This window comes from Apodemus sylvaticus, chromosome 20, assembly GCF_947179515.1.
Source record: "Apodemus sylvaticus chromosome 20, mApoSyl1.1, whole genome shotgun sequence".
Taxonomy (NCBI): domain Eukaryota; kingdom Metazoa; phylum Chordata; class Mammalia; order Rodentia; family Muridae; genus Apodemus; species Apodemus sylvaticus.
The window spans coordinates 8,422,936-8,495,024 of record NC_067491.1 but is presented as its reverse complement, the minus strand read 5'-3'; positions in this window follow the sequence as shown (position 1 = coordinate 8,495,024).

Here is a 72,089-nt window from a genome sequence, read left to right as displayed (position 1 = left end):
GTTATCAGAACTGCAGGTCCAGAAACATACAACCTATGGATGCCTATCAGAGGCCTGCCATACCAGGACTATCGATGTTCACTTCTCCCTCCCAATACCTATTACAACAAGAACATCCAGGGACCAAAATCATCCAGATGACTAAAGACTCCTGAAAGAACACAGCCAACAAGATACAGGACAATATGACACTTTCAATGCACAGCTACTCACTAGAGCAAGCCCTGGGTATACTAACACAACTGAAACCCAAGAAAATGACTTTAACTCCAATCTTAGAAAGATGATAGAGATGTTTAAAGAAAACATGATTAAATCCCTTACAGAAGTACAAGAAAATGCCAACCAAACAGAGTTCTTTAAAGAAGAAACAAAGAAATCTCTTTAAAACATACAGGAAAATACAATTAAATAGATGAATGAAATAAATAAAACTATGGAAGATCTGAAAGTGGAAATAGAAGAATAAAGAAAACACAAACTCAGGAAATTCTGAAGATGGAAAATGTAGGGAAGACATCAGGGACAACAAATGCAAGAATCGTCAAGAAAATACAGGAGATGGAAGAGAATATCGGACATTGAAGATACACTATATAAAATTGATACATCAGTCAAATAAGATGTTAATTCTAAAAGAATTGCTGACACAAACCATCCAGGAAATGTGGAAAATCACGAATAAACCTAACCTAAGAATAATATTAATAGAAGGTTAAGAGTCCCAGCTCCAAGGCTCAGAAAATAGTCTCAACAAAGTCACAAAAAAAAACCTTGCCATCTTAAAAAAGAAATGCCCATAAACATACAAGAAGATCTTAGAACTACAATTAGACTGGATCAGAAAAGAAAATCCTCCCTCCACAAAATAATCAAAATTCAAAGTCTACAGAACAACGAATGAATACTTAAAATGGCAAGAGAAAAAGGCCAGGTAACATACCAAGGCAGATCTATTAGAATTACACCTGAATTCTCAACAGAGACTCTATAAGCAAGATACCTTGCAACCTCAAAAAACCACAGGCGTCATACTAGACTACTATACCCAACAATACTCTCAATTATGATAGATGGAGAAAACTGTATTTCAAGACAAATGCAAATTTAAACAATATCTATCCACAAACCCAACCCTACAGAAAATACTAGAAGGAAAAAAATCCAACCTAAGGTAGATAACTACATCCAAGAATACACAGGAAATTCCTATCAGCAAAACTAGGAAGGTACACACACACACACACACACACACACACCACCACCACCACCACCACCACCGTCACCATCACCACCACCATTACCACCACCACCACCAGCAGTAGCAGCAGCAGCAGCAGCAGGAGAAGAAGAAGAAGAAGAAGAAGAAGAAGAAGAAGAAGAAGAAGAAGAAGAAGAAGAAGAAGAAGAAGAAGAAGAAGAAGAAGAAGAAGAGCATTGATATAACAGGAAATCACAATATTGTTCATTGATAACTTGCTACATAAATGGGACCAATTCCCCAACAAAAAGTCACAGGTTAAATCAATATGAACACAGGACCCATCATTCTGTTGCATAGAAGATATCATCTCAACCACAAAGATAGGCATTACCTCACAATAAAGGACTAGAAAACAGTTTTCTAAGAAAACTGACCCAAGTACCAAGCTAGGGTATCCATTCTAATATCTAGTAAAATAGACTTTCAATGAAAATTAGTCAAAAGAGACAGGGAATAACACTTCATACTCGTCAAAGGAAAAAATACACCAAGAGAACATCTCAATTCTGAACATCTATGCCCCAAACACAAGGGCAACCACATTTGTAAAAGAGACATCGCTAATGCTTAAATCTCATAATCACCCCACACATTAATAGTGGGAGACTTCAACACCCCACTCTCAGCAATTAACAGGTCATTCAGACAGAACTAAATAGAGAAATAACTAACAGTTATTTGTAAATAACTTGAAGCTAACAGACATTACGGGTACTGTAGACATCATCCATCAAGGTAAGTGATAAATGGGCAGAGGAAGAAATTAGAGAAGAAGCACCCTTTACAATAGCCATGAGCAATATAAAATATATTGGTGTAATTCTAACCAAGCAAGGGAAAGATCTGTATCACAAGACCTTCAAGTCCATGAAGAAAGTAATTGAAGAAGATATCAGAAGATGGAAATATCTCCCATGCTTATGAATTGGTAGGATTAACATAGTGAAAATGGCCATCTTACCAAAAGCAATCTGCAAATTCTAATGCAATCTCCATCAAAATTTCAACAAGATTTTTGATAGAACTTGAAAGAACAATTCTCAACTTCATAAGGAAAAATTATAAACCAGGATAGCCAATACAACTCTGAAGTATCAAAAAACTTTGGGAGGATTCATCATCCCAGACCTCAAGTTGTACCACAGAGCGATAGTGATAAAAACTGCATTGTATTGGTCCAGAAACAGACACATTGATCAATAGAATCCAATAGGAGACTCAGGAAGAACTCTACACACCTATGGGCATGTGAGTTTTGATAAAGAACCCAAAACCATTCAATGGAAAAAGAAAGCATCTTGCATAAGCAGTGCTGGTCTTATTTGATGTCTACATGTAGAAGAATGAAAATAAATAAATATTTATCATGCTGCAGAAAACACAAGTCCAAGTAGATGAAGAACCTCCACATAAAACTGGATATACTAAATCTGATAGAAGAGAAAGTGAGAAATACTCTTTAATGCATTGGTATGGGAGACAGTTTCCTGAACAGAACATCAATGGCTCAGGCTCTAAGATCAACAATTGATAGATGGGATCTCATAAAACTGCAAAACAGAGAATTCCCAACAGAGGAATCTTGCATGGCCAAGAAACACTTAAAGAAACGTTCGATATCCTTAGCCATCAGGGAATTAAAAAATCAAAACAACTCTGGATACACCTTTGAGAATGGCTAAGAAGAAAACCTCAAGTGATAGCACATGTTGGCAAAGATGGAGCAAGGGGAACACTTCTTCATTGCTGGCAGGAATTTATATTTATACAACCACTTTGAAAATCAATTTGGAGTGTTCTCAGAAAACTGGGGATATTTCTGCTTCAAGATCTAGCTATACCCTTCCTGGGCAGGTACCCAAAAGATGTTCCAACATCCCACAAAGACACTTGCTCAACTATGTTCATAGCAGCATTAAGAGCCAGAAATTGGAAACAACAAAGATGTCTCTGAAGAATGGATAAAGAAAATGTAGCACATCTACACAATGGAATACTATTTAGCTATTAAAAACTAGGGCATCATGAATTTTGCAGGCACATGGATGGGATTTGAGACTATCATCCTGAGTGAGGTAACCCAGTCCCAAAAGGACATGCATGTTATGTACTCACTTATAAATCACTATTAGCCATAAAATATAGATTCCGTGATGTGCTCCACAGACCCATAGAAGCTAAACAAAAAGGAAGAGCCAAGCAAAAATGCTTGAATCTCCATTAGAAGGGAGAATAACATAGTATTATGACAGATGGATGGAAAGAAATAGGTACAAGAGGGGAGGTACAAGAGGAGGAAATGGGGTTGGGGTTCAAGATCATGTCTTGGGAAGGACAGGAGAGATGGCCAGATGACCATGAAAATGAATGGAAATCTGAAACTGATGAGGGGAGGAGGTGTCGGGCATGTCCATGAAAAGACAAGAGTCCCAGGATAAGAGCAGAGCCCAAGAACCAATGAGGGCAACCTTAGCTGTGGTTTACAACATTGGGTATATGGATACTGAAGAGGCCATCACCCGTAGCCAGGCAGGAACTCCAGTGGAGCAACAGAGACAGCAACCTATTCTCAAAATTTTCAACACCAACTTTATCCTGTCTACAAGAAATGCAGGCACAGGGAAGGGACCAGAGACTGAGGGAATGGCCAACCAATAACTTGCCCAACTTGAGACCCATACCATGGGCAAAGACAGTCTCTGACACTCTGTTATGCTTGCAGATAGGAACATGTTGTCTTCTGAGAGGCTCCATACAGCACCTGACTCAGATGGATACAGACATTGACAGCCAAACAGTGGATGGTGCTTGGGGACTCATGGAAAAATAGGAAGAAGGATTACTGGCCCCAGGGTGATAGGAACTCCATAGGAAGATCAACAGAGTCAACTACCCTGAGACCCTTGGGGCTCTCTGAGTCTGAATCACCAACCAAAGAACATACACAGGCCAGACAGAGGCTCCCCACACATATGTAGCAGATGTGCAGCTAGGTCTTTATATGGGTCCTGAACAACTAGAGTGGGTCTATGTGTAGGATATGTTCTTCTAGCTGAACTGCCTTTTCTGGCTTCAGTGGAAAAGAAAGCATCTAATCTTGTAGACTTGAGGTGCAAAGGTGGGACAATACAGAGGTGGGACACACCAACTCAGAGGAAAAGGGTAAAGGGGAGAGGATTCTGGGAGGGAGTGACCAGAATGGGGGCAGTGAGCAGGATGTACAGTTAATAAGTAATGAATAAAATTAAAATAAATAGACAAATGCTCCAGTCTTGTAGAATGTTAATCAGTTCATGGTGTTATGATTATTATTAGAATTTAGCTGGTACTTCCCTACTCCCAGTTTGATTACAAGCCTTATCTGTCACATTACCTCCAAAGTTTGTAAAACAAAAGGCCAGTCTCCTCAGAAAACACCCCACTATATTTTACCTTCTGAAAATGTAAAAGCTGCCAAGAGTCCCGGAAGTTTATGTCTAGGAGTCTCAATTATCCCTCTTCTAACATTCCTGGATGTGATTATGAAAGGGCTCGGTCTTAAGAAGAGCGTTCATGGAGCAACAACTCACTGGGCGACATTCTCTGCACTGCTTCCAAATGAGGAAACTCGGATTCCAGTTTCCAGGAGCAATCGCAGTTTCAACAGGGGCTGCTTTGCAGAATAAGCATGCACAAAGTGACAAAAGACCTTTACCAAAGAAATGGATAAAAACTGCCCCTCCCCCCTTTACTTCACAATTAAGCTTCATTGTTTCCCAAAATCATAAGTTCCTTACTTGTTATCAAGCCTTCCAAACTAATACGAATACTAAGAGATAAAAATAAAAGAGATAAAAACCAAATGTGAATGAATTGTTTAACTAACAACAACAACAACAAAAATTAATCATTTTATTGAAGTGACTGCGAAGGTTGGTCCCATGTTCTCACTACCACAATAAGAGGTCTTGTCTGTTGCAAGGACTTGAACACACTCCGTGGTCTCTGCAGAGATTGCCAGGGCCCAGCAAGACTGAGCTCCCAATAGAGGTGTTTTTAGCTCCTCCTCCCCAGGGTAATGGAAGCCGAAATTTATCTTCTGTTATCTGACTCCTTCGGTTACAGTTTAATTGGCTCCTCTAACTCATGGAAGTCCTGTCACAAACTCTAGAGGTACAATTCTCTTTTTGACTGTTCTGTAGAATAGTCAGTCTGAAATAAAAACGAAATATTATTTTAGCTAAAAATAGATGAGGAGACTTTTCTGGAAGTACTACTTCATTTCCACCATTTTTCTGACTTTAACAAGATCGTTACCATGGAGATAAAATGAATTAAAATATCTAAAATTCTCAGGCTCATCTGATAAATTCTTCTGCTGATTAAGTGAGTAGTTTGTATTAGCCCAAGATAAAAATTCACAGACCACATGAAGCTCAAGGAAAAGGAAGATCAAAGTGTGCATACTTCGGTTCTTATTAGAAGGGAAACAAAATACCCATATGGAGAGAAAGTGTTGAGCAAAGACTGAAGGAAAGGACATCCAGAGACTGTCCCACCTGGAGATCCATCCAAGGTATGTCACCAAACTCTGACACTATTGCAGATGCTAAGAAAACCTTGCTGACAGGAGCCTGATATAGCTGTCTCCCAAGAGGCCCCGCCCGAGCCTTATGAATACAGAGGCGGATACTCACTGTAAACCATTGGACTGAGCATGGGGTCCCCAATGGAGGAGTTAGAAAGACTGAAGGAGCTGAAGGGGTTTGAAAACCCATAGGAAGAACAATATCAACCAATCAGACTCCCCCACCCCCCACCCCAAGCTCCCAAGGATTAAGCCACCAACCAAGCTCCAGCTGCATATGTAGCAGAGGACAGCCTTGTCAGGCATCAATGGGAGGAGAGGCCCTTGGTCCTATGAAGGTTTGATAGATGCTTCAGTGTAGGGGAATTGAGGGCAGGGAGGGGGGGAGTGGGGAGTGGGGGGAGGAACACCCTCATAGAAGCAGGTGGAAGGGGTGGGATAGGAGGTTTCGGGAGGTGGGGGGGGGACCAGGAAAGGGGATAACATTTGAAATGCAAATAAAGAAAATATCCAATAATTAAAAAGAGTGAATAGTTTGGTATTCGAGTTAGATTTTATTATCCAGATGAGAATTGAATTACTTAGTTCTTCTGAAATTAGTCTTTTAATGATGTTAGGGCTTTAAATTAAAAGTGAGACTTAAACAAGTATATATATATATACACATATATACACAAAATTATGACATGTCGTTACTAATTATTGAAAAGATATTTAACAAATATTAAAGGAATCATCTCTTATTTCAACTTATTGTCTACCAGAAACTTTAATTGTAATATTTCTCTCATTCAATCATCTAGATAAAATGCAATTTATCTCTCACAAATACTTAATAATAACAAAAGATATTGTTTCAATATTTAAAAAATTTGCATAATAGATTTGAGTATTCCTGATAGTTATATTTAGTATTATCACTACTATATCTCACTCTACTTTATTGACCTTTGTTGAATGATAATATATATAAATATATTAGAAAGAAATAGCCCTTGTACTTAGAAGAAAAAAATTATATGTAGTTATCAATGATTTTTTTTTCCTTTTCTAAACCAAGTAACTGCTATTTCATACAGCATATATAGCAGAGGAGTGCCTTGTCAAACATCAAGGAGAGGAGAGGCACTTGGTCCTATGACTTGATGCCCCAGTATAGGGGAACACCAGGACAGGGAATCAGGACTAGGAGAGTAGGCCATCAGGGGTAGGGAGGATGGATTAGGGGGTTTTCAGAGGGGAAATGAGGAAAGGTGATAACATTTGAAATGTAAATAAAGAAAATATATAATAAAAAATGAAAAACAAAATAGTTGTTGATATCTATGTACAACCACATATACACAAATACATCACAGAAGCATTTTAAATAATATTTCATATAGTTTCATAGCATATATTAAATATTTAGCAATAATATATAGCATATTACATGTACATTCATGTATATATATATATATATATTTGTAATATGTAATACTTTCTATAATAATTGTATTATATAGCACATCATATTTATGTATACATGAGTTGTCTTCATTAGGGTTACTTTGTTAGGATGAAACACCATGACCAAAAGCAAGTTGGGAAGGAAAGGTTTTATTTGGCTTGTACTTCTCCATTAGTGCTTATCACTAAAAGAAGTCAGAATGGGCTATTAAGTAGACTGGATCCTGGAGGTAGGAGTTAATGCACAGACCATGAAGGAGCCCTTCTTACTGGTTTATTCCACATTGCTTGCTCAATCCACTTCCTTACTGAAAACAGAACTATATGCCCAGGGCTGACTCCACCCACAATGGGCTGGTCACTTCCACATGAGCCACTAATTTTAAAAAAATGCTAAATAACCTGTCTATATCCCAATCTTTTTGTTTTGTTTTGTTTTTTGTTTTTTTGTTTGTTTTTCGAGACAGGGTTTCTCCGTATAGCCCTGGCTGTCCTGGAACTCACTTTGTAGACCAGGCTGGCCTTGAACTCAGAAATCTGCCTGCCTCTGCCTCCCAAGTGCTGGGATTAAAGGCGTGCGCCATCACCACCCGGCACTATATCCCAATCTTATTCAGGCTCTTTCTCAACTGTGGCTCTCTGGAATGACTCTAGCTTGTGTCACATTGATATAAAACTAGCCAACACAATTGATGCCCTGTCAACTTAAGACACAAATACATCACTATTAAACCACAAACTTTCATTTCTTATTCATCCACAAGTTCTCACATTCATACGAACATCACAATATAAAAAATTTCCAAATTTTAAAAGTCTCACAGTCTTTAAATTTCAAGCTCTTCAAAGTTCAAAGTCTGTTTAAAAAAAATCTGAAGTTTCTTTTAAATTCCAAATTCTTTGTGTCTTTTGCAGAAGTCCAAAATCTCTTTTAAAGTTCAAAGGCTTTCCACTGTGGACTCCTATAAAAATCAAAATTAAGTTAGATATTATATTGCCTCAAGAAGGAAAAACCAGGGCACAGTCGCAATCTGAACAAAGCAAATCCAAACCCCAAGAGTGTAAATAACTCATTTCCAATATCTGGAATTTACTCAAGATCTTCTGTGCTCCTAAAGGGCTGTGGCCTCTTTCTGGTTTTGTTCTCCACAGCAAACACAACTTGTCTTCTAGGTTCCAGGTGATTAATTCCATTCTTTGTACTGTTCTTGGTGGTCAACCATAGTACTGCCATCTCCAAAATGCGGGAGAACCAATCATTCTCCCAGGCTCTCTGCAGTGACTCTAACCTTGTGAGTGCCAAGCCTCAGCTGCTCTCATGATCCCTTAAATCCTCAAAACTAGGACCACCTGGGTGCCTCTTACACTACCAAGTTCTATACCCATCTCAAGGTACAATCTTAGCCATATCAGGAACACAGATTCTGTATGTTGACGCTCAGAAAACGTGTTCCATAGTAGTTCACCTCAATGATATTCTTCACTTTACTGCTAATTTCTCAACTCCATTTAACTATTCCAGCAAAGAAATAGTTCTGGTATCTTGTTAATCACATGTCATTCTTCAGGATGATCTGACCACAGACTCAATTCAAAAAAGCAAATAGCCATGATTATCTTTAAACTTCCCTCTGACACTTCAGAGCCAGACCACTATAGGCAGCAATAACCTCAACATTCTTTTCTTTTTTTAAGATTTATTTACTATTATATGTAAGTATACTGTATCTGTCTTCAGACACACCAGAAGAGGGCATCAGATCTCATTATAGATGGCTGTGAGCCACCATGTGGTTGCTGGGATTTGAACTCATGACCTCTGGAAGAGCAGAAAGTGCTCTTAACCACTGAGCCATCTCTCCAGCCCCCAACCTCAACATCCTTACCTTCCAAGCTCCTACGGAACATTCCTCTGAGCTCTCCCTGCACAAGGCGTTTCTAGTGCAGAATTCCAATGTCCTTTGCAATCCCTCTAACAACACATAGTCAGGTCTCTCCAGTATTACCCCACTTTCTGGTAATACTTTCTGACTCAGTTAGGGTTTCAACTGCTCTGGTGCATCACCATGACCTAAAGTAAGCTGGAGATGAATTTGGTTTTCTATCTTACACTCTTACATCATAGTCTGCTGTTGAAGGCAATTAGAAAAGAAACTCAGTTAGGGCAGGAACCTGGAGGCAGGAGCTGATGCAGAGGCTGTGGAGAAGTGTTGGTTACTGGCTTGTTCTTCATGGCTCACTCAGCCTCCTTTCTTATAGAAACTAAAACTATGTCCAGGGTAACATCATCAAAATATGTTGGGCACTCTCACAGCAATCTTAAGGCAGTTTCTCAACTGAGGCACCAACCTCTCCAACAACTGTACCTTGTGTCATCTTGACATAAAACTGGCCAGCCCAAGAATAAAATGTATATAATATACATATATATACATATAATATGTATACATATATATTCTTTTGCAGATACCACTAGATGTCCATGTAACCATTTTTATTCTTTGATCAGAAATCTTTTTTTTTTTAACAGAAAAGTGCTTAATCTTTGTTGGAGATTGCTCCGGCAATTCTCTAGAAACATCAGTTTATGAAGGTATATTACAAAACTTATAAAACAGAAAATAAAACTAGAAATATATCAGTAAGGATTTCCCAAGGTCAGACAGTTAAGTCAAAAGTAGAGAACAGAGCAGTTCACACTAGTTGATCTCAACCGCATGCACATATTTTTGTTCCTTTTCTTCTCTGTAATGTTGTGTAATGGTTAGAGAGTGGTCAATCTCTACAAGTTTTCTGGACATGTGCAAACTCCCTTCCTCTACATAATCTAAATCTGAACTGTCAAAATAATTCTGATTGGAAGAAATCCCATAGCATCATCCTCCATCTACAAGGGAAAGCATTCTCTGTCTCTCTCTCTCTTTCTGTCTCTCTCTCTGTCTCCATCTCTCTCTGCCTCTCTGTCTCTGTCTGTCTCTGTCTCTGTCTCTCTGTCTCTGTCTCTCTGTCTATCTGTCTCTCTGTCTCTCTGTCTCTCTCTCTTCCCCTGCCTCCTTTCTTCTTCTCCCTCCCCCTGTCTTCTTAGCCATGTCCTTGCTTGCTTTCATTTATCTTCTAACACCGAGTCTCCTCAGGGATCTTAAGCTGTCCCGAAAGTCTCAATATTGACCAGGATGGTTTTGACTTTGAGATTCCCTCAATCGCTGGTTTACAAGGCTGTGTACCACACTTGACTTCTTTCGCTTAACACTTGAAGTATAATGGTATTCGGTCATGTCCTCTTCTCCAAATAAGTGCCCTGCCATCGAAAGTAAATTCTTACATTCAATTAGGGAACCCAAATGGAATTATTCCATTTCCAGTTCCTCAGTGATAACCTGATTCGTCAAGGCAGATACCTAACTATGCTTAGAGTCCACTGGACTTTTACCTTGTATTTCAAAAAATGAGCTGAAGCACAATTCAAGCTGATGTAAAATTAATTCAGTTAGGTAATGCACAGCATGCAAACACAGATGCTAATTCTTGATCATAGCATATTGCTCAGCTGCCAACAGATCTTATTCTCTATTGCATATTTAAAAGTGGGGAAGGCATGTGCATTATATATGTATTCTATGAAAGTACTTCCACAATGGTATGAAACTGAGGAAATAATTGAAAATAAGCCAGCCCAAAAGGCCCTACTGAAACAGAAAGTTATAATACTTACATAATTTGTTTTTATTTTTTTTATTGAATAAAAAGTTCCATGTAATTTTATAATATATCCTGATTATGGTTTCTCTTCTCCCTACTACTCCTAGTTTCTGCCCCCCACCTTCCTATCCAAGTCCAATCCTTTTCTGTCTTTCAATAGAAAACAAACAACCTTCTAAGAAAAAAATATTCTGAAAAACACATTTGAATTGGACAAAAAGAAGGAAAAGAGGCTGAGTAAAACACAGGAATCAGAGACTCACTAAACTTACTCTTGTCCCATAAAACTGCTAACTTGAAGCCATAAAATTAGAGGGGAAACCAGGAAAGGGGATAACATATTAAATGTAAATAAAATAAATATCTAATAAAACAATCCATTCAGAAAATGCTGCTGCAGTCACTTGGATGTGCTTTGCCTGCTGCCTCAGTCTCTGTGAGTTCACGTGAACTTCGATTATGTTGATTTAGACAATCTCAGTTTTTTGGAATTCTCTAGCGCTCTGGCTTTTACATTCTTTCTGCCTCCCCTTTCCAGGGTTCTATGACACCTGGGAGGAGGAATCTGATGGAGGTATCCCATTTAGAGTTGAGCCCAAAGTATCTCACTCTATATATAATGTCTCACTGTCTGTCTCTTGTGTTTGTTTTAATTTGCTGTAGGAGGAAACTTCTCTAATGATGGCTGAGCAAGGCACTGATCTATGAAAATAAGAGAATGTCATTAAGAACATTCTCATTGCTACATTTTTGTTTGTTTGTTTGTTTGTTTGCTTGTTGCTTGTTGAATTTACCGTAAGTCCCTGGGCTTTCTAGACGCAGGTCCTTGGTTACCAAGCAGTGTTTGGTGTGGCTTCCACCTCATGAAGTGGGATTTCGCTCAAATCAGATATGACTCGTAATTCCCACCAGTTTTGTGCCATCATGCACAAGCATGTCTCGAGGACTATACACCATAGTAGGTCAAAGTGTTGACTCCCTGGCTGGTGCTTATGTTTCACATTTGGCATCATGCACAGTATCTTTCTGTAACAAGAAGGTAGAAGCTAGCGATGAAGGCTCTATATAGGTGCTTCCGATATCTCTATGTTCAATGAGTTGTTTAGGTATTGTCTTCAACCATAGGCACTTGATGTCAGTTTGTTGATAGCGACTTATAGTCTTGACAACAGCCTGCCTTGTCTGAGGATTCCTATGGCACTGCTTTGGCTAAGATCACTAAGAGTAACCCAATGTCAACACTGGAATCTTCATTCAGTGACAAAGGATGGCTAGTTGGGGACTCTTTCTCTCCCATTATTTAACACTTTCATTTATATCTCCATTATATATGTATATGTTTTAAAATCATCTACTGTATTAGGCTTCCATAGCCTCTCTCATATAGCCCTGAAGTTTAGTTCTCTCTCATTATTCCCTTTCTCTTCACCATCTTTCCCCCTCCCTCCTTGATCCTCCAATTTCAGCCCTGTTATGCATCCATAGTTTTCTATTCTATTTTTCTTTCCTAATGAGATCTAACTGTACTCCTAGATCCTTACCCTTTGTATATGTTTTGTGTTCTATAGATTGTATCTTCATTATCATTGACCTAAAAGCTAATATCCACATATAAGGAAATACATACCATATTTGTCTTTCTGAATGTGAAATACTTCACATAGGATGATTTTTTTCTAGTTCCTTCTATTTGCCTGAAAATGTCATGACATCTTTTGTTTGTTTGTTTGTTTGTTTGTTGACTTGCTTGTTTTTTTAACAACTGAATAATAATTCCATAAATGTCCCACAGTTTCTTTATCCATTTTTCTGTTAAGGGGCATCTAGGTTGTTTCCAATGTCTGGCTTGTATGAGTAGAACACCAAGGAACATGGCTTGAGCAAGTGTCTCTATAGTAGAATGACGTTTCCTTTGGGCAATCCCCAAGAGCAGCATTCGTGGATCTTGAGGTAGAGAGATTTCAATTTTCCTGTGGATCCACTGGCATGAGCTGTCACTTGTATTGTTGGTCATGGCCATTCTGATGGATACAAGATTCGATTCGATCTCAATTTTGTTTTGAATTACATTTTCTTGATTGCTAAGGGTTTAAATATTTCTTAAAGTGTTAGAGCAGGTATCACATTTGGGGGATCTAAACAAGAAGAATTAGCTCCTGGTTCCTGATTCAGAATGTGTGCTATTTTATCGTGTATTATGCCATCACCGGAATATAGTGCCTATACGGCAATTCATTGCATCATTTATTTTCTCTTCCATGCTAAAATTCTAGTTTGGTCATCCTTGAATACCATTCCAGACAAGTCCTTGTGGCAATTTTCACTATAAGTCTACCATTTTGAGCACTTATTTTAAAATATTTTAATTTTCTCACAGTTATATATTGAATTTTCAAGAAAAATAATCTGCTTATTTTCATCATGAATCTTTCTTTTTTTTTTAACCTTCTTAGGATATTAAACTATTCAACAGATAAGGAAAAGAGCAGCACATATGTAATTGATACTTAATTTCTATATTATTAATGTTTTTACAGAACTAGCCTAATGTTTTAGTGAACCTCAGCCTGTCTTACTCTTCTTGATGTATTTACTCTCTCAGAAACGTATGTATCCACAGTTCTATACACTGCTGCATTTTCCAGAAGTCAGAGGTTGACTATATTAAATTTATGTTCTGGATGAATTCCGAATTTTCACATTCCATTTGGTGCATAATGTTCAATTACTCCATGCAGTATTTATCTTATGGTCAATAGTATGCAAAATATCTATTTCACAGTATAATTTTAGAAGACTTAAGATAAGCTCTATGTTTATACATTCAATATTTACTTCCAATGAAGCAGACAATTGTTCCTCTGAGTTTTGTTTCACCATTGCTCACACGTCAAGTACCTTTTCAAGTAACATAAAGTTTAAAAGATCTGACGTGATCAAAATAATTTAAATATAGGATATATGTGTTCTCCATTTATTTTGTTATAAATAATTTACTTGCATTTAAGAGGGTTTTTCAACAACAAGTTCAGGAGAAAAGGCATGGTTGGAATGATATATATTCTACTGACTGACTGGGAGATGATGGGATGGAACAGTTCAGAGTCTATAGAAGCTTTTAAGATGGAATGAGAATGATTCAAGGTAGCTTAAATATGAATAAACTTGACAAGCTCGACCTTTCGCTAGTCTGCCTTTTGAAGCTAAGAATCAAACACTTTGCAGAGTCACACGCCAATTGACCTTACTAACTACAATGTGATAATGCGGTGCTTTATTTGAAAAGCTGAGAGGAAGCAGGTGGATATGTTTACCTTTTGAACAGAATATGAAAAATGTGCCCTTGAACCCTTTCTGCCCGTAAAGTAAAACACCACTTCGTTATCTCATTATGCTTCCAAATGACTTGACATTTAACAGCCTAAATGCAATCATCACTAAATATTAAGCATCCATCAAAGAAAATTTAGATAAATATTTGTATTTCATACTTTAAGGAGAAATATTAATAGTCATTCCAGGTAATAAGAACTCTGGGTGGATGGAGTGCTGAGAAAGCAATGATTGCGTTACTATCTAAAGTCCTTTCCACTGCCTGATTTAAAAGCAAAAAAATTTAGAATTTTCCCCCAATGGAACTCTGTGTCTAATTCTTTGTTATTATACCTCATGCATGCCCCAGGAAGAATTTGAACATAGATGATAGAATTATTGTGTAATTCAAATTTTCTTTTAAAATACCATTGAGTTTTTTGTTTCATAGTATACTGAGTAATTTGTATTTCACAGCACGCTGGAACTCAGGTAAGGTCTTAGCTAAGGCATGAATAACCACAATGAAACTGCCTTTCCTAGGAGGTCAGTTATCTCACTTCTTCTGTACAAATAGGAATGACTTTTGGTGGCTATATGGGTGGTATCTACTGCCATTGTCTCCACTAACTTAGGTGTTTCTTGAAGGTATTTTTTTACTATGAACATTTAAAATCAGTATCCTGTGAATAAAAACTATTGTTCACATTTTTCTTTTATTTGAGCGATCATAAAATGGTTACACAATTCCTCCCTTCCCTTCCTTTTTTCACTTCAAACTGTTCTGTCTAGTTCTCCTCATTACAAAGTTTCTGTAAAGCAAAGGACACCATCAAAAGAACAAATCGGCAACCAACAAATTGGGAAAAGATCTTCACCAACCCTACATCAGATTGAGGGCTAATATCCAATATATACAAAGAACTCAAGAAGTTAGACCCCAGAAAACCAAATAACCCTATTAAAAATGGGGTACAGAGTTAAACAAAGAATTCTCACCTGAAGAACTTCGGATGGCAGAGAAGCATCTTAAAAAATGCTCAACTTCACTAGTCATCAGGGAAATGCAAATCAAAACAACCCTGAGATTTCACCTTATACCAGTCAGAATGGCTAAGATTAAAAACTCAGGAGACAGCAGGTGTTGGCAAGGATGTAGAGAAAAAGGAACACTCCTCCACTGCTGGTGGGGTTGCAAATTGGTACAACCCCTCTGGAAATCAGACATGCCTCAGAAAACTGGGCATGTCACTTCTGAAAGATCCTGCTATACCACTCCTGGGCATATACCCAGAGGATTCCCTAGCATGTAATAAGGATATATGCTCTACTATGTTCATAGCAGCCCTATTTGTAATAGCCAGAAGCTGGAAAGAACACAGGTATCCATCAAAGTGTTAATAACCTCTTTATTCATTAATTGCTGTTGAATGCACACACATTTGTTCTTAGGCACATAGATAAGTGTAGTCCTCACCCCTCTTCAAGGAAACTTCTCATTTGTCTTCACATTTCTGAGAGTTTCTGGCAATCCGTAGAAATGGCTCAATAGTAATGTCTGAGATTTCCAGTGAAGAGGTTTTGGCTCAACACTGTGACATCAGCCCCCATCTCAGAGTCTCAGAGCTCAGTCTGATTGCTGACCTGTGGAGTGCTGACTGGAGTTCTTCCAGCTGCAGGACACAGTTCATTCAGATGAGAGACTCCAATTGTCTGACTCCCTCAAAGAATCCAGTCATTCATTTAATTGGATTAACTACATTTCATAATGTCCTTTGTTGACTTCTTAATAAATAAAATTTTACTTAAATGTTCATTTCAATAGTTTAAAGTTTTTTCATACATTTGATTGGCCAGTTTATTTCCATATGTCCATTCTATCATTGATGATCACATAAATGTGTTAATTAATTTTATATTTACTCAAATAAAAATTATATCTTTTGGCACAAATGACCATTTTGATTTCCTAATGCTTATAATTTTCATTGATTTTTCTTATTTTCCTCCTTAATACTGTTGAAAATGAAGTAGATCTGATTCCATCAATCAATCTTAATTCTGGTCACCTACATTATTTATAAAATAAGTTAGTCTAGTATAAACCATGTGCATTTATATGGTGGGGGAGGAACACTCAGGCCATGGTACATGTGTGACAACCAGAGGACAACCATGTGATGTAAGTACCCTATATGGGTTCAGGTGATCGAATTGGGTCAATGGGCTTGCAAGAAATGAGCCTTTATCTGTTGAGCTGTCTTCCAAGGCCAGGTTCTATTTTTATATTAGTAGTATGTATTAGCTGCACATAGGTACTTTATTGTAGGACTTCTATGCCTACAGATGATGTAAATTGATCAGTTCAGCACATGTTGCTACTGCTAATTACATTCCTTCTCAATTTTCCTTCCACATTCCTCGTAGCCATTCTTTTAATTTTATATCTTTTTCCTAGGTAGGTTCACACATTACAAAGATATGTATGTTTTTATATATTTAACCTCTTCAAATAATTTCCTTCCATTTTGAAAATTAGTAATCCATTTTAATAGGTAGGGATGAATATATCATAGTTATCTCTTTTTGTGACACAGATATTTCTCAGTCTGCTTATCTGATGAATTACGTTTATTAGCATTCAAATGTGAACATCAGTAATTATTTCTGAATTTTCCTGAATTGCTTTCTTAATATTTTGTTTATAATTTTAATATATCATAATACTCAGTTTTTCATCTGTTTATGTTATGATAGTTCTGCATAGAGATTTCTCTGTTAAGAATACATGAAAGAGTTCATTATGATTGACTTTGATATTTTTCCATATTTTATTGATGAAGTTTCATCATCATAAAATCTACTTAGTGAATAGATATAGATGTAGGTAGAGATAATTTACTAATTTCTTTTCTAATTATTTAGATTTTTCATTATCTTTAGAAATTGCATACTAATTTTTAAAATAAATATATTCATAATTTATATGAATTCAATATATTCATTATTCAATGTTTTATTTATTAGTTCCATATTTCATGGCATCCTTATTTTCATTTCTGGTACTAGTTAGTTGGGTTTCTTTTCTCACAAGCAAAATTTTCCAAAATGTATTAATTGTCTTAGAGTTCCCCAAATATTTAAAATCTATTTTTCTATTATCAGCCTCTGAATGACACTTCATTCTGGTTTCTGTGTACTTAAATCTGAAATAACTCAATCCAACTTCATGAATAAAAATTACATGAGATCCCATTTAGATAAAGGTCTCCAGAGCTCTGTCTATGCTACCAGGCCACTGTTCAATACATATGGTAAAACGGGGACTCAGATTCTCTGCTTACCTTTCTTGTCTCTAGTTAAAAGGTCTTTGAAAAAGGAAACAAATAATTCAAGTGTTTGAGTGTTACATATGTGAGTTCTGCTGTGTCTCAGTTCTGATTGGCTCTCTATCCATTACCTCATATCCTGTTTAGCTACCTAATGTCTTTCACAGAATGGGTCACATAGGCTTCTGTTATAAAACTTGGAAAATGTATGGAGTTCTTTTGCCAAAAATCTGTATATTATCCTTGACTTAGCAAAGAGATCTTTAGTTGAATAAGAACATTGTTATTTTTAATAATTTTGCATAAATGTGAATAGAATATTTATCATTAATTTAATTATTATTTACTAAACATTATTAATTGATATATAAAGATTACATTTAGGTGATAATTATCTTCTCTTTAAAACATTTTTCCCATTTGGTTACAAGGAAACCTAACTTCTTCTACAAATATATTCCTTGAACATTTCATGCACATATATAAGGAATCTTTATTATTTCTACTCTTTTTCCCTCCTCTACCCTCATGGGCTTGCCTCAATATATCATCCTCTCCATTTTGTAATTAGATAAAATGTAAAACTTTTAACTTTTTTACCAGTTTTAGTGGATTTTCCCCCAGTCTCTTTGGCTAATTTTGTCTTTTAAAACATTTCAAATTGTTCCCTAAGGTTCTATCCCTTGACTTCTTTTTCTTTTTCTTTTTCAGATTTCCATAGACTTGTTTATTCATATCGAAAATGGAATTTAAAAATTACTCATTTTAGCCCTTTAAAAAAGGAAGACAGGAGTTACAAGGAGTTGGTTACCTCAGAGATTCCTCTTTCTATTCTGGTTTAGGCTCCCTTGTACACAGCCAGGTAGTGTGTGTGTGTGTGTGTGTGTGTGTGTGTGTGTGTGTGTGTGTGTGTGTTGTTTATGGTTTATATTGGTGCTTTTTTCATAAATGCTTCATTAATTTATTTTCTTTGCATCCTGATCTCATCCCTCCTTCCTACTCTTCCAATCCCACACTCACATCCTGCCCCTAATTTGCCACCTCAGAGAAGGAGAAGCACCCCCCCCCTCGCCCCTGCTGGGTACTAATCCACCCATCTTGTCTCACCAGGACTAAGTACATCCTCTCCCACTGAAGCTAGACAAAGAAGCCCAGTTAGGGGAAAGAGATCTGAAGGCAAGCAACAGACTCTGAGTCAGAGACAGCCCCTGCTCCAGTCATTAGAGGACTCACATGAAAACCAAGCTGCATATCTGATACATATGTGTAGGGGGACTAGGTCCAGCCCCTGCACACTCTTTGGTTGCTCGGGTTAGTTGACTCTGTAGATTGTCTTGTGTTCTTGAATCCTCAGGTTCCCTCAGTCCTTCCTTCAAGTCTTCCAGGAGACTCCCTTCAAGTCTTCCAGGAGACTCCCTTCAAGTCTTCCAGGAGACTCACCAAGCTTCCCCTAATGTTTGGCTATGGAACTCTGCATCTGTCTCCATCAGCTTCTGCATGAAGCCTCTCAGCAGACAGTTATACTAGGCTCCTGTCTGCAAGCATAACAGAGAATCATTAATAATTGTCAGGGGTTGACTTTCTTCCATGGGATGGGTCTCAACTTGAACTAGTCATTGGTTGACCATTCCCTTGTAGCTGTCCCTCGGCCATGGAGAACTGGCTACACCTGGAAGAAGAGCTGGGGATGAAAGACAATGGATGGGTGAGAGAAATACCTGAGCCAAGACAAAGTACTTCCTGATCAAGGCTCAAGGTTTAATGTTCAGCTCTGAATATATAAAGGGAAAAAAACCCCAAAGGCCAGTCCTTTTGTTTCAGCTGGATTGAGTTGCAAAGTGAGCTCAGTAGGTGGTCAACTCCTCAAGGCTTTCCTGCAGGAAAATGCAAATGCGAAGAGGTCAGGGGCTGTCTCCAGCCAGGCTGTAAAAACCTTAGGGGGTTTTACCAACTCAAGACTGGGGTGGGGAGGTGTGGAGGGTACATTCCCTTAATCTCTGTTCCATATTTACTCTTGCAGGCAGAACAAATTTCGGGTTGAATATTTGTGGGTGGGTTAGTGTCTCCCTCCCTCCACTGGAAATCTCTCCTGGCTACAGGAGGGGGCCATTTCTGAAATGGCCATCTTGACTTCTCCTTTGATCAATAGCCATGTAATTGATGAGATTAGTCATCCTTTTGTTTTTTGCCTACACATGTCTATGCATATCTTTGCATGTTTGAAATTAGTATTTTTGGTCAGAAATCCTACTTCTAGTCTGAGCAGATTAATTTATCCAATTGTCTACCAGACATTGTTTAAACTCATCCAGTTTGGATATAGTTTTGTATCTGACATAAACTTTATATGCTTTTAATGGGACTCCCAGTTTGCTCTAGTTTTAGGTCTGCATTTTAACAACTACCCTCTCCTTGGGTAACAAAATCTTCCCCAAGTAAAGTGCTTAGCAACACGTTTTACTACATTCTTTGTCTTACAATTTACATATGCTGCCTCAGCAGGTTCTGTTCCTTTGTTTGAGACAGCAAAATTATTGGTCCCTTCTTACTTGGCTCATTGCTGTTAGGATGGGACAAGTAACAATTCTTTACAATCTTGATTTATGACTCAGGATGTTTCAAAGTTCCAATCTGGTCTTAGCCTGGTGCTCAGGACAACTCTGTCAAAACACGGGTCATATAATACAGTTCTCCAAAAGACTGCATTTCATTGTTTTCTGCTTCGTAGATCAAACGTCAAACTTTCTTTAACCATTTAAGTCTACAGTCTTTCCTAATGTTCATCTTTTGTTTGACTTTGAGCTTTTTTGCTTTTCAGGCATTCAGCTATGTCCTATCTGTGATATGCTAATTAGTGAATGAGATCAAGGAGGACTGATTAAGGTAAAATGTATAGTGTATCTGTCATAATTCAAGCATGCAATAAATGGTCAATTGGTTGCAGCTTTTGTATGCATTTCCCTTTTTACATAAAAAAAGAAGCCCATTTACTTTATGAGAGGAAACACTTGTTTAACGGACATATGTCATATACATATACAGATATAAATACATGCACATATACAGCATATGCATATGCATACGCATACACACATACACATACACATACATATACATAAACATTTATGGTGTAGACCCTAGTGTCTTAGTATATTTTCATGCTGTGTAAGGATTAAATTAGTATAGTTAGCATTTTCATGTCTTCAAATAGTTCTAATTCCTACTGTTGGTTGGAAAATTTCAAACTTCCCTAGTGTAGAATACATAATAAAATTTGTAGACTTTAGTTATTTGATGTGTGGAATAGTCTTCAATTAGCTGAGCTATGAAATACCCAACTTCTTCGCCTATCTGGCTATATTTAAATTCCTGACTTCTGTTCTCTCTGTTTATTTCAATTCCCCTTCATTCTTGGACCTTGGGACTTGCATTCAATGACCTTCCTCTAAGAACCAACATCCTTAGTTTCTTCATATGAAAAACATGCTATTTTAAGAATATCTATCTCTATACCTTTGAAACCACTTTTCTAAGTACCTCATCTTGAGTAACTGCCCGATATTGATCAACTTTCTAAAATTACTGTCTTTTATGATACTGACATTTTTACCTAAGCTAACATTCAACAAGGAAACTCCTTCATGATTTCTATAATAAATATTAAATCTGCTAGGCTCTGCAGTACATTTGTTTTATGTAGTGATTAAAAACTACCACAGAGACTTTTGGCAACAAAGTTTCTGATTTCTGACTCTCATTTTTCATTCTATCGGTAAATAAAGTACCTTGTTCATCGATTTGTCCTCACCTACAGTCAGTTACCTGACCATGTTCTTATCCCTACAAACCACAGATACTGATGTGTTTATCTCAGCAATGTGGCAATCGACTATGTTGTGAACATTTAGCTATCTGAAGTGAACCCTCAGATTACCTTAATAACGATTTATAAAGTCATTTCATAATGAGTTTTAAAAGCAAAAATATTTAAAACATTTTATGTATATTTATCCTTAAATTCGGATATTAATTTCCTAATGTTCATCTCTTTGTTTGACATCCAGCTTGTTTAGATCATCAGGCATTCGCTATGTCTTATTGGGAATATGCTAATTAGTGAATAAGATTAATGAGGACTGAATAAAGTGAAAAATATAGTATTTTGTCACAACTGGAGCATGAAATAAATAAATAGTCAATTGTTTGGTTGTAGCTTTTATATACATTTTCATACACACACACACACACACACACACTAAGGTATAGACCCTAGTGACTTAGTAATGAGAAACTGTCTAATGTACTTTCTTGACTAAAATGGTCTTCATATATACAAAAAATTACTCTATTCTTACATATTTTTTATTTTTCTACTATTTGTAGTATTCGAAAGACATACTACCAAAATACTTTTGGAAAAAAAGTTTAAAATAAATCAAAATCCAAAAATGAAAAATAATGTAGTTCTTGCTGCATATTTCAAGAAAATATAAATGCTATCACTGTGTATCCTGAAATTGTCACATCACAAAAGGGTCAAACAACGTGAGAACTACAAATGTGTAAAAAGTCAGACACATATTTCCAATAAATTATGCTTGGTTTTTTGGCTGTGGTTTTCCTGATGACATAAACATGAGTATTTTTCTTGAAATGTTAATCATTTTTGCATATTAGACATTTTGTCAATTCCATCCATCCCTTGAAATAATGTGGCAAACATCTGTTATTTACACTGCCTTTCATCTTTGGTATAAAAATGGTTATAATATTGAGAATCACATAAAAGTTAAAGATGCTGCTTTCTCTTCTTTTTTTCTTTTTAAGTACCACATAGAGGGAGGTATGGAAGAATGCACTTAAGATGTATGCACTTAAATATTCTTTTATGTGCAAAGCCTTGATATGGAGACATTTAATATAATATATTACAGGGTAAATTCCACTGTGGTTGACTATAATGGGACAATAGCACCTACCAAATTTGCTTCTTCTGTTACTGCTAATATTACAGTCCATTTCTAGAATAATAATACCACGTACTCAACATAGTTTTTCTGTACCTATACAACAGAAGTTGTCATTTCTTGCTATGTATATATATTGAGATTTTTTTTTCATACTAATGCAATTGTTCTTTTTCAGGAATATAAAATATATCGTGGTATGTGTTGCTCATGAATACCTACTGTATCTTTTCTTTATAATGAAAATATTTTACAATGTATTGAAAATGTGGAAACAATTTTTAAAGTTTCACACACACACACATATATATATACATATATATGCATATATATATATATGAGAAATCTCATGACAAGAAAGCAAGTATATAAAAATAAAAGCGCTAACACTTGTAAACAATGTAGGAATTAGCTTTTTAAATCTATGGATAGTAATTTATGAAATACTGCAGAGATTTTTCTGTTTTATATCCTTTTAATCCCTGGAGAAAATGGCAACATACTCCTGCTACCTTCTCTGACTGCTTAATTATTTTTATTGTTTCTTGAATCATATGTGTTTTTCTAAAGTTGCCTATTATAACTACCATATTTCAAAAAGGATGAATGATGTTATGTCTCATGTAATGCTACTGAGACAATAAGTAGATGAACCAAATGCATGCTTTAAGTTTTTTGTGGTGAAATCACACCTATAATCCCAGTACTTGTGAGGCTGGGGCAAGACTTTTAAGTAACCCTGTACTACTTAACAAGTGAGAGGCCATCCTGGAACACTCGAGACTCTGTCTCAAAACACTAGCAACAAAAAGGAACAACATATACGTTCATGGTGTGAGACTGTTTCTGCGATGCCATGAACACACATATATTAAATCCAGTAGGGAAAACAAGATAAGTCAAAATAAGGATACCACTAGAGTCCAACTTGGTAGGCCAATGAGTGTATTGAGGTTGCTTATAGGATTACATGTGAGATCTATTTAAGGAGCAGACACGTCTTAAAGATAAAGTCATTATTGAAAGAATACTCTCGAGTGGGTGACAGTTCACAAGAGGAATCTTAGAGCTCACTGTTTAATGTACCAACAGCTGAACAGGTGTAAGAGTGTTTCTCAATTGACATGAGCCTCCCGGAGACAGATCAGCTGTCTCCTGCCTCTCCGTGAGTTTGGCTAGTGAGACTCTGAGCAGTTCTTACTACTTGTGTAGCCCTGGATCAGTATGGGGTTGGAGGTGGGTTTCCTTGTATACCTGGTCCACATCAGAAACTTCCTGAAACTTACAGGTATTAGCAAGACTCTTTTTAGTACTTACTGAGAGACTTGAGAAGATTCATTATATATGGAATGCTTTACTTCAGTTAAATTATTATATGTAAATTTTGAAAGTATACATTAAGATTAAGTCCCTTAAACATTAAGATGATACCATTCTATCATCAAGGTCATCAATTATATATATATATATATATATATATATATATATATATATATATATACATACATATTTATTTATGTATTTAATATACTTATTTAAATATAATTAAATATACATGTACTTATAAAATTCTCAGGAGTAGTATTATATATTTTGAGTAACCAGCTTAACTAAATGCTTGTTTTAGAGGCATGTACTTATATCAGCAACCAAATTATATATATATATAATATATATATAATATATATATAATATAAATATATATAATATATATATGTTTTTTTATATATGTGCATATATAAAAAACCATATGGTCACTACTAAATGATGAAGGAAAACAAAAGATTAGTCATTGCTATTACCATGATTGACTGTGATTAAACACAATTGCTAGTTTTCTCATCCAAAATGGAAGCAAAAATTCCCACTGACCACAATATATTATAAACTTTAAGAGAATTAATGCTAGTAACACTATCATGATTCTCAGAAGATAGACCTGTCTGAAGTGAAATTAGCACTATTGATCGTCTAAAGTACAATGCTTAATTAATATGCAAATTATCTTCAAACATAAGATGGTTAAATGGAAATGTTATACAAGTCTTATTATATGTCCTCAAAACTTACTGTTTTACTTATTACAAAAGATTGTTTGGTTTGTAATTAATAAGTTACATTGCTTCCTTAATATGAGAATGAAGAAATATGCCATTCAATCACGGTACCAAGCATTGCTGAATTGTTGGTAGTATCTTTATTATTAAAAATTGGTTTTATTCTTTATACTATATTAATTGGAAATCATTAATTTTATAAATGACAGTCAAAAATATAATGTGTTTTTAATATAATGGAAGAATACAAGCCTAAAACTTAACATCTATTAACCATTTTTCATGTGGAAACTTTTGAAGATTCACTTAGTTATTTTGAGTTGGTATTTATCACTGTTTTAGTCCTTGGGATATCACTATTGGGTTATTATTGAAATATGCATCGCTAATGACTTTGGTGAAACAAATCTCAAAACTCTTTCTTTAACTTATGTAAAATTATCTACACTTTGTGGTTTCTCAGAGATTTATTATGAAGTGTGTGTGTGTGTGTGTGTGTGTGTGTGTGTGTGTGTGTGTGTGTGTGTGTGTGTTGGTCCACATCCATACAGGGCATCCTATTTTCTGAAACTGTAATTACAGGTAGTTTGAGCTGCTCAACCTGGTTACTGGAAACAAAACTATGGTGCTCTGAAACACAAGTAAATACTTTTACATCTGAGGCTTGCTCCTGCTCCAGTTTATATCATTTGATTAATAATTCTCCATTCCTTATTTATTCCATTCTGCAGAAGCCTATGATCCTTACCACTCTATCTTTTATGAGAAAGGCCTGTGCTTAAATGGCACAGATATTGGTAACCATGACAAGACATGTTTACTTTTATATTTGTATTTCTTAAAAACTCAGATGCAAATGTTTAGCTCATTTCTCAAAGGTCATTTCTTTAAAAAATAATACTGAACTGGTAGTGATATTAAAGTTTTATTTTTATCTCTTGATTAAATTCTAATTAATTTCAAATTGCATTATGTTGTTATTTCCAAGTTTCCCAAGAATGAAATATTTTAGCTTCTAAGATATTAGTTAATAGACAAAAGTTTCTTCCTAGAAACAGGTTAAGTGTTCGATCTGTGTTCAATATATTCATGCTTGTCATCAGATATCAAAGGCATATATTCTAAAGATGATTAGATGTGTACCCATAAGATTTTTTTAAGATTTATTTATTTATTATATGTAAGTAAACTGTAGCTGTCTTCAGACACACCAGAAGAGGGCAGTAGATTCCATTACAGATGGTTGTGAGCCACCATGTGGTTGCGGGGATTTGAACTCAGGACCTCCAGAAAAGCAGTCAGTGGTCTTAACTGCTGAGCCATCTTTCCAGCCCCACCCATAAGATCTTGACAATATTTCACTCAAATAAGACCTATACAATGACAGTTGTCATCACATTGTGGATGGAGAAAATCTCACAAGGCCCCACCCATAGATGAGGAACTATAGGCAATTAATGAATGTGGACAGAAGAACCATTTATTCTCACTATAGCTGAGTCCATGGATAGGTTATTGAACCCCAAATCCCATGTGATAACTCCTATACACACACACACACACACACACACACACACACACACACACACACACACACATATATATATATGTCAGGCCTAAACACATGCATATGAGCAACATAAATATACTCAGTGTATGTGTGTGTATGTGTGTGTGTGCATGTGCATTTATATAGTGTGTATATGTGGGGGGTAGGGAGTATAGGTGCATGTATAAATGATTATTAAAGACGTGCTCATAAATCTAAGAGGGAATGGGATTTTATATATGAAAGAATGGATGGGTTGATGTAAATGCAGTACTCATGGATGACAGTCTCAAAAGTGAATAATAAAGCAAATGTTTAAAAAGTCATACCCTAGTGAAGGATGATTAAGATAAATGCATGAATTAGTCATTAGGGGACTTAAATAGCCTAGTAGTTTTCTCAGTATCATTTATATGTATTACTTAGAAAATTATGGTGTCTAGAAGTAGGTTCTCAGTCTTCTCTTCCTATATATTTCTCATTTGAATTCACCATTTTTATACTGCAGTTGTTCTTAGTGGTCTGCACAATGATCCTGGAGCAGGGAATATGGGAGGGTGGGAGAGAGAAAGGGTTGGAGAGAGACAGAGGGTAAGAGAGAGAGGGTGAGAGGAAGAGAGGGGGGAGAGAGGGAGAGAGAGGAAGGAAGGAAAGGGAGAGGGGGGAGGGAAGAGGGAGAAGAGAGAGGGAAAGGAGGAAGAAAAAGGGAGGAAGGAGAGGGAGAGGGAAAATGGAGACTGGGAAAATGGATTTTGAAACCTCAAAGGCTATGTCCAGTAACACATCTCCAAGGCCACAGCTCCAAATCCTTCCTAAGAGCCCATCTATTGAAACACACTCACCCAAAGGCATGAACCCATGCGGGCATTTCTCATTCCAAACACCACAAGTGGTGTGGTAAGTCTCTCTACTATGTTGTTGGAATATTTCAAAGATAATCTCTGTCAGCGTGAAAACTTTTAAATAATATTTTTCTATAAGCTTTTTTCATGAAAGCATATATTAGTTTCTAAACTAGCCTATGGAGACAGTGAATAATATTACTTTTGAAATACAACAATGTCTTATGATGCTGGCATACCATACCTTTAATACGTTATGAGATTCAGAATTATGGCTCTTTGATAAGTAGTTTTATGCATGGATCCAGACTAGGTATTTTTCAGTGTTCTTACCATTTTTATGCTTTATCATAATTTTGGGATCATATTCATATTTGACTTATATAATACATTGTTTCTAATGTATTTGTATGCTTTCTGCATGATTTTTATGTAAAATTAATCATTTTTTAATTTTTTAAAATATTTTTATTTTCTATATTCTTTCTTTACATTCCAAATGATTTCCCCTTTCCCGGATCCCCCCCTCCCCATATGTCCCATAAACCTTCTTATCTCCATCCCTTCTCCAATCACCTCCCTCCTTTTTCTCTGCCCTTATGTTCCCTTCCAATGCTAGATCAATCCTTTCCCGGATCAGGACCATCTCAATACTTCTTCATGGGAGTCATTTGTTATGCAATTTGTGCCTTGCATATTCAGGACTTCTGGGCTAATTAATATCCACTTATCAGAGATTGCATTCCATGTGTATTCTTTTTTGATTGGGTTACCTCACTTAGGATGATATTTTCCAGATCAAACCATTTGCCTAAAAATTTTGTGAATTCATTGCTTCTAATTGCTGAGTAGTATTCCATTGTGTAAATATAACACATTTTCTGTATCCATTCTTCCTTTGAGGGGCATCTGGGTTCTTTCCAGCTTCTGGGTCTTATAAATAAGGCTGCTATGAACATAATGGAACATGTGTCTTTATTGCATGCCGGGGAATCCTTTGGGTATATGCCCAGGTGAGGTATAGCAGGGTCCTCCGGAAGTCTCATGTCTAGCTTTCTGAGGAACCTCCAGACTGATTTCCACAGTGGTTGTACCATCTTACAGCCCCACCAGCAGTGGAGGAGTGTTTCTCTTTCTCCACATCCTCACCAACACCTGCCATCTCCTGAGTTTTTGACCTTAGCCATTCTGACTGGTGTAAAGTGAAATCTCAGGGTTGTTTTGATCTGCATTTCCCTAATGACTAATGATGTTGAGCACTTTTTAAGGTGCCTCTTGGCCATCTGAATTTCGTCAGGTGAAAATTCTTTGTTTAGATCTGTACCCTATTTTTTAATAGGGTTATTTGGTTCCCTAGGGTCTAACTTCTTGAGTTCTTTGTGTATATTGGATATTAGCCCTCTATCAGATGTGGAGTTGGTGAATATCCTTTCCCAATTTGATGGTTGCCATTTTGTCCTTTTAACAGTGTCCTTTGCTTTACAGAAACTTTGTAATTTTATGAGGTCCCATTTGTCAATTCTTGATATTAGAGCATAAGCTTTTGGTGATCTGTTCAGGAACTTTTCCCCTGTGCCCATGTCCTCAAGGTTCTTCCCCAGTTTCTTTTCTATTAGTTTCAGTGTGTCTGGTTTTACATGGAGGTCCTTGATCCACGTGGAGTGAAGTTTAGTACATGGAGATAAGAATGGATCAATTCGCATTCTTCTACATGCTGATTTCCAATTGATCCAGCACCATTTGTTGAAAAGGCTATCTTTTTTCCACTGGATGTTTTTGGCTCCTTTGTCGAAGATCAAGTGACCATAGGTGTGTGGATTCATTTCTTGATCTTCAATTCTATTCCATTGGTCCACTTGTCTGCCACTGTGCCAATACCATGCAGTTTTTAACACTATTGCTCTGTAGTATTACTTGAAGTCAGGGATACTGATTCCCCCAGAATTTCTTTTGTTGTTGAGAATAGTTTTAGCTATCCTGGGTTTTTTGTTATTCCAGATGAATTTGAGAATTGCTTTTTCTAACTCTGTGAAGAACTGAGTTGGGATTTTGATGGGGATTGCATTGAATTTGTAGATCGCTTTTGGCAAGATGGCCATTTTAACTATATTAATCCTGCCAATCCACAAACATGGCAGATTTTTCCATTTTCTGGGGTCTTCTTCAATTTCCTTCTTCAGAGACCTGAAGTTCTTGTCATATAGGACTTTCACTTATTTGGGTAGAGTCACACCATGATACTTTATATTGTTTGTGGCTATTTTGAAGGGTGTCATTTCCCTAAATTCTTTCTCAGCTTGCTTATCCTTTGAGTATAGGAAGGCAACTGATTTGCTGGAGTTGATTTTATAACCAGCCACTTTGCTGAAGTTGTTTATCAGCTGTAGGAGTTAGTTCTCTGGTGGAGGCTTTCGGGTCACTCAAGTAGACTCTCATGTCATCTGCAAATAGTGATAATTTGACTTCTTCCTTTCCAGTTTGTATCCCCTTGACCTCCTTACATTGTCCAATTGCTCTAGCTAGAACTTCAAGTACTATATTGAAAAGACATGGAGCGAGAGGACAGCCTTGTCTAGGTCCTGATTTTAGTGGGATTCCTTCAAGTTTCTCTCCATTTAGTTTCATGTTTGCTACCGGTTTGCTGTATATTGCTTTAATGATGTTTAGGTATGAGCCTTGAATTCCTGTTCTTTCCAATACTTTTAGCATGAAAGGATGCTGGATTTTGTCAAATGCTTTTTCTGCATCTAATGAGATGATCATTTGTTTTTTTTCTTTGAGTTTGTTTATGTAGTGGATAGCAATGATGGATTTCCTTATATTGAACCATCCCTGCATCCCTGGGATGAAGCCTACTTGATCATGGTGGATGATCGTTTTGATGTGTTCTTGGATTCATTTGGCAAGAATTTTATTAAGTATTTTTGCATCAATATTCATAAGAGAAATTGGCCTAAAGTTCTCTTTCTTTGTTGGATCTTTGTGTGGTTTTGGTATCAGCGTAATTGTGGCTTCATAGAACAAGTTAGGTAGAGTTCCTTCTGTTTCTATTTTGTGGAATCGTTTGAAGAGTATTAGTATTAGGTCTTCTTTGAAGGTCTGATAGAACTCTGCACTGAAGCCATCTGGTCCCGTGCTTTTTTTGGTTGGGGGACTTTCTATGACCCTTTTTATTTCATCAGGTGTTATGGGACTGTTTAGTTGATCTATTTGATCCTGATTTAGTTTTGGTGTCGGATATCTGTCTAGGAAACTGTCCATTTCCTCCAGATTCTCCAGTTGTGTTGAGTATAGGCTTTTGTAGTAGGATCTAATGATTTTTTGAATTTCCTCAGTTTCTGTTGTTATATCTCCCTTTTCATTTCTAAGTTTGTTAATCTGGATACTGTCTCTGTGTCCTTTGGTTAGTCTAGCTAAGGGTTTATGTATATTGTTGATTTTCTCAAAGAACCAGCTCCTGGTTTTGTTGATTCTTTGTATGGTTCTCTTTGTTTCTACTTGATTGATTTCGGCCCTGAGTTTGATGATTTCCTGCCTTCTATTCCTCCTGGGTGAAATAGCTTCTTTTTGTTCCAGGGTTTTCAGGAGTGTCATTAAGCTGGTAGTGTATGCTCTCTCCATTTTCTTTTTGGAGGCACTCAGGGCTATGAGTTTTCCTCTTAGCACTGCTTTCATTGTGCCCCATATATTTGGGTATGTTGTGTCTTCATTTTCATTGTGTTCTAAAAAGTCTTTAATTTCTTTCTTTATTTCTTCCTTGACCAAGGTATCATTGAGTAGAATATTGTTCAATTTCCACATGTATGTGGGTTTTCTGTTGTTTTTGTTGCTATTGAAGACCACTTTTACTCCATAGTGATTTGATAGGAGGCATGGGATTATTTCAATCTTCTTATATTTGTTGAGGTCTGTCTTGTGACCAATTATATGGTCGATTTTGGAGAAGGTACCATGAGGTGCTGAGAAAAAGGTACATTCTTTTGTTTTAGGATAGAATGTTCTATATATATCTGTTAAATCTAATTGGTCCAAAGCTTCAATTAGTTTCATTGTGTCCCTGTTCAGTTTCTGTTTTCCTGATCGGTCCATTGAGGAAAGTGCAGTGTTGAAGTCACCCACAATTATCGTATTAGGTGCAATGTGTGCTTTGAGCTTTAATACAGTTTCTTTTATGAATGAGGGTGCCCTTGCATTTGGAGCATAGATGTTCGGGATTGAGAGTTCTTCTTGTTGTATTTTTCCTTTGACCAACAAGAAGTGTCCCTCAGAGTCTCTTTTGATGACTTTGGGTTGAAAGTCAATTTTATCTGATATTAAAATGGCTACTCCAGCTTGTTTCCTTAGACCATTTGCTTGTAAAATTGTCTTCCAGCCTTTTACTCTAAGGTAGTGTTTGTCTTTGACCCTGAGGTGTGTTTCCTGTATGCAGCAAAATGTAGGGTCCTGTTAGTCTATGTCTTTTTATTGGAGCATTGAGTCCATTGATGTTAAGAGATGTTAAGGAATAGTGATTGTTACTACCTGTCATTTTTGACATTATTTTCTAAATTTGATTGATTAACTTCTTTTGGGTTTGATGAAAGGTTACTATCCTGCTTTTTCCAGGGTGAAGTTTCCCTCCTTGTATTGGTGTTTTCCTCCTATTATCCTTTATAGGGCTGGGTTTGTGGATAGATATTGGGTAAACTTGATTTTGTCATGGAATATCTTAGTTTCTCCATCTATGGTGATTGAGAATTTTGCTGGGTATAGTAGTTTTGGCTGGCATTTGTGTTCTCTTAGAGTCTGCATGAGATCTGCCCAGGATCTTCTAGCCTTCATATTCTCAGGTGAAAAGTCTGCTGTGATTCTGATAGGTCTTCCTTTATATGTTACTTGGCCTTTTTCTCTTACTGCCTTTAATATTCTTTCTTTGTTTAGTACATTTGGTGTTTTGATTATTATGTGACAGGAGGTATTTCTGTTCTGGTCCAGTCTGTTTGGAGTTCTGTAGGCTTCTTGTATATTCATGGGCATCTCTCTCTTTAGGTTTGGGAAGTTTTCTTCACTCTCATCTATGCCTATAATCCTTAGGTTTGGTCTTCTCATTGTGTCCTGAATTTCCTGGATATTTTGGGTTACCAGCTTTTTGCATTTTGCATTTTCTTTAACTGTTGAGTCCATGGTTTCTATGGTATCTTCAGCATCTGAGATTCTTTCTTCTATCTCTTGTATTCTGTTGTTGATATTTGCATCTATGTCCCCTGATTTCTTCCCAAGGCTTTCTATCTCCAAAGTTGTCTTCCTTTGAGTTTTCTTAGTTGTTTCTACTTCTGATTTTAGTTCCTGGATGGTTTTGCTTAGCTCCTTCACTTGCTTGTTTGTGCTTTCCTGTAATTCTTTAAGAGAATTTTGTGTTTCCTCTTTCATGACCTCAGCCTGTTGATCAAAGTTCTCCTTTATTTCTTTAAGTGTTTTTTGCGTTTCCTCCTTATTGGCTTTTGTATTGTCCTGAATTTCTTTCAATGATTTTTGTGTTTCCCTTGCAAGGGCTTCTAACTTTTCATCCATTTTCTCCTGAATTTCTTTAAGTATGTCCTTAGTGTGTTCCTGTATCAGCATCATGACCAGTGGTTTTAAATCCAAATCTTGTTTTACTGGTTTGATGGGGTATCCAGGACATGCTGTTAAAGGAGAATTGGGTTCAGATGTTGACATATTGCCTTGATTTCTGTTAGTGACATTCCTGCGGTTCCTGCGTTTGCCTTTTGCCATCTAGTTCTCACTGGTGTTAGTTGGTGTTGTCAATGGTGGACTCACCAGTGCAAGCTGCCTCTTCCCAGGTGGCCTCTGGTGCACAGCTTACCTCCTGCATTGCTTACAGACAGGGTGCTGTTGCCCAGGCTGTTCAGATCCCGAAGCAGACACCTGAAGGCTCCTGCTGCCAGGCCTGATGGATTCACCAGAGCACACTGACTCCTCCGAGCTGGCCTCCTGGATGCCCCTCTTGCCTCTTGCAAGACCTGGAGATGTGGCGTTGCCGCCCAGGCTGATCTGGATCCGGAAGCAGAGAGATCTGAGGGCTCCAGCCAGAGGCCTCAGGACTGGAACCTAAGCTCCGTGCCACTGGAGCAAGCTGTGTGCTCCCATTCTGCCTCAGGGTGCACACCAGGTCTCCCGCACTTCCTGGAGACTGAGTGCTGTGGCCCAGGCTGTTCAGATCCCGAAGCAGACACCTGAAGGCTCCCTCAGGGGCCCACTGGATTCACCAGAGCACACTGACCTCTCGTAAAATTAATCTTATTTAAATATTTTAGATAATCATTTACAAGGTTATGTGACTATAAGGTTGTTTTGTGAACAGGCTTTTTTTTTTTCACTTTATCCTCTTCAGTAAGTTAAGATTGTATCACTTTTGCAAGGAGTAGAAAATTAAACATATATCTAAACTGCAAACATGTTAATCCTTAATTCTGCAAGTATTATCCTCAAAGTATATAAAAAGGCCAGATGCCTCAGTATAGGGGAATGCCAGGACAGGGAAGCAGGAGTGGGTGGGTTAGTGAGCAGGGGGAGGGGAGAGGAGATAGGTTGTTTTCAGAGGGGAAAGGAGGGAAGGGGATAGCATTTGAAATGTAAATAAACAAAATATCTAATAAAAGAATAAAAATAAAATAAAAAGGGAAGGTACGTCATGCTAAAGGCATCTTATGATGTCACTAGCCTTCAGCCAGTATATAGCCTAAGTTGACCTGAGCTTGTACCCCACTGATTATACAAATCAGCATCTGTACAAATCAACAGAACTTGATTCAGCTGCTATTCTGTAGGCGATGGATGCCTCTCATTCAGTGTTGTCTTCAGATGCAGAAGCAGAAGCGTATTGTACTCATTTTCTGAAGGGAATGGTTCCTTTGGAGTGCTGTGGATAGAGACTCGTTCTTCCTGTTTTACTCCAAGAACTGAGCACACCCCACTTAATTGTCATCCCACTTGGCCAGTTACGGGTTTTATAACTTCTTGTATTTATTAGACAAAGACTCTTTAAAGAAAACTATGATACCATTTTTTTCCCAAGAGAAAACAGATGACGGCACTGAGCTTAGGAATTGTACTATTCATTAATGTAAGAGACACATACATATTCTAGAAAATGAGACCCAACATGAAAATTGCTAAGCGAGTCAATGACTTGCTTCTGTAAGAATATGTGAACTTCTCGATGTGGATTAAACTTCAGTGAGTACAACGATCAGAGGTAATTAGAAGGTAGAGCAGCATCCTAGGAAATTTTTTTACTTTTTGTTTCAAGTGTGACATTTAAAATATGCAAATTTTCAATTCATTGCACCCCACATGACTATGACCAGCACATAGTGTTTGTAGTGTGTATGCTCTTAGATTTAAACAAAGATCCTAAATAACCTATTTTAAAAAAAACCATTTTGTATGAAATGACATTGATGAGTTTGCAGGACATTTTTCTCTAATGTGAAATAATAAGTCATGGAATTGGTGATGTTTTTTCTTCATGATTAGCTAAGCCAACACACTTGCATATTGTGTGATTTTTTAAAGTTTTAGAGAGTAGAGTTTTAGAGAGTAGATTATAAAGGTTGAAAATTTATTAGAAGTTTTATTCAAAAGCAAAAATATTATCCCTGAGTGATTGCAAGTTCCAGGATACTGTAGTTAACAATATTCAAATAGTCTCTTGATTTTATTTGACTGGTATTTCCTTAAAACTGGGTTAATGGTATTTACAGCTAATTGTGTCTTTTAACAATAAATTGGTCTCCAGTCCCTAATTGTGTATTAATAAACTAAACCACAATACCTAATAGCTATAAAACTATAGAAGTACAATTAACTTGCACTGTACAACAGTTTAAACCAAAGAAAACAGAGTAATCCTATCATTACCTCTAGTAAATCAGAGCTGAGTATTTACCTCCATCACACACTTGTGTTTCTAAGGTTGTTCTTTTAGGAATTTTTAACAAATATGGGACAAATAAAGACTGCTGATATGTGTATTTTCTCCACAGCTTATTTGGTGTCTCCACGGATACTTACCTATGGATCACTTACATATTGATTAGAAATGCAACCAAATTTCAAAAGAAACAACAACACCAACAACAGCAAAAAGATAAAAATAACTGTCATATGGATTCTGTCCAAATGTTTTCAATGACTAATGGCTCTTGACAGAAATACTGATTTTCTGAGTTATATCTCTAAATCTATTTGGATGCAGGAGATAACTAATGCATACAAGTGAACTCTGATATCTACGTGTGTCATGCCACAAGGAAGAAGAAGGAGGAGGAGGATGAGGAAGGAGGAGGAGGAGGAGGAGGAGGAGGAAGGAGGAGGAGGAGCAGGAAGGAGGAGGAGGAGGAGAAGGAGGAGGAGGAGGAAGAGGAGGAGGAGGAGGAAGAAGAAGAAGAACAACAACAACAACAATAATAATAATAACAATAAATCACAGGCAGAATTGTGATAGAAAAATCCTGAAAATAAAGTAACAAGTCATGCCCCTAAAGTATTCCTGGATTGCTAGGGATCAAGCCTAGAGCTTTGTCCATGCTAGGACATGTCTTAGCAGCTGAGCTACATACAGCCCAAGCTCTCTTTACAACTCTTATTTTTTACCTTGCTCCTGTTTCATGCAAGCTGGCGATGCCTTCCTATGTTCCCAAAGCCTCTTGTTAGACTGAAGCATGCTGGGAAGGCAGTCTAGGGCCAGGGGTAAAAGCAGAGTCTGGCGCCTGGCTGCTCACTTAACTAGCGATGCTCATGGGACAAGCTTTCTCGCTCGCAGCACCCACAGAATGAGACCTACAGCAGCACCTTCAGTGGAGATCAGGAATTGTTTCTATGACTCACTTCAAGTTTCAAAAAAAATTGCCATTGAAAACAGATTATTGGGAAATTTCCATTTCTCTAGCACACAGAACTCACATAATTACAAATAAATATCCAGCAAGGCAGGAATTACCGCTCTATTTTTCCCCATTCTCAAACCTGGTGGTTCACAACTCTTAAGTTTTTCATGTTAAAAGGGAAGAAAGAAGGGAGGGAGGTGAAGACGAAAGGTGAGGAATGGAGGGAGGGACGGGGAGGGAAGGAAAGGAAGAAAAAGAAAAGGAACCCTAACCTGGAATTTTCCTTTTCTTAATATTTTATTTTATTTTTTTATTATCCCCTTTTTTTCATTGCCCCTCTGAAAACCCCCTATCCCATCCCCTCTCCCCTGCTCACCAAACAGCAGATTGGAGAAGGAAGTAAATTTATTGATAAGAATTCTTTGTTTTTTAATAAGGGGAAATATAAGAAGGTTGGGTATGCTAGTCCTTTTGCTTGGAAGCTAGGCTTCAATTTTTAAAGCAAGCTATATTTTAATTCAAGAAATTATGCAGTAGAAGATGGTTGCTAAGGATGGGAAGCCATCTAAGGTAGAGAAGGATCTGAAGATACAATGAGAATGGGCAACAAGAATGCAACCACTTGCACAAATCATTCTGAATGATGTTGAATGGTCAAGCAGTCAGTAAGCTGCTTCAGTGTTTATCTGAAGCTTGATACAAAACCTACACTGTGCTGTACATTATAGGTTGTATAACGTGCGCTGTACATTATAGGTTGAGAGTTCATTGGTGTTCAGACGAAGGCTTGTGTATGGTACAAACTTCCAAACAGATTCAGCCACTTGGGGGCTGAAGAAACATTTTGTGCTATTCACCAAAGCTGATGGAAAGGGAGAGGATTTCCTGCATAAAGAAGTTGAGTCATTCAAAGTTCCTGATGGTTAGAATAAGGATAATCCACACTAGGCTGACACACTACTGAAGGAAAGAGTTTAGGAAGAAATAACTAAAGTCACCAGAAGAGAATCCCTCGCATTCCCAAAGGTGAAACACACCCCATCACTTCCATTCCATCCCAGTGCTTTTAGTGTCTAAAGGGATTAGGGAATAGGAGAGGGAGGAAGAAGTCCCCAATGAGGAAAAAAGAGAAATGTCCAGCCATGAACACTTAAATGGACAGCAAGACTGAGACGGTGTCTTTTTCTTTTTCTTTTACTTTTTCTTTTTTTCTTTTCTTTTCTTTTTTTTCTTTTTTTTTCTTTTTTTTTTTTTTTGAGATGGTGTCTTACATGGGGTTTTACTGCTGTGAACGGACACCATGACCAAGGCAACTCTTGTAAGGACAATATTTAATTGGGGCTGGCTTACAGGTTCAGAGCTTCAGTCCAGCACCATCAAGGTAGGAGCATGGAAGCATCCAGGCAGGCATGATACAAGTGTTTTGAGAGTTCTACATCTGAAGGCTGCTAGCAGAATACTGGCTTCCAGCCAGCTAGGATGAAGGTCTTAAAGCCCATGCCCACAGTGACACACCTATTCTAACAAAGCCATATGTCTTAATAGTGCCACTCCCTGTGCCAAGCATATATAAACCATCATAGATGGTAAAGAGAAACAGTGTTGTTATGTTACATATTTTATCTGTAGAATAACATTGGATTCATATCCAACACTAAAAATTCCAATTTATTTCTGAAGTCATGTTCACGATTCTCAGATTTAAAAAAAAAAATCATCTCATCGTACTGATTTGAATTCTCACAGAAACAGATGCTAAATAGAATTAAATAGGAATGTTAGTAATTGAGTCAATTGCCAGTTCAGCGAGGGAGTAATAAATAGGAGATACAGAAACACTGAAACTGTAGAGTGGTTCTTACATCCATCTCCCTAAGAAGACAAGCCAGATGAGAAAGACCGGGAGCTGAGAACTCTTTTCCAGCAGATGCTTGCCTGTGACTCCGAGGTTTAAGCCTTTTGTAAAGTGGCCTTTCAAGTGCTCCTTCTGTAGTCAGCTGCTCACTGTGAGCACGGATCAGGTGTAGGGAAGGCTCAAAGGCACAAAGGTGCCATGTGTATGGATAAAAGGAACAAATATAAGCCCTTGTCGCAGTAAGAGGTCTTCCTGACACTGTATGACTATCACAGCAATAAACACAGGACACAGGAAATGACTCACACTGGACAGATGTCAAAGAAGGGTAGGTGTGGAACAAGGTGTTTCATTACATCAAGAACTACATTTCATTCAAGTTATCTATGAAGTAGATAACACCTGTTTTCCTGTAGCCATTATTTCATTTAAAACATCAAGGGAATGACTCAAGACCTAGTCTTTGTAACAACATGAACTACTCGTTGCCATGTGTTCCTCATAAACTCAGGCAGTCGAATTGAAATTCTTTGGTGAGATTTGTGAAGGGGGTTTGCCCTGTGTGTGGTCCTGAGTCACTATAGCGATACAGCATTTACTTTCCATATCTGCCATATCTGGGGTTTAGATGTTGTGTTCTTGATTCTCAAAGTCCTAGGCCACATGGCAATTTTCAAACTGTTGAAAGATAAAAGAAACTTTATTGAAGTGCCTGGTTAAAACGATGTTGCAATGGCAGAGCTCCAGTCGTCTGAACTGAGGGTTTGGTTGAAAAGCTGGCTCTCGCTTTTATAATCAAACTCCCTGTTGGCCACAGCACAGCTATTTCTTCATGCACTGTACAAGACTATAGTGCTTTTTGCTGTTATAGATGGTGTTTTGCTTGCTTGGGTTTTTTGTTTTGATTTGTTCCCTTCTCCCTTTGATTATCTAGAAATTATAGAAATCTAGATTACAATTGACACTACCAACAAGAATGGTCTTTTTAAGCCTTTTCCTCGTTTCCCTCTCTATTAACACTCCTGTTTCAGTCCTTCCACACCTATCTGCATCACAATTAGCATTCTATAACTGAACACTCAAGCTACAGTACCCTACATGCTATTTTTTTATTTTTTAATTCGATATATTCTTTATTTACATTTCAAATGATTTCCCCTTTCCTGGATCTCCCCTCCCCAAAAGTCCCATAAGCCCTCTTCCCTCTCCCTGTTCCCCAATCTATCCCTTCCTGCTTCCCTGTCCTGGTATTCTCCTACACTGCTGCACTGAGCCTTTCCAGGACCAGGGGCCACTCCTTCCTTCTTCTTGAGCTTTATTTGATATGTGAATTGTCTCTTGGGTATTCCAAGCTTCTAGGCTAATATCTACAACTCATTAATTTCAACATTTGAGAATGTCTTTAGTAACAAATTTAATTTCCTCTAGTTTATACTCTTGTTCTTAGGCAAGAATATCTCAATTAAAGAAAATTAAAAGAAAAAAAATTTAAAGAAAATTAAAAGAAAAATTTTAACTTGCTTTTTAACAGTTCACAACAAAATGTTTCCTAAGATACAGGGTTAAAAAGAAAGAGGTGTATCCATCAGGGAAGGGTTATTTCTCTTAGCTCATTTACGTGGAGGGAATAAAAATGATCCTCAAAGAATATGATTTGACTGTTTTCAAGCACATTATCAATATTCTAACTGAACTTCACACAGAAGGCCTAGAAGTAAGAAGTATTTGTCTGCATACCTGATACTATCCATGGAGACATCTGGCCAGGCCAGGCAGGAGGGTTCAAGCAGAGGGGACAGGGCAAGTGCAGGGAGGGGGAATTGCCTCTGCCCTGCTACCTCCACTGCTGCTCTGATGCCGCTGCCCTGGCAGCTGCTGTTGTTGCTCTAAGATGCTGCACTGGCTGCACAGAGCCTCACCAGCTGGCTGGTGAGTGGAAGGCAGCGGGAGCTTCTGGTTACAAAAGCTCAGGGAGAGCATTATCTTCCCAGGCTGTGTTACAGCTCTGTGACACACGCTCTCCGACAACAGAATAATTCTCACACACCTTGATTTCATCTGGATGGGATCTTATGTAGAGTTTTGGGGTAGTTTGGGTCTGACAGCAGGTGCTTCCTCTTGGTTTGACCTGAGATGCCTCATCCACATGAGGAAGGACTAGTGGGTGCGGCCCCTATGTGACTGATGGCCACAATTCTCTCTCTGGGGGGGGGGGGCTGTGGCTAAGTGACAGAGGCCTGGAATTGGATGCAGGAAAAGCTCCTACAGTCCGTTCAGGGTCCCAGGGCTTCAGGCTTTAGCTCGGCCTTACGAGGCTTCCTCTCTCAGTCCACTGCCACACAGGTAAGTACTTGGATGTCAACAACACAAAGCAACCTCCACCCAAAACTTACGCATTATGTGCCATATACATACATACATACATACATACATACATATATATATATATATATATGTGTGTGTGTGTGTGTAAAACAAAAGAAGTATAAATAATAATCAGAATTAATTTGTTATTATTTCATTAATAGGTATGTCTAATTTTCATACAAACATACGCACACATTCATACATCGTTATCTATAAAAAGTTTACTTTGGCTTTGTTGAATATATAGATAAAACTGTAAAGATAAGAAAGGCACTTACATGATGCTTAATAATGAAAGTAGGTTATGCTATAACAAATACAAGAAGCCCATCTATTTTTATTAGTTCTTTGAGAATTTCATACAATGTGTTTTCATTGTTTCAACCTCTTCTCCAAACTTCTTTCTGAGACAACTTTTCTTCCCCACACAGTATCACCACAGAGACTCTAATACTGCCATCTTGAATATGCTTGGATGGGTGATCTTCACAGGACCATGGTCAACTTACAATGGCTATGCTATTAGAGGAAATGTATCTGCCTCGCCCAGCTGTTACAGGTCCTAGTAGCTTGTCAAATGTGGTTGGGATGCTATGTCTACTCCTCTTTCCATGCTAAGATTTTAGTCAAGTTTGAATTTGCACAAGGCTTGCATGCTGTCATATCCACATGAGATCATGTATGAAATGCTGCATGTGGTCTATGATGCCTGTCTACTTGTCTACTTGTCTGCATCAAACTCCTTGAGATGTTACATTTTCTTTATCCTTTATCTCTAATGACACTTGAACCCTGGAAGAGGATATATGAATACATGAATCTTTAAGTGTGCATGTGTGTGTGTGTGTGTGTGTAATGTATTTAGGATTCTGCAATTGTTTGCTCTTGCACCTTGGCTAACTGTGGGTCTCAGTGTTAATGATCATCTAATTAATGATTCTCCAATGAGGTTTGAGAGATGCACTAGCTATGGAAATAATGGTAAGTCATTAGGATTCAGTTTAATACTACAGCTATTTATCAGAATAATCATTGTAGATTCTTCTTGAGAGCCTATGATCTTTCTAGATACAAGTTTTTGGTCAGAAACTGGTATAAGGTATGAATGAATTTCATTTGGTGAGCTGCACTGATATTCAATCAAAATACAGTTCCCATCTCCCACAATGCTCCCTTCACAATTTCAACATTTGACAAGTTTTATTATAGCTCACAGAATTTACATTTCTCCCATTCCAGTAAGATGCATACCATCTTCCAGTGCTGTGAAAGATAGCGTGGGGATATGAAGCTTCCAAGTTAGTATCAGTTTATTTTCCATGACTCAAATGTGTACTATCTTTAAGAATAAGATTTTTTTCTGCCATGGTCTGGAGGGTAACCCATATCACTGGAATTAACCTGCAATATTTGTGGGTCTATGGAATTTCATTTGTCAGCAACTCTGAAAGGTAATCCATTTCTAGCATGGAGGGTTTTTTTTCATGAATCTGTGATCTAATAGGAATATTGTTACACCATAACAGGATAGGTCAATTTTAGTTTTTTGTTTGTTTGTTTGTTTGTTTGTTTTTGAGATAGGGTTTCTCTGTGTAGCCTGGGCTGTCCTGGAACTCACTCTGTAGACCAGACTGGCCTTGAACTCAGAAATCCACCTGCCTCTGCCTCCCAGAGTGCTGGGATTACAGGAGTGCACCACCACCGCCCAGCTCAATTTTAGTTTTATACACATATATGTATAAACTTCTTTATATGTATAAACGTTCCAAATGTGTTACTTATCCATCACGATGGTCCCTCCTCTCCCATGCCCTCTAATCTTTTTAAAATGGATATATTTTTAAGTGAAAAACTACATGGAAGCATTTTACATGGTTTTCGGAACTTGGATACAGAACATTGAAGATAAATTAATTATTGGTAAATTATTGAGTATAAGATGGAGAGGCATACCTTCAAACCTGTTGCAAAAAATGTTGGTCCATTATAAGGAGCAATAGCTTATGCTAAAATAGCAAGATTAAATTAGAGAACCTTAAGACTATTATTTTGTTAAGTTTGTAACCTAAAATTTAAGAAAGTAGAACAGCGCTTCTCAAACTTCCTTAACACTTTGATAGAGTTCGTCATGTTTTGGTGACCCCCAACCATAACATGATTTTGATCTCTACTTCATAACTATAATATTGTTACTGTTATGTGGAGTAATGTTGATATCTGACTCCCAATAATCTTAGAGTGAAAGAATCAGTCAATCCCTAAATAGGTCACAGGTTGAGAACCACTGACCTAAAAGGTGCTGTTTTTTTTTTTCTTTGAAGTTCAATAAGGTTCAATAAGAAAACCTGAAGGTAAATACATAAGAATGACTTCCTAGCAAACCAAAGAAAATATAAGAACTGTAAAATGTATAGTGGATATTTATGTTACAGGGATTACCGACAGGCATCTCCTAATGGTATTCCCTTCATTAAATGATATATTATGTCAAAGTCCTCTCTTTACTAGAGAATGGAAGATGGATTTTACTCTTCTAGTCATTTCTTTGAGTATGTTCAAAATTAAAACCAGGACTACACCAAAGGGAGTGAATAAAATGGTAAATTTATCTTGAGCATAAGAAATAGCATATATATTCAATAGCTAACACAACCATGAATAACAATATCATAAAGAAAAAAAACTTATTAGGCACAAAGTATGTGTACTTGCAACATAGTTTGTGAGAAAACTGGGAAATATATATCTTTATATGGTAATGTTAAAACCAGCAATTGATACGCTCCTTAGATTGGCTGGGTATATAAAAATAAATACTCTTTTTTCCCCAAATATTCACAGAGTCGTTTTCATGCAGAAATGGAGAGAACACATTGACACATCTCTCAAAATGAGTAATCTACATTTATTAAAAATGTCAGGTTCTCCATTAAATATTTTAATGTATTTAATGCCCTGGGCTTGCTTAATTCCTATCATACCACTGGGAAAATTAGAACAAAGTGTATTAGCCTTAGAATAATTCAATTCCCTTTGATTAAAACACCAGCAGTTCAATCACAATACTTTATTCATTTTTCAATCACGTTTCTTACGCTAGAAATTTCCTATGATAAGTGTTTACAAAGCTTGACATATGTGGAGTTAGGGCTATACACTTCAAGGGAGTACAATACATACCTCTCAGCTTGAAGCACAAAAATGTCACATACTAAAGTTCAATATTAGTGAATTTATACATGTCACATCAGAGAGACTATACAAAACTCCAAGTTTAGGATTCAAGGGTTCAACTGAGTCTTTGAGAATTGCTTTATTCTAAATTCTTTAGAAGTGTTAGAAATCTAATAAACCATTTCAGAGAAAAAAATCTGTGGCCTAACCTATTTAGAAACAAACAGGAAATGTGACCAAGACATCAATGGATCCAGAAACATGAAGGAAACAATTAAGCATTTCAGTCTCGGCACAGACTCCTTTTTTGCATTAAAGGAATGTTGGTGGCAGATTGTGAAGTGACACATTAAATGTACTCTGAAGATTTATTTCCTCAGAAAGTTGAATGACTGAAAAATTTGTAACAAGAACATTATATATATATATATATATATACATATACATATACAATTACATATAAACTAGAAGTTGATTATATGAGTGGTTGTTTTCAGTTGAAGAAATGGAATATACAAAATCTGTTGGCCACTAATTACAGAATTATACTAAACATTAAATAGACTTTAATTCAAATCCTACCTTCACATACCTATCTTAACCAACCAATAAGCCTTTATAAACTTGATTATTTAGATGTAAATGGGTCTGTGATTGTTTGTATATGCTTGGTCCCAGGGAGTAGCACTGTTGGGACTTGTAGTCTTGTTGGATTAGGTGTGGTCTTGTAGGTGTGGGCTTTAATACCCTTGTCCTAATTGCCTGGGAACCAGTATTCTATTAGCATCCTTCAGAAGAAGATGTAGAACTCTCAGTTCCTCCTGAACCATGCCTGTCTGGATGCTGCCATGCTCCCACCTTAATGATAATGGATTGAACCCCTGAACCTATAAGCCAGCCCCAATTTAATGTTGTCCTTAAAAGAGTTGCCTTGGACATGGTGTTTGTTCACAGCAGTAAAACTCTAACTAAGACAGAAGTTGGTCCAGGACTGGGCTTTTCTTGTGACTGCCTGACCATATTTTTGGGCAGACTGTGGAAAGTCTATGGAACTTTTAGAGATAGAAGAGCCATTGGGATCTTAAGAGCTTTGTGGAATGTTCTGTGGGAGCTTGAAAGATAATGTTGAGAAGAGTACAAATGATGGAGGTCTGGCTTGTGAAATTTCAGAGCGAAGATTAAAGGCTCTTATCAGGGCCATTGCTGTTTGGATTGTGAAAATTCTGTGGTTTTGGTTGGAGCTGAAGAATCAGCTGTGATTAACAAGATACCAGAACTACTAAAGCAAAACCTTTGCATTACTGGGATGATTTATGCTGGTTAGCTGGAAATAAGAAATTAGCAGTGATTAAGAAGTGACCAGCATCACTGAGGTGAAATCTTCTGGGAAGTGTTTTCTGAGAGACAGCCAAGGTTGTATCTCGTGCTGCAGCTGTACTTGGTAATGTATAAGAGTTACCTAGGTGATACTGGCTTTGAAGGCATGGAGGGTCATGAAGAGCAGCTGAGGCTTGCCACTGCGAGAGACCAGGGAAGGCCATTGGTGAAGGTGCAGGCTCAGTTTCAGTTGATGACCCAGGACAGAAGAGGTCATGCAAAGGAGTTGAAGCTTGGCACCATGAAAGAGCCTATGAGAGGCTATTGGTGAAGCCTAGTTGCAACTGAAGACTCTAGTGAATTGGAGATACCAGTACCTTGGGATAATCACCAAGAACAGCATCAGCAGTAGAGTGAATCAACCTGAGCTTAGAGTTCCGAGGGTAGAGCTGGAGAAGTGACGCAGGTCTTTTAGAGGAGCCCAGAAGATTGTGAGTGGATCCCAGACACTGAATTTGATTTTGCTTTTGATGGTGACTATGCCCTGATATTTTCCTTTCTTGAACTAAGTAAGTATTTTAGTAGACCCCATAGTTAGGAGACTTTGAATTGTATAAAGACTTTGAATTTCAAAAGATATTGAATACTTTAAATGGACTGAAATTTTAATATGTAAGAATTTGTAAAGACTGTGGGACTTTTAAAGTTATTTAGATCTTGGGGATGAATAAGAAAATAAGGACTGAAGCTTAATAGTGATGTGTTTGTGTGTCAAGTTGACAAAGGCTCAGTTGTACTGGCTGGTTTTATGTCAATTTGACACGGGCTGGAGTTATCACAGAGAAAGGAGCCTCTTGAGGAAATGCCTCCATGAGATCAAGCTGTAAGGCATTTTCTCAATTAGTGATCAAGGGTGGAGGGTGCATTTTGGATGGTGCCATCCCTGGGCTGGTAGTCTTCAGTTATATAAAAAAGCAAGCTGAACAAGCCAGGGGAAGCCAGCCAGGAAGCAGCATCCCTCCATGGACTCTGCATCCACTCCTGCCTCCAGGTTCCTGCCCCAGATGAGTTCCTGTTCTGACTTCCTTTGGTGATGAACAGCAATGTGGATATAAGCTGAATAAAACCTTTGCTTCTTGGTCATGATGTTTTGTGCAGGAATAGAAAACATGACTTAGACCAGGGCCAAGGGCTAGAGAGACGGCTTAGTGGTCAAGAGCATTTGCTGCAGAAAAGCCCAGCTTGTTCCCAGCACCCACATAATGACTCACAGCCACCTGTGACTCCAGAGCCAGAAGATTAGATGGTACCTAACCTCTGTCATTACAAGGCACAAATGTGGTACAAAACATACATACATGCATATGTAACAAGCAAACCCTCATACAAATAAAAAAATAAATATTTTAAAAATGAATAAACAACGAATAAACAAATTAGAATGAACAGGTTTTACCCAGAGTGGGAAATGAAGGTTCAAAATTTTTATATTGATATTTGTCTTTCTGATCATAAGATATTATTTGAAGTGGTATGCCTTTTGAAATAATATTTTATTTAGAGAGAGATTGGAAATGAAAGACTGGTTAAATAAAAACATTCTACTAGCAACTACAACCTTTTAACACCCTGATGTTTCTATAGATACTTAAGGCTGCACTTAGTCCTCACAGAAACAATTGAATTCTAACTACCCTGGGTCAGTTAACTTGGCATATAAACAGAAAATATGCATCTTCCTGTCTAACCATCTGTGTGTGTGCATGTATTTGTGTGTGTGTGTGTGCACATATGTGTGTGTGTGCACGTACGTGTGTGTGTGTGTGTGTGTGTGTGTGTGTGTGTGTGTGTGTGTGTGTGTGTGTAGGAGAGAAATGGAGAGCACATTTTATTTATGCAAGTCAGAAGCAGTAATTCTCATCAATGTGTTCACTTTCCCAACTCTCCATTATCTTTAATCCCATCCAATGCTGGCTCAACTACCTGTGTTCCCTAGTTTATGTGGAAATGTTAATAGAACGTGCTGTTGGTAGAGCAGTGCTCAAAATAAGAAAGCAGTCAACAATATCAATATTAATATCCTTAAATATCAAGGAGTAGGTCTTTAAAACTACATTAATGTAGTTTTCCACTATAAGTGAATCAGGGACCCTGGTTTTCTATTTCTGTGTTGATGACTACTGTTGCCAGTTATTTTGTTGTTGTTTGGTTTTTGCTGGTTTGCAACACACCTATTCAGTTTCAGTAAGTTTAGTGATGGTGTAATGTTGAAGCCTTGCTCACTGTTGAGAATAATGTTATAAATATTATAATGTTTCTTTATTTGAGAATATCTTCCATTATATTGTACATTCATTGTTTTATTGTTGATTTATAGAAAAACTCTATATAGTATAGTAATCATTTATTAAATCATCCTAACTTGCCTACCTGCCTGTATTATTTTTATATCACCTATTTTGGATGCACCAATGTTATTGACAGTTAAAAAAGTCAGTCGGTTTCTCTGTCAGCTAAAATTTTCTGTGCATAGTCTTGAGAAAAGTCCTAACACACACCCCACTATCATAAAGCTATTTTTTTCTGTGAAATTGCTTAACACATTAAGGAGCAAAATATTGTATTTTAATTTGTACAACACCTGCCATTGATTTTAATGGGAGCTTCACTTAAATTCAGCTTTGTAAATTTATTTTTGCAAAAACATTTATTGAATAATCTAGTCTTTTTCCATCAATCAGCAGTACATTTGTTTGTCATATATACAGATCCAATCTATTTATGCATTCCCAATTTTATTCAGTTGACCTGTTTTTGTGCCTGCAGCAATACCACACTGCTTGACATACAGTAATTTTAACTAGTCGTAAATTACTTGATATTAAGTAGCATTAAGAACAAGAAAGCATTAAAAGATTAATATGTACACCAATCTTCATAAAACTAACTGAAAATGCAAGCTGTTCAAAACTTGTATAATTAATGTCCCAAAAGACTAAGAAAAAATATGAATGGAATATATTTGACAATGTTCAAAAAATTCCAAAATTCAAGGAAAAACATCAATCTCCCTGTATAAGAAGCTTAAAAAATTTTTAAGGAAATAAACACAACACCCCCCCCATCTAGCAATTATACTCAAAATTCTGACAATTTGAAAGTCTTAAATGTAGCAAGAGGACATGTTTTGTCATGTGTCAGTTCTGCTGACTGAAAAGCTTTTATGTCAGTAAAAGTATTCAGAAGGCAGTCAGAATAAACCGTGCAAGATTGGGGTGGGGTGGGGGTGCAGATATGCAAACTACAACCATTGTCTTCTAAAATCCCAAGTCCGGGCAGTGATCCTTCAGAAGTGAAAATGAAATGAAGTCGTTCTTTGTAAACAGATCCTCTGGACATTCTAGTTTTGCTTTATTTATTAACTTATTTCATGCTAAAGATTAGTTGACAGCTATTAAGTATACGGAAGGTTGACCAGGCCTTCGAAGATCTGCTTCCCCTAGGTCACATGCCACTGGCCAGGCATGAGACAATGACACACCAACTTGGGAGTTTTGTCAACAGGATTCAGTCAAGAAATGGATAAACATGTGCATAGCCTGATATTAAATGGGAACATGGCTAACTAGCATGTGGAATGTTCATTAAAGGTTTTAAGAGTGATCTGTGAGGGAGACCTGAATGCACACATACCAGGAGGAGAAGAGAGAGATTACCTATGGCAATAGCATACTTAAAATCTGCTTAAGTATAGTTATCCCAGGCAATTGTCTTATGTTCGGAAGAGTCACATGTGAACTTAAACAGCTTGTCAAGTCTTTCATGGTAACCATTTCTGTCTCCCCAGATCACAGAAGTGAAAACAACCCAATGGTCATCAATACACATTAACATTAGTCCACTCCCCTGACAACTCTCCACATAATACGGCACCTGGGAATTCAGAGCTCTAAATTAACTGTGCTAAAAGCACAGAACCTTCATGGGTTTGTAGGTGCTTCATTTCTGTTGTTTTCAAATGCTTTGGGAATATCTAAAAAAAATGAATATAAAGTAGTATTTCTAAGTTATCTTAATAGCATGAATAGTTGAGATAATCATTGATTTTTAAAATTTACTGCCTAAGAAATACCTTAGATACATTTAGCTTAATAAGTAGATTTTAATATATTAAATGTAAAATAAAATTACAAGTGGATTTTGATATTACATGACAATTTTAATACATAGCATAAATGCTAAGCAACTGAAAAACCAAGTTTGGTCTCAGGTTTACCAGGGTATTAATTGATGCCAATTTAAACCAATGTGCTTCTAACCACTAAGTCGATCTTTTGTCAGTCACATTTAGCATTGAAAAAATAACCACCTCAAAATAAAGGTGTTTGTGAATTTACTGTCGAGCATAATAAAAAAGGAACTGAAATATTTACATTAAAAAGTATTAGGTATTGACTTTGTAATGATTTCATTAAATCAAAAACTATGTCAAATTCACTTGTAAATACTTCTCTCAATACAATTACTTGCTCAACCATTTCAGTTTAAGCATACATTTTAAAACTTTACATTCATAATTATTATTCTTTTAATAATGGTCTATGCTTAAATATTTCACCTTTCGAAAAGATTTTGTACATTATAACATTAATCTGCATGCACTCCATCAAAGAAAGGTATTTTACTTGTTCTGAAAAAAAATAGAAAATAAAAATTAAGGAAGAAGCGGCCAGAAGCAGCAATTGTATTCACAGGACATACACAACATCAAACTTGCCAAAATTCTGCAGTGCATAGGGTATGGTCTTACAAAGTCTCACCTCTCATGTGGTAGTGATGTTTGCTAGTGACTGGTGGCCTGTTTACTTCATGTGTGGCTTTTGAGTGGTTTTCCAAACTCTATACAATGATCCTACACCAATGTACACATTGGCAAATGTGTTATGAAATGCTGTAAAGTGCTGTAAAATTCTTTTAAAAAATCATTTTAAAGGCAGTAAATCAAAGCTAGGATACCATTTGTAGGGTTAACTTACATCATTTAAATATAACGGGAACATATTTGATGTAACTTGTAGGGAAGCTTATTGTAATCTTTATGATCTAATCAGTTTGGTTGTCAAGCTGAATTCCTCAAAATATCATACCTTGCAACTGAAGTGTCCTGAACTATAACATGGTTGTAAAAACTAAATAATAATGGGTTTTTTTTTTTAATGGCTTGAGTTTCATCTCCTAGAATTTACTTTTAGAATTTACCAGATCCTGCAGTTAAGTCTGCCTGTATGAGTCCTCTAGAAATAAGTACATTAAAGCACAGAAAAATCATGGACATATTTTCTATATTGATTTTTTCCAAGTAAAGTACTGGAAAATAAATCCCTAAACTTGTTTAAGTCTTGTAAGCAGGTTGAGAAGTAGCAAAATGGGCCTAAGAAAATGGAAAGGCAGTGTCCAAACCACATTCATGTTTTCATGTTTACAATGTAAATATAGATGAGGAACTATATATATATGTATGTATGTGTATATATATATATATATACATACATACATATATATAATAGAAACAAATGAAAGAAGCTTTAGTCAAAAATGTTAAAAAGTATACTATGTAAATAGTTATATTTTTAATGAAATCAAAATGTAAGTGGAAATATAAAATAAAGTTTCCAAAAGTAAAGTGATAGGGACTTCCATTCTAGAGTACTTCTTTAATTTTAAAAAGAAAATGAAATTTTTTTCCCTCATAAGCTACAGAGAGAATCTTCAGCTCATTATGGAGAAAAAATTTATGACTACCAAAAATATAATTATTTTCTTTTAAAACTACAAAAAGCTGTGATTTGCCAGAAATAGAAGATCTATTAGCCAAAACTTCAGAATAGTGAGGAAAACCAGCAAGTTACAGCTCTAGGAACTGCTCAATTATAAGCACAAAAATCAAGAGAAAATTCAGAAATTAATATAACTGTGTGCTCAGGAGCTTCCAGTGGAAGAAACACTCCAAAATGAGAATATAATTCCAGAGATAAATCATGACATGCATCTCACAGTCTAGAACTCACAGAGACACTACACAGAAAGACAGTAACTATTATTTGTAAAATAAATGCTACTTTTTACATTTACACAAAATAATGACATAACCTTACAGAAAATAAGCCAGATGGCACTGTTATTTAAGGGATGATTAATTTTTGGTAAGAATTTTGTTGTATCTAAGGTGAAAATACAGATATTGAATACATTTAAACAGTTAAACAAATATAATTGTCTTAAAAGACAATTAAATATGTTTGTCTTAAAAGACAAATGGTAGCTACTTAATTTTTGTTTGAAGATCATACATCTATGAAATATATATGTAGATATACATGATATAGTTCAAACACTATATATATACAGAGAGTTTATGTAAATGGTGTATATGGTAGATATGTATGTGAAGATATATCCATGTATATATGAAATATATACCATATTTATATACATATATATCATTATTGACAGATGGAAGTTGGTGTTTATAATCCACCTGCAATAAAAGCATTTCTTGAATATTCATCCATCATGCTTCTTGTGCCATGCTTTCTTGTAAGTAATCCGAGGCCTCATTAAATCCACCTCCACCAATGCAAAAGAAAAGCCATCAAAAATATTTCACCCAGAAAACATTTACTGGAAATATGTGTACCCTCATACACACATTGTTTCTCTTCTCTTCTGTAGAGCTTGTGAAAAGGGAAGAAAATAGAAAAATACAAAATCACAAATGGACAAAGGTGAAACGGTGTAAAGGAAGAAGCAAAAATGTTTGGAAAACAGTTACGTAAGTGAGATCAATTAAATTTTAGATTCTTTATACAGAGAGCAGTGGGCTTTCTCCCTTATACTGAGGCGATTAGCTCTGAAGTCTACCTTTCATCATTCCAGGACCTACTATGTAAAGTAAGAAGGAAGACGAGAGCGCAATAGTCCTCGCCAGCAGTGACACCTATGAACCCAATAAAGACCAGCGAGGCAAGAAACCACTCAGGATATAATATTATAAATACATAATACCAAAAATTATAAAAGTAACTCCAATGAAGAATCAGCAAAGCCCACTGAAATGTGAATGCATACTTGTGTTGATTGAAAATTGAAACAACAACAACAACGGTCTTAATAAAAAGAAGTATCTTGGTTTCTGGGGAGCTGCTCTAGTGGCTAAGAGTTGCTACTGCTGGATCAATTCCCAGCTCCCTACTTTGCCCATGACATTCTATACTCAATTTCTAAGGCATCCTATACCATCTGTCTTCCACAGGCACCTGCATGTCTGTGGTGCACATAAACACATTCAAGAACACACATTCATGCACAGAAGTTAGATAAGCAAATAGGTCAAATGAGTTGTCTTGCTTCATTGCGCAGTGTTCTAATAATCATAGGAACCCTACTGATTAACAGAGAATGCTAGAATATGTGTTAAATAAATATGCAAATCATCTAGAACTACTCCACTGCAGGCTGAGCGTAGATGGCCGGGGAAAATAAATTCGTACAGCATCTGTGGATGAATGTGATTTGGGTTTCAGAAGAAATTAATGACTATGGAATCCAATTTACTATGAGAGGCTTAGAAGTGCGAATGAGAATATGTGGATTATGTCAGGTAAAGTTACCTGCTCAGTTGTACCCATGGCCCACCTGTTCTGAGGATGACGCAAGCTCAACTCTGGGTGGCTAAATTTTATGTCTAAAGCCACAGAAGTTTCTGGTGGAAAGCAACGAAGGCTATATATTACCTCTTATAATTTCAAAATCATTCATTATCATATCTTTGTCTTATCATCAGAATCATATCTAATTTTGCCTTTTCTATTAAATAGCTGGATATAAAATTAGGTTCTCCACGCTTCCATATAATTCTCTCATATGATCTATGAACTGATTAGGAAATATGGCTTAAGGGTTATTAGAGAGTTCATAGTAGTAGGGTATACAGTGCTGCTAATAGAAAGGAGAAATCAATTTTCAAGGAGATGTAAAAAAAAAAGATGATTCGATGTTGTCTTAGGTCATGTTTTATTACTGTGTGAAGAGATATCATGACAGGGAGCTCTCAGCTACTGCCTTCAGCACCATGCCTATATTCCCTGCCGCGATAATACATGACTCATCATCTGAACCTGTGAACACACTCCCAATTAAAGCCTTCTTTTTTAAATCTCCTTGGTCAGGATCTCTTCTGTGGACTAGGCAGGAGGAACAGAGAAGGAAGCTGAACCTAGGTTGTGCTTTTCCCAAGTTCCACCCCATGACTTACTTCCTTCAATGAGGCCACACCTCCTAATACATCTAATCTTTCTGAAACAGTTGAGACTATGCATGCAAATATATGAGCCAAAGAAGCCATTCTCATTCAAACAACTGCAAAAGTTTAGGCAAGTTTAATAAGTACAATATGCATGCTTTTTTTCCCTACAAGTTACAATGTTTTACAAATAATCACATTATTAGTATATTTGTAGTAAATAAGTAACTCATTTCACTTTAATGTATATAAATTTTAAATATTAAATATATATAATGTATATAAATTTATATAAACATATATATATTTAAATATATATGTTTTATTTCCCACCAAAGGTGACCAAATTCCTACAGGATAACACATCTATTCACAATTTCCTTAATGAAGCACAGAAAAACATTCTTTATAACACCTTGTAACAATGCTATACAGGCATAATAATAACTTGTGAATGGCCTCAGAAAAATAAAATTTAAAAACCCACTTATCCAGTAATGGTTTCTGAATGTGTAACACATTGATTTTATAACATGTTTAGATAGATACTAATGCTTTCACTAAGGAGGAATTAAATTATCCTATATTCTTGAAGTGCTCACTAAATACTGGAGCAGGAAGAGCAGCAAGAACTATGGTGTGTAACAGTCTTCTTGCCTTGAAAAGGATAAAGTAAATTATGATCTGCTAGACAACAATAAATGAAAAAATAAAAATGACTATTGTACAGAAGTTGAGTTATGGTGGCAGCCTATTGACACCAGCTAATTGCATAGTTTATCCACCATATCGGGGAATTCTTGGATTATGTACAACAGATCTCATTGTATCATAAGCGTATACTGAACAGGGGTATTTAGAATGTTCAAAACATGACAATCATTAATTATGAGAACAATCTTTATCCATCATATTAATGTTATAATTAATGTTCTGTTATAACAGCCCAATTCAAGCAAAAGATAAATATGTATCTCCTTTACAAAATTAATTTAAAGGTTGTAGTAACTAAATTTCAGCTTTCCCTGAGTATCTTTGTATTATTGGATTAGAAAATGGAAATAAAGAAATGTTTGTATCAGACAATTTAATTATATGCAAAATAAAGTACGCAGTCTGTGGGTGCATGGCAGTGTGATATGTGTGTCTTTACAATGTTACCTAAATCAATTGGCATCTATCAACTTATTCCAGTTGTCTTTTTACCTAAAGTTGAAGAGTAGTGTGTGGTTTCATTTTCTGGTATTATCTTCTTTCAGTGTTGCACAGTTCAAAGGCTATCTGTAGGATCAGCATTATGTCATTGCATATACAGCACTTAACGCTGTAGAATGGATTCCATGCACTGTAACAACGTCAGGTAACCGAAAGAAAACCAAGTTGGAACCGCTCACCACAGTCATTACTGGAGAAGGAGGGCTAAGATTTTACTTTACCTAGTGGGGTTTTGAAATGTATATTGATCTGTTTCTCAACGAGGGTCAGAAGACTGCATTATTTATCTAGAATTGATATTAACATCCCAGATAGGGAAGAGTTTTTTTATTTTCTATTTTTAATCCGCCGATGAATTCACCTTGGACTTGAATACCCTGGGCAACCATTACCAATGCTTCTTCATTCAGCGTGTAAAGGGGAAGCGAGAGAAGAAGAGTATACGTGGTTATTTGTGAAGAGCTGTGGAACAGAAGTCAGAAAGGTAGAAAGAAGTCACCAAAAAGATTTTTAAATACTGCAATAGCTACCAAATAATGCCAAGACAACTTACAAACACACTTCCTTAAAGCTCTTCCCAGACATATTTTCTGTTATATCCTTTCAATAAGGTTATGGAGAATGTAAACAACTCCAGACAGTATTTTAGAAAGTATTTAGACAGTATTTAAGAAAGGGCATCACTCTTTGGTGGGTACTTTAGTCCCTGGGAGCTCTGGGTGGTCCAATTAGTTGATATTGTTCTTTCTATGGGGTTGCAATTCCCTTCAGCTCCTTCAGTCCTTCCCTGGGTTCTTCCATTGTGGTTCCCAGGCTCAGCCCAATGATTGGTTGTATCTGCAGCTGTATTGGGTAGATGCTGGTAGAACCTCCCAGAGCCTTATCAGAAAGCTGGATGCCCATATCATCTTCCCGTTCAAGGCGGAACTTTGCAGCTGTTTACTGCTGCCAGTGTTTCCGGGTGAATTTTACCCCAGCTGTTTTCTCAGCAGAAGTAAATAACTGGAATATTGCCCGTATAAGAGGAAGAGCTTAGAAAACTCACTATGGAGAATTGAGGTATGGCAACGGTATACCTTACTTCACAAGAAACAAAAATAGAACAAGAAAGTGATTTTTTTTAATCAAATTTGCATACAGACTTTTCACTCATGACTTGCATTAGAACAGTAATGCTCACACAAGAGGCCGCCGCTTGTACATTAAGAGTAAGAAAACGACAAGGCGATGAAAGGTCAGGAGATCCAGTGTTAGCTACTAATTAGTGATATCAAATGGTCTTTAGTGCCCTATTAGGAAGGCTACTACTCAAAGATACGGGCCTGCACATATCTTTTGCTCCCTTAGGAGAAAGCATTAAAGGGTACGGGAAACTGGCTAAAATCAAACATTACCATGCTAGTGCTATGATTCGAAACCTTCCTCTGTTCCTTTAAAGACATTATAGCACCCAGCTACCACTTAGCCGCAACTTCCACTTTGTTTTGTTTTGATGGTTACTGGAAAACAATAAATGTCACCTTGCTCAAGGAATATATGGTTTCTTTCGAACAAACTATTAAAGTAGTAAAACTCTGAAGTGCTCCAGCACTCTTGGGAGGGGAAGAAAGCTGTCTGAGGGGGCGCAACAGACAGAAAGCCCATTCCTACAGGAGCTACGAAGGGCTTCCAAAGTGCATGGAAATCCAGCATCGCCAAGGGCAGACTTTGGCAGCAGAGAAAGGCAGAGTGGCTGCAAGCGTTAAACTTTCGTTACAGCCCAGGATAAGAATCTGCTAAACCCTGTGTCAGAATTAGTGAATCGCCTCCATGTAGCTTTAACTGCTCTGCTGTTAGGTGTAAGTAAGAGATGGGAGACATACAAGAAGCGGAACACCACCGGGAGTGTGCTCTAGCTTGTACGCACGCACGTTTTAAGGCGGTATCTTTTAGGCATGGTTCTGTTTTTTTTTTATTCGATTTATTTTTTATTTACATTTCAAATGATTTCCCCTTTTCTGGCCCCCCACTCCCCAAAAGTCCCATAAGCCCCCTTCCCTCCACCTGTTCTCCCACCCACCCTTCCCACTTCCCTGCTCTTGTTTTGCCCTATGCTGCTACACTGAGTCTTTCCAGAACGAGGGGCCCTGTTTCTTATTTGATTGGTAGAACCCCGACTTTGTCTTCCTCTAGGTTACTTAGCACAACTGCGCTGGCTGGCTGCTTAATGGGCAAAGTCTCCTCTTACTTGAGTCAATAGCATTAAACATTAACATCCTGCCGGGTGTTTCACTGATTCTTCAACGGCAATTTAGAAAATTTTCTCAAGTAAAGAGTCAAGTGACAAGTTGGTACTTTTCTTCTTTAAAATACAAGTCGATGACACTCAGCTGAAGTCCTTATATTAAAATGCTGATCAATGGCTTCCAATCTGAGTTTTCTAGTACCTATAAATTACAACCCAATTAACATATATCCAATGAACTATATTTTATCCATTAATTGTCTTTTAACAATACTAAACCTAGGTCTCTCAATATTTTTCATCAAGAGTATTGGTGATTTGGCATTTCTACTTGTTAGCATTTGGTCATATGCTATTTTTAATAAGTTTTCTAAAGTACATTTAAGGAAAACAAACCGTATCACATCTCTCCAAGCACGAGCACAGACCTGACATAGACTGAAAGTGTTTTTACCCCACTATTATGCCATATTAGTGTTTATAGCTTTAAATGAAAATCAATGAAAGAAAATTGATTCTATACTAAAATGTTCTGCTAACCACTGTAGTGGCTGTTTATAAGAGACTGATCCTATATTGTGAGTCATAGCAACCCTGGACTATAAAAAGCACTATAGATTTTCCATGTAGATTTGGAAGATGCACAAACCTGACACAGAACTTAATGGAACCATAGTTTTGAACCATTTAAGATAAATTTTGACCTAGTTATCAACAGTAGTAGAAACAGCAAATGCTGTGAAAACATAATCCATGCGGGGGACACATATACTATTCGTAGAAATGTAGTTCAGTCTTGGCCATTTATAAAGTAGTTTTGGGGGCAAAGAGAAGGGCTGTTACTTAGGAACACTTGCTGTTCTTCCTGAGTTTGAGGCCCAGCACTCAATAGGAAGCTCACACCCACCTGTAATTCCACCTCCATAGACCATGTGGCATACACACAGTCTCTCTCTCTCTCTCTCTCTCTCTCTCTCTCTCTCTCTCTCTCTCTCTTTCTCACATACACACACACACATACATACACAGTGACACACACACAGCAACACTCTCACATACACAAATATAAATATATCTTTAAAGAATGCTGTATAAACATTTTTTCTATCTTTCTGGTTGTGAGCCTATCCTCTAAGCTGTTGCCTACATAGAACCTTTACTACCATGTTCTAGCATCCTTGGGAAAGAAATACAGTCTGCACACTACCAAAAGAGAAACATAAACAATAACCCAGCCACAAACCCTTTGTGGTACCCTAGGGAAACACATAATTTTCAGCTGTCATCTTGATGCTAGGTTCTCAGTCTTCATACTAATTCACCCAGCATGACTGCAATTTTGGATATATTGCCTTGTGTGCCCCAACCCCATCCCAGCTTCTAGCCTCTGGTGACCAACATTCCATTATTCACTTCAACTGCTTAAATAGTTGAATTTTTAAATTTAACTTAAAAAATCATATAAAATATATAAAAGTTTTCAATTAATTAGTAACATCATGGTAAGGACTTTGTCTCATGCTCTCTTGTGTGGCTCAATGACATTGTGGACTGAAACATGGACATAGATCAGACGGTCCTCTGCTGTATATGTGTCAGGGGCTGCAGACCCGCTAGTGTATGCTGCCTGGTTGGTGGCTCAGTGTCTGAGAGATCTTGGGGTCCAGGTAAGTTGAAACTGCTGGTCTTCCTATGAGGTCATCCTCCCCCTCAGCTTCTTCCAGCCCTTCCCTAATTCAACCACTACAGTCCCCAAATTCAGTCCACTGGTTGGGTAAGTATCTGCGTCTGCTTCAGTCAGCTGCTTGTTGGGCCTCTCTTGGAGGACAGCCATGTTGGGTCCTGTCTGTAATCACACCATAGCATCAGTAATAGTGTCAGACCTTTGAGATGGATCCCAAGTTGGGCTGATCAAGGGGAAAATGGTATTGGGGTAGGGGCAGTAGAAAAGCCCTGAGGGCCAGGAGGATGAATGGAAATATGTCTCTTACTCTTAATTATTATTGTTACATACACACACACACACACACACCACTCATATAACTACAAGTAGCTGAATGCACTTAGTTTTGTCTACGTATGTTCAAAGCTGACTGGATAAGCTATTAGAGGACTCATCCCTAGAGGAAGACTGACTCTGAGCCTCTCTTTCTCAGCATTCATTAATTGCCTGCACTTCTTCATCCATACTGGCATGTCAGTTGATGCTGATATTATCAGGTCTTATTAATACATGATATTATTGATATTTCCTGAACATAGCTTCCCTGGCATACACAGAAGTCACTCCCTTTCAGTACTCAATACTTAGGCTTTACCTTCTTTCTGCTCCTACTTCTTTGATGTTCCCTGGGCCTTAGGTATAGATAAGGCTTGGGTTGTCTAACTGGGACCCCATGGTCAGCTGTTCTCTTCATTTCATTATGGCTTTCTGTAATGATTTCTGTATGCTACAAAAGAAACCTGTTTGAGCAACCTTGAAAGCTACACCTATCGGTGAGTAGGTATCAGGAAACCATTTAGGTTTCAGTTAGAAGTTGAACTGCTTTGTGCAGTTGGCCACAATAGGCTTTCCTCTAAGGTTTGTGACCTCACCTGCCACAGATTTTGGACTAGGTTCACACCACCATTGTTTCTATTCATAGATTTTACAGCTAAGTAGGAGTATGGATTCCTTTGCTGCCTCTTGGTAGTACATAACTCCTTCTGGCACCATGAGACCTAATACTCATGGAGAAGAGTTCCAGTTCAGTTTCAGCCAGATTCCTCCAGGTTATGTCCTAGCAGTGTATCCTATATCCAGCAACAGGGCCTCAAATTCTATTTCAGGGAAGTAGCAAAAGCCATGCCAATGAGTTTTCGAGTCTCTTGGAATCCCCTTTCCAGCAACTTGCAAGGAAGAATTCTGTGCCTGCATTGGGTTTTTTGCTAGATAACAAAAAACGATTTACGACATTAAGGACCTTTAAAGTATTTGATTGGCCACCTTTCTTCATTTTAATAATTTTAACATATGTCTCAAGAGATCTCATTATCCTACAACTTGCACTCCAATAATGATCAATGAGGTCAAGCATTTTCCCCTGTGCTTATTTGCCAAACAGATATCTAACTTAATATATAATATCTTTTCTCCTTAATTTCTGGCTATTCATTGTTGGGAAATATTACTATGATTTCCTATAAATATAAAAGCTAGTTAAATGGATATAAGATCAGATATCAAGCCAACAACTATCAGACTAAAAATTATGATTGTAATGTTACCAATGGTAAAAACTCAGGATTCCCCAGTGTTACTGACTTGAGGGGATTTACATTTGTCTGCAGTCAGGGAACACTGTCGGTTTTGGAAATGAGGATTCAGATTTTGATAGTCTGGGCTACAGCTGATGAGACATGGTGAAGAAGAACTCAGAGACACACTGAGGACTGAGATCTGAAGGTGTCTCTAGAGAACTCAGCACCCTGCTAATAAGCTCATACATTTGTGAGGATGAACCATAGAAGGAAATGTATTTTCTCTTGAATTATAGAACAGTTCTTAGCATCCACACTGTCAGTCTGATATGTCTGATATAAATACCATATCCTGAATACATTATCCTCAAGAGCATTTTATTATTTTTTAACGGTTTTGAGTTTTCTTTGGTATTTACTTTTGTTCCCCATCTGTGTATGTATATTTTATTTGTGCATTATTTTGAGTGATTATTTAATGAGTACATTTTGCCATTGTAATCATATTATATTTTCAACGAATTTTGTTTTAGTTTACATGTATTATGTTGTTTTACAGCAATTCAGTCTTAAAGAAAGTCCTCATCCCACATGTTTTATCATAATACATGCCATTTTGACCAATGTATGTGACATGTGGCTTGAGATTTTTCTCAGAGACGTTATCATTAAAAGCTATTAAGAACTATAAGAAATGAAGATGTTATGTTCTCTTCTTAAATCATAGTGGCCTCTGTTTCTTTGTGGGGATCCAAGACTTCACCTAAAACAGATCTGCTGTATCCTTATTTAGAGAACTTCCTATAACTACTATTCCCACAATTCCTGCTTCTTTGTGTTTCTACTTTTGTTTCTGTACAACTAGGTATCTATGCAAATAGTGAGAACAACTCTATTTGAGACTAAAGGTACACATACACATGCGCACATGCATGTGTGTGTCTGTGTGTGCACAAGCGCATGCGTGCACGCATGTGTGTGTGTATGTGTGTGTATGTGTGTGTGTTCAGATTTCGCCAACTGTAAATTATTCTATAGACCTTCTACTCTTGATATCAACTGTGCTTTGTGAAGAAATCTTGATCAGTACCAAGGTAGACTAGCAAAATCTTGTGAGCTGGGCTACATGGTGATACCTTAACCTCAAGCCAAAGTAAAATGTAAAACAGAATAACGGAGAAGAAAATTAAACGGTGGCAGCAACAAGAAAACAGTTATTTGAGTTACAGACATCAAGTTCTTCCAGTGAAGGAAAGGGCAGCAAGAGTCCTAATTTATGGCTACAAATACTCATTAAAAGCATGCGGCATGCAGGTGCATGTTGACTTCATGAGCATGATGTGTATACATTTGAAACAGGAAAGAGCAAGACACTTCCTGTCATCAAGAATGAGGAGGCATAACACAGGCGAGGAAGAGATTGGTTCAAGACAATCATGCAAAGTTCTTGATGCATTTGATGCTGTCAATACCACAAGATTCCCCAGGGACCTTTAATGTGAATGGCATGGTCTACTGCAATGTACAGGAACATCAGAATAATATTCTCTACAAATTTTTAGAATGATTCCAGTTTCCCGTGAACAAATATTTGCCAGATTTACATATTGTTTGAATTCCTAGGATGTGTTCTAAAAACATATTTGTCTACTAAATAGGAACACTTCTTTCAGATATTTTTAATCCTCTTGGGATATAAATATTTAACATTACTTATCCAGTTGACAGATTCAATTGAAGCTCAAAAGCAAAAAGCTTTCAGAATATAAATATAAGCCTGTAAAACAACTTCATATAAAAGAAATAAAAGTGAAGCAGTAACTCAAATGTGCTAATTTTTAAAATAAGTTCTATTACCATGAATACAGTATATGTGTATATTAGGTGAAAAATCTCATTTCTGATCTGAATATTTTAGAGTGGGAAAATAAACACTTCTAATAGGTTTTAAGCTTTTGTATCATTGAGCTTTGATTTTCTTTTAGTTTTTTTTATGTTTTGCCTGTATGTCTATGCACCAAGCAAATGCCTGATACCTCTGGAATCAGAACAGAGTGGCAGATCCCCAGTAACTCTGGTTATGGGTCACAGTGTGGATGCTAGGAACCAACCCCAGGTCCTCTGTAAGACAAACAAGTGCTCTCAACTCTGAGCCATCTTTCCAGGCTCATCATTGCATCTGAATAATCCTTTGTGAATTCTTCTGCCTAGCTCACAAAGATCAAAGTACAAAGATTCAATGAGTAACAGATTCAGTAAGAGGAAAGCAGGTTTTCTTTACACATCCATGGCAGTAAGTGTATTAAATTTCATATGAAAATAATCATATAAAAATCATGAAGCACTAAAAGATAAAAAGCACATGTTATGCAACCTGAAGATAAACCAGAGCATGAGGTCATATTTAAATTCTTTAGAGATGAACATAATTGTAGTTACAAGCTTTTCTACCTGGGCTCCTTTTTCCCAGAATAACAACTCTGAGACTTAATTATTTATGAATACATGCCTAGTGCAGAAGTTTTTGCTCACTCCTCTACTAGTTTGAAACTTGTATAACCTTTTTATTCTAGTCAAGCTCTGCCACATGGTTGGTTACTGCTCTTCAGTTTTATGTGTCTGATTCCTCAGAGTTTGGGGTTTATGCTCTTGACTCTTTCTCAGAATCCTCCCCTTCCCCCTCTCCCTCTCCCTCTCCCTCTTTATCTCTCCCTCTCCCTCTCTCCCTCTCCCTCCCTCTTCCTCTCCTTCTCCCTTTCCCTCTCTCTCTCTCTCTCTCCCTCTGCCAGTTATCCTACCGTCTACTTCCTGCCTCACAATTTTTGGCAGGTGATGCTTCCACACAGTACATAAAAGATTCTCTCTACACATAAAATCATGACTCCTTTAATCAACAAAGGCTCAAATTATGTTGATTGATATATTCAATTAAGTTGTATGATATGCTCATAATTGAAATAAAGACATGAACTACTTGAGAATTCCTAACATTTTTATTTATCAAGCATCATTTAAGTGAAGTTCTTTCCTTCTGTCTCTTAAGTCTGATGGACCAGTTGGGTAAAGTTGGTGAGACAAAGATGATAATCTTCTGACATAACAGTGCTTTTACTTAGATGATGTCTTTAACTTGGAGACAACCGTTTATTGTCATTAGCTACAATTAGAGTGCCCAGCATTTCTGAGTGATACCTATAAGATACATATGTTATATTATTATATATTTGAGCGGGGGGGGGATAAAAATAAAAGAATATATAGGTAAGAGCTATAGAAAAATGGTCAAGTTAATATCCACTTATCAGAGATTGCATTCCATATGTATTCTTTTGTGATTGGGTTACCTCACTTAGGATGATATTTTCCAGATCCAACCATTTGCCTAAAAATTTCATGAATTCATTATTTTTAATTTCTGAGTAGTATTCTATTGTGTAAATATACCACATTTTCTGTATCCATTCCTCCATTGAAGGACATCTGGGTTCTTTCCAGCTTCTGGCTATTATAAATAAGGCTGCTATGAACATAATGGAGCATGTATCTTTATTGCATACTGGGGAATCCTTTGGGTATATGCCCAGGAGAGGTATAGCAGAGTCCTCTGGAAGTGTCATCTACAGTTTTCTGAGGAACCTCCAGACTGATTTCTACAGTGGTTGTATCATCTTACAGCCCCACCAGCAATGGAGGAGTGTTCCTCTTTCTCCATATCCTCGCCAACACCTGCTGTCTCCTGAGTTTTTAACCTTAGCCATTCTGACTGGTGTGAGGTGAAATCTCAGAGTTGTTTTGATTTGTATTTCCCTAATGACTAATGATGTTGAACATTTCTTAAGGTGATTCTCGGCCATCCGAATTTCTTCAGGTGAAAATTCTTTTTTTAGATCTGTACCCCATTTTTAATAGGGTTATTTGGTTCCCTGGGGTCTAACTTCTTGAGTTCTTTGTATATATTAGATATTAGCCCTCTATCAGATGTAGGGTTGGTGAAGACTTTTTCCCAATTTGTTGGTTGCCGTTTTGTCCTTTTGACAGTGTCCTTTGCCCACAGAAGAATACACATGGAATGCAATCTCTGATAAGTGGATATTAATTTGTCCAGAAGCTCTGAATACCCAAGGCACAATTAGCATAAGAAATGACTCCCATGAAGAAGTAAGGAAAGGGTTCTGACCCTGGAAAGGCTTGATCTAGCATTGGAGGGGAGTACCAGGACAGAGAAAAAGGAGAGAAGTGATTGGAGAATGGGAGGAGAGAAAAAAGTTTATGGGACATATGGGAAACTGGGAAAGGGGAAATCATTTGGAATGTAAACAAAGAATATAGAAAATAAAAATATATAATTTTTTAAAAAAGAAAAATGGTCAAATGCAATAGTCTCTATAGTCTGGCAGAGAAAATAATTTGCCATAAAACAGACACTGGTTGAGGCTGAGGTTGACTTATAACTATAACTACCACACCCAGTTAGTAGACAGCTTTGGTAGGCTGAACTGTGTTCAATAGACATTTGTTAGAGTATATCCTCAAAATATACTGTTCTCTATCCTATCTTGTTTCATTTATCATTTATCCAAATGTATCATATACAATAGTATTTACAGTATTTATACTGTTTCTTATACAGGTAGATGCTGATGTCATCACTATGTAATCTTGACTTTAATGGTGGGGCACACATATTTGGAAGCCAATATCTGCTAGAATGAACTGGAATTTCATTTATTTACTTCTTTACATTGTGTCTTGGGAAATTCATGTAACAAATATGCATATACAACACATAATGGAAATAGTATATATTTTGATATGACAGTTTAGAATTACAAAATAATTTAATATATCCTCACAACTCCACGAAAAAGACATCAGCATTATATGTCTTCAGAAGTTAGAGATGTCAAAGCTGAACTCTAGTACTCATAAAACTAAATTCTTACAAATCCCCTAAAATAATAAGCAGTGCTTAAAAAAGCTTAAGGGTGGATCACTGTATAAATACTTCCAGCAGAGAACAGAGCAACCAGACAGCTGCCATTCTGACCTTTGCGAGGTGCTGGAAATTCCATGTGTAGACCAAACAAAGTGCCCAGTTGAGGCTGAAGTGCTCAGTAAAAACCAAACGGAGACAAACAAGGACAATCTGCCAGGCCAGCTGTTCCCAACTGCTGTGAAAACTCTCCTTTCTGCAAAGAATCATGTTGCTGGTATTATTCTCAGTATAGATAAATGTCACTATGTCAGTTCCTGACATAATTAAGGATGTCCACAATCCATTCTCTACAAGATGCACTAGTGAACACAGGCAAGCATCACTTAGATTGCTAGGATATAATTATCTCATGTTAGAAAGACCACTTGATTTTGGTAGTAAGAAATCAAAAAAAAAATGGAGGAGAACTTTAGAACTATTCTACATATTCCCACTCTAGTCATTCCTTTATTATTTTCAGGACTTTAGAGTTTAAATGAAAACATAGTAAGAACCCACTGGATGTAATCAATACTAGACACACTGGATGTATTCAATACTAGACACACTGGATGTAATCAGTCAATACTGGATGCACTGGATATAATCAATACTAGAAACACTGGATATAATCAATACTAGAAACACTGGATATAATCAATACTAGAAACACTGGATATAATCAATACTAGAAACACTGGATATAATCAATACTAGAAACACTGGATATAATAAATACTAGAAACACTGGATATAATCAATACTAGAAACACTGGATATAATCAATACTAGAAACACTGGATATAATCAATACTAGAAACACTGGATATAATCAATACTAGATACATTGGATATAATCAATACCAGACACACTGGATATAATCAATACTAGACACACTGGATGTAATCAATATTAGATACACTGGATATAATCCATACTAGATACACTGGATGTAACCAATGCTAGATACATTGGATGTAATCAATACTAGACACACTGGATGTGATCAATACTAGCTCATCTCTGGTAAGGGAGCTCAAGCTTCCCCTGATTATCATTGCTGCTTATGGATGACAGAAATTAGATTAAATAGAAAGAAATGAAAAGAAAATCACAGTAAAACCATGAAGATCAAGAATATAGCTGAGATGAGAAACTAGGGAAGGCGGGTGGAGACCAGTGCCTAGCAATGAGAAGGTAGCGCTACCCGGCAGGTGAAGGGAGCCAAGCGTACTCAGCAATCCTGTCATATTTCCTGTAGTTGACTGGAAATTAAAATATGGCAGATATGTAGAGAACACACAACACAGATTTATCTACTTGGAAATAAAATACACATGTGTTGACTTTCTGAGACCTGATTGTAGCATAGAGGCTGCCATTTGCCAATCAGTCTTGATTACCTCCACATTCCTTACAACTGGGATTAGTGATGTGTTCCTTTTATCGATGGAGTGAATCAGTTATCACCTCAGTGTTTACTTTGGAGTCAACTATGAATGATCAAGGCTCAGGAACTCAGAGACTGTGTACCCTGAATGTCATATTCTAATGTGATAAGAGTTTCATAGCAGATATATAATAGAACAAATAAAGCCATGAAGATCTTATTATTAATTAATTAATTTTTTGAGATAGAGTTTCTCTATGTAGCCTTGGCCATCCTGTACTTGCTCTGCAATGCAGACTGGCCTTGATCTCACAGAAATCTCTCTGCCTATGCCTCCCAAGTGCTGGAATTAAAGTAATGCAACCACCACTGTCTGGCAAAGACTTTTTGTTTTTTGCTTTTTTTTTTTTTTTTTTTTTTTTTTTGGAAAAGTACATGGATGTAAACATTATGTTGGTGGCAAGTTACAACAAAGTATAGACATCCCTGTAACAGACCTCGGATGCTGATTTATGATGTTCTTAGCCTTTGGGTTAATAGCATTGGTAGTCTTTTAGTACATTCCAAAGGTTTTGCTTAATAGTCAAGAACAGATGAAGGCAATGCATGACTGTTACAAATGCTAATGATAGCCCAAGATGATTTGCAATGTTCCCTTGCTTTACGATCACTGTAATTGAATCACCCACTCGACCTAGTAGAAATCTTAAGAAAATTACATCTTTTGACGACAGGAGTGGGGTTGAGGTAGGGGTGGGGAGGGATTCAGTTCATATGTTGCAACCCTTTACAGTTAGTATTAGTTCTGTAAATTCTCACAGAGTATAAAAAAGTAAATACAGACAAACTTCTGTATTCATATTAGAAATTACTTGCAACAAGGACTGGGGGGGGGGGTCTAGTGGCCTCAGAGGCCAGTGTAGGGCCTGAGATACATTCCAATATATCTTGTTGGACACATACACTTTAAAACAGTTTTTCACTTTAAAAAAAAATTGAGATTATAATTATAATATGTCTACCTTTCCTTGGCTCCGTCAAAACCTTTCCAAGTAACCTTCCTTGCACTCTTTCAAATTCATGCCTCCTTATTCACTAACTTTTATTGCATACATATATGTGTGTGCATATGTGTGTGTGCGTGAGTGTGTGTGCATGTGTCTGTGTGTCTATATAACAGTACTCAGACTGAGCAGGTTATACTTAATCGGATATGTACTCAGTCTGAGTAATGATACTTGCATACATGTTTTCAGAGATGGTCATCTGGTATTGGATAACAACTGGTGTGGTTTTCCCTGGGCAAAAACATTTATCCCGTGTGACCTCCCGCTGCCCACTGCTCTCAAGAATAGCAGCCAGCAACCTGACCACCCAACTCCTGAAGAACAAGAAGAACCAGTTTCCAGCCTTCAGGGGAGGGGCTTGGTCTGCCTTTGTTTCCTGGGAGAGAGGCAATATCATTAAAGATGGAGACTTGAACCAAAAACCATGTGTTTTGTGTCTCTCCATGTAATTTCTCTTGCAGCCTGTTCCTTTACCCATCTTTCCTTCCAGAGAACCCGCAATTAAGATGTGTGAGCTGGACTCAACAACCCCGCGCTCTGCATTCCTTAGTGGCATGCAGCATTTTGGTGATGAGGTCTCATGGACTTTTCCATGTCCATTTTGGGAATTCTTGCCCAGATGCTGTTTGGATGGTCATGGTAGTGAGACTTCATGGATGTAGGCTTTTTGGTTTGGTTTGGTTTGGTTTTACATTATTATATAATATGGTCTCAAAGCAAACCCCATGACATTTGAGTCATTAGCTTTCCACTTTGTTCTCTATAAGTTTTACATACAGGCATGTTTGGTAGATGCATCTATGGATCTGGGCTCTACAACTCTGCATTTTGATTTGGTGTAGGTTTTGTGGTGATATCCTCCTGTGGCCAAGAAACATTTCCTCCATCAGCTGTGAAAACTGCATGTATCTTTTCATCTAAGGACACATGTTTAGATTGCTTTTAGGGATTATACTGGTATAGTAGTGATTGTAAACACACCTCCGTAATTGGACTAAATGCCCACAGAGCAAGAAGGAATCTAGGCTGCTTCTTTGTACTAGTAAAGACATGAATATTGGAGAATGAATTTGATTATATTCTATCTCTAGCAATTTTTAAATTTCCTCTCTGATCTCTTGAATGACTGGCTGTTTATTCAAAGACTGTTTATTCAAGGCATATTCAAAAATGCCTTGTTTTGTTTCTGGTTTGGTTAGTTTTTATTATTGTGGGCTAATAGTCTTATTGAATTATTGTCTGATAGGACATAGGAATTGTTAATAAAATTGGTAATTTTTATTAACAATTTGTTGAGACTTTACTAGTCTCTACATTAAGAAAAGAGAAATAGTCTCCCACTAAGACTGAATTTTATTGATTAATCTAGACTTGCTGGCTAGCAAACTCCTGTGATCTTTCTGTCTCCACCTTCCCAGAGTAGGGATATGGACCTGTGCCACTATGCCTGGATTTTATTTCATGTGTAATGGGGATCAAACGTAGACTTTCATACTCCACAGCAAATACTTTATCTACTGTGTCAATAGTTAAGTCACTCTAGAAGAAATGAACTGCTAGAAAGTTCTATGTTATTAATATTTTGTAATATTTTCTTAAATAAAAACAATTTCAATGACTCACAAAAAGAATGGAATGCTATGTTTGTGTTTTGGCAGATGACGTTCTCTGAATATATATCTGAGTGTATGTATATGTATGTGCATGTGCATGTGCATGTATATGTATATGTATATTTCTGGTATCCAATTGAAGGGATTTCTTCAATTTTGGACTTGCCATGCCATTTTCATGACAGAGAGAAATTTAAGAAGCTGGTGATTTTTATTTATAGATGGATAATAGATAAGTGACAGTTAGTAGACGCTATATCAAATTAGGCAGATAAATATATAGATACAGACATATCTATATATCTCATCAATAGATGAAATATATAAATAGATACATACATCAACACATAGTGAAACAGACAGACAGATGATCAATAGATGAAGAGAGAGACAGATACTTATGGATGATAGATAATATATGATGTAGAGATAAATGCAAGTGATTATTTACAAAGTATAGAATATACACAAGAGATTAGCTTTGACATCTATTTAGTGAGTACTTGGTGCTAGATTTTAATTTAATTTCCGTGAACCTCCATATAAGGACTCTGTATATGGTCCTCCTTATTCAGCATAGAGAATATAGGACTCTGGAATAAACCATACACTGCACAGATGTAACTGCTTGTGGACTGTTTTTAACCATCACAGTAAAATATCAGACTAGAATCAAAGATACATTTATGCTGTCATATTTCTATATATATAATACAACCTGGACCCTTAAAATTTATTGAACATTAAATAAGTATCTATGTTCCTATGGTAATTTTTTAATATTTAACAATTAAACAATAATCAATGTGTCATCCTCTATAAATGTATTAACTTTAGGTTCCAAATTTATTTTCAAATTATTTTTATTTACTCAAATATATATATATATATATACATATATATATCCATACAGAAAGTTATCATAATAATTTTTATCTCTTTAATAGTCCATTGTCTGTATTTAACGTGTTTAAAATATCTCCTATTGTATAAAACTTCTCTTTTAATTTTTAGAATATTTATATGTATTGTTTAAATTGTGTGTAAGTTTTCATCTCTTTGTGTCAGTGTGTGCTCCTGAGCGCTGGTGAATGAGGAGGCTAAATGTATGAGATACCCTGGAGCTGGAGTTACAGAGGGTTGTAAGCCACCTGACATGGGTCTTCTGTAAGAGCAGAAAGTGTTCTTTGCTACTGAACCATCTCCTCAGTACCTCCCACAGCCTCTGTTAAAAAAATTAAGTCTTTTAAATAATGCTTTCCTTCATTTATATGTTTGAATTACTGTTAGTTGATAGTGATGAATTAAATTTCTAGAATTGAAAATTTATTAACTTTACTTCTTTAATACATTGTGTGTATGCATGTGTTCCTGTGCGTGTGCATGTGTGTGCGTCTGTATGTAAACACAGATCACAGTGAACTTGTCTAAGTCCCAATAAATCTTTCAGGAGTCACTTCTCTTCTTATTCCATATGGGACACAGATTTAGAACTCAGGTTCTCAGGCTTAACAGCAAGTCCCTTTACCTACTGCACCATGCTTTTTGTTAGTTAGTTTGCTTGTTTTTTTTTTTTAACTTTTTTTTTTAATTTTTTTAAGTCATGAAACAGGAAACACAAAAATCTCTTAAAGAATTAAAGGAAAACACGAATAAACAAATGAAGGAACTGAGCAAAACCATCCTGGATCTAAAAACAGAAGTAGAAACAACTAAGAAAGCACAAAGGGAGACAACTTTGGAAATAGAAAACCTTGGGAAGAAATCAGGGGCCATAGATGCAAATATCAACAACAGAATACAAGAGATGGAAGAAAGAACCTCAGATACTGAAGATACCATAGAAACCATTGACTCAACAGTCAAAGAAAACGCAAAATGCAAAAAGCTTGTATCCCAGAACATCCAGGAAATCCAGGACCCAATGAGAAGACCAAACCTAAGGATTATAGGTATAGATGAGAGTGAAGATTTAAAACTGAAAGGGCCAGCAAATATCTTCAACAAAATTATGGGAGAAAACTTCCCTAACCTAAAGAGAGAGATGCCCATGAATATACAAGAAGCCTACAGAAGTCCAAACAGACTGGACCTCTCGTCACATAATAATAAAAACCCCAAATGTACTAAACAAAGAAAGAATATTAAAGGCAGTAAGAGAAAAAGGGCAAGTAACATATAAAGAAAGACCTATCAGAATCACACCAGACTTCTCACCAAGACCATGAAAGCTAGAAGATCCTGGGCAGATCTCATACAGACTCTAAGAGAACACAAATGTCAGCCAAGACTACTATACCCAGCAAAACTCTCAATCACCATAGATGGAGAAACCAAGATATTCCATGACAAAACCAAATTTACACAATATCTTTCCACAAACCCTGCCCTACAAAAAATAATAGGAGGAAAACTCCAATACAAGAAGGGAAACTACACCCTGGAAAAAGCAAGATAGTAACCTTCTTTCATCAAACCTAAAAGAAGATAACCACTCAAATATAAAAATGACATCAAAAATGATAGGATGTAATAATCACTATTCCTTAATATCTCTTAACATCAATGGACTCAATTCCCCAATAAAAAGACACAGACTAAAAGACTGGATGAGGAAACAGGACCCTCCATTTTGCTGTATACAGAAAACACCTCAGTGTCAAAGACAAAAACTACCTTAGAGTAAAAGGCTGGAAGACAGTTTTACAAGTCAATGGTCTCAGGAAACAAGCCGGAGTAGCCATTCTAATATCAGATAAACTTGACTTTCAACCTAAAGTCATCAAAAGAGACACAGTAGGACACTTCTTGCTGGTAAAAGGAAAAATCCACCAAGAAGAACTCTCAATTCTGAACAGTTATGCACCAAATGCAAGGGCACCCTCATTTGTAAAAAAAACTTTACTTAAGCTCAAAGCACACATTGCACCTAACACAATAATTGTGGGTGACTTCAACACTTCACTGTCATCAATGGTCTGATCAGGAAAACAGAAACTAAATAGAGACAGAGTAAAACTAATTGAAGCTTTGGACCAATAGGATTTGATTGATATTTATAGAACATTTCATCCTAAAGCAAAAGAATATACTTCTTTCTCAGCACCTCATGGTACCTTCTCCAAAATGGACCATATAATTGGTCACAAGACAGACCTCAACAAATTTAAAAAGATCTAACTAATCCCATGCCTCCTATCAGATCACTATGGAGTAAGAGTGGTCTTCAATAGCAACATAAACAACAGAAAGCCCACATACACATGAAGGCTGAACAATACTCTACTCAATGACACCTTGGCTAAAGAAGAAATAAAGAAAGAAATCAGAGACTTTTTAGAATTTAATGAAAATGAAGGCACAGCATACCCAAATCTTTGGGACACAATGAAAGCAGTGATAAGAGGAAAACTCATAGCCCTGAGTGCCTCCAAAAAGAAACAG